This window comes from Salvia splendens, chromosome 22, assembly GCF_004379255.2.
Source record: "Salvia splendens isolate huo1 chromosome 22, SspV2, whole genome shotgun sequence".
NCBI lineage: Eukaryota > Viridiplantae > Streptophyta > Magnoliopsida > Lamiales > Lamiaceae > Salvia > Salvia splendens.
In genome coordinates, this window is record NC_056053.1 from 24,273,568 (window position 1) to 24,330,730 (window position 57,163).

General features: G+C 34.7%; 6 protein-coding genes and 2 long non-coding RNA genes across 9 annotated transcripts in view; 4 read left to right on the forward strand and 4 right to left on the reverse strand.

The window, feature by feature from the left end:
- Nucleotides 1–739: 739 nt before the first annotated feature.
- Nucleotides 740–1,383, forward strand: LOC121786546 (ethylene-responsive transcription factor ERF023-like). Its single transcript, XM_042185187.1, has one exon. The coding sequence runs from the start codon at nucleotides 748–750 to the stop codon at nucleotides 1,282–1,284; it is 537 nt and encodes a 178-aa protein (XP_042041121.1). The 5' UTR covers nucleotides 740–747; the 3' UTR covers nucleotides 1,285–1,383.
- A 5,528-nt stretch (nucleotides 1,384–6,911) lies between these two features.
- LOC121787894 lies at nucleotides 6,912–9,359 on the reverse strand. Its single transcript, XR_006047541.1, has 5 exons — nucleotides 9,216–9,359; nucleotides 9,046–9,114; nucleotides 8,098–8,350; nucleotides 7,928–7,996; nucleotides 6,912–7,368 (listed from the first exon to the last, which is right to left on the reverse strand). It is a non-coding gene; the product is annotated as an uncharacterized LOC121787894 (long non-coding RNA).
- Nucleotides 9,360–13,448: 4,089 nt separating this feature from the next.
- Nucleotides 13,449–15,225, reverse strand: LOC121787577 (AAA-ATPase At2g46620-like). The gene has a single exon (XM_042186352.1). It carries the CDS (start codon nucleotides 15,089–15,091, stop codon nucleotides 13,682–13,684), a length of 1,410 nt encoding a protein of 469 aa, XP_042042286.1. The 5' UTR covers nucleotides 15,092–15,225; the 3' UTR covers nucleotides 13,449–13,681.
- A 16,276-nt stretch (nucleotides 15,226–31,501) lies between these two features.
- Nucleotides 31,502–34,367, forward strand: LOC121786370 (protein TILLER ANGLE CONTROL 1-like). 2 transcript variants are annotated; one of them, XM_042184987.1, is made up of 5 exons: nucleotides 31,502–31,567; nucleotides 31,670–31,706; nucleotides 31,779–32,266; nucleotides 33,068–33,200; nucleotides 34,155–34,367. In XM_042184987.1, exons 1-5 carry the CDS (start codon nucleotides 31,562–31,564, stop codon nucleotides 34,157–34,159), a joined length of 669 nt encoding a protein of 222 aa, XP_042040921.1. In that variant the 5' UTR covers nucleotides 31,502–31,561; the 3' UTR covers nucleotides 34,160–34,367. The 2 variants fall into 2 exon arrangements, with proteins under 2 accessions (XP_042040921.1, XP_042040920.1); XM_042184986.1 differs by having other exon boundaries at nucleotides 31,521–31,567; nucleotides 31,761–32,266.
- Nucleotides 34,368–36,051: 1,684 nt separating this feature from the next.
- LOC121786255 lies at nucleotides 36,052–37,461 on the forward strand. Its single transcript, XR_006047133.1, has 2 exons — nucleotides 36,052–36,216; nucleotides 36,919–37,461. It is a non-coding gene; the product is annotated as an uncharacterized LOC121786255 (long non-coding RNA).
- Nucleotides 37,462–39,432: 1,971 nt separating this feature from the next.
- Nucleotides 39,433–41,485, forward strand: LOC121786254 (cytochrome b5-like). Its single transcript, XM_042184855.1, has 3 exons — nucleotides 39,433–39,526; nucleotides 40,572–40,641; nucleotides 40,997–41,485. The coding sequence occupies exons 1-3, from the start codon at nucleotides 39,446–39,448 to the stop codon at nucleotides 41,245–41,247; spliced, it is 402 nt and encodes a 133-aa protein (XP_042040789.1). The 5' UTR covers nucleotides 39,433–39,445; the 3' UTR covers nucleotides 41,248–41,485.
- Nucleotides 41,486–52,099: 10,614 nt separating this feature from the next.
- On the reverse strand, nucleotides 52,100–54,869 carry LOC121786965 (protein FAR1-RELATED SEQUENCE 5-like). The gene is made up of 3 exons (XM_042185556.1): nucleotides 54,797–54,869; nucleotides 53,651–54,377; nucleotides 52,100–53,537 (listed from the first exon to the last, which is right to left on the reverse strand). The coding sequence occupies exons 1-3, from the start codon at nucleotides 54,867–54,869 to the stop codon at nucleotides 52,100–52,102; spliced, it is 2,238 nt and encodes a 745-aa protein (XP_042041490.1).
- A 2,138-nt stretch (nucleotides 54,870–57,007) lies between these two features.
- Nucleotides 57,008–57,163, reverse strand: part of LOC121787875 (cytochrome P450 78A9-like) — a 1,941-nt gene continuing 1,785 nt past the window's right edge. The window contains exon 2 of the mRNA XM_042186724.1: nucleotides 57,008–57,163. This exon is cut by the window's right edge and continues 639 nt beyond it. The gene's annotated coding sequence lies outside the window, so the exon portion shown is untranslated.

Consider the following 57,163-nt stretch of genomic DNA (forward strand, 5'->3'; position numbering starts at 1 on the left):
CAAACGATGTCACTACGAGAACAAATGAAAAGTGTAGAAAAAGTCGGGGTGTTACAATAACAGTAACTAATCCAAATCTAAAATTAAATTCTAAACTTAAAACTCAATTGGTAACCTAGGTCTTAAAACTAGCTAAAGTCCATGTTGACTAGTACTATTTTCGTTCACGAAAAATAGTTTTATTTATTTATTTATTTATTTTAGATCGTTTATCAAATTTAGTCTTCATTCAATTTCGATAAGTTATTCCTCTCTATTTTGGTAGATCAATTTTCTACTAACAATACTTATACCACTTTTATCTCTATCTGCATTTCTGATATATACCAATTTCGCATTCAAACCCGTATATTTATAACTTATTTAGCCGATTTTTCGATTATACCAATCAATTATCGCTTATAACCGATAAAGTAAACTTTTTCTTAAACACTACCTAATTGAAATTCATCCAAAATGGAGAATCTCGGTTACAATAAACTAATAATCGAATTTAATTGTAACCAAACCGATTTGTAAATCAACATTGTATTCTCTTATATTTTTCATCGAACAAACCACGAAGCACCTTTTCATATTACAATTCACGACCACAAATCACATTTCCCGAACAATCATTTTCCCAATAAATTTTAGATAGAATGCTCCCCCTTTAAATTTAAAACCTAAAATAATTTGATAATTTTGTTATGAAAACATGGTATCAAGAACCACACATGCAAATGGTACTACCTTCACATCATAAATATGGAGAGGAGAGAGAAATTAGAGAATGCCCCATTTCCACCTCTCCTAATGCAGCCTCCCACCCATCCCTCCCCCTCCGCCTCCGCCGCCGCGGCCGCAGAAAAAGGCCACGTGTACCGCGGCGTGCGGAAGCGGCGTTGGGGGAAATGGGTGTCCGAAATCCGGGAGCCCAAGAAAAAGACCAGAATCTGGCTCGGGTCTTTCCCGACTCCCGAGATGGCGGCCAGGGCGTACGACGTGGCCGCCTACTGCTTGAAGGGCGATAAAGCCCAGCTCAATTTCCCGGACGACATCCACCTCCTGCCCCGGCCCTCCACCAGCGCTGCCAGGGACATACAGGCCGCGGCAGCGCTGGCGGCCAACATGGCCGCGGAGCAGACTGGCGTAGTCTGCTCCGTGGCTGAAGGGGGCGGGGAGGATTTTTGGGCGGAGATTGAGCTGCCGGAGTTGATGAGTGATTGTGACTATTCTTCGCCGGAGAATTGGTGTTGGAGTTCTAACTATGGAGAGGTTTATGGTGATGCTAAGTTTATTTAATTATGTTATACTATATTCTTTATAAGTTTATAGATTTATTGTTTGATTTGTTGTATATTTAAATAAATAAGTGATACATATATAGTTTGATTTGTTGTATGCACATACACATTCATATTTATGTGGTTGATTGTATTCAATTATATTATTCATACACAATTGTGATGCATGCAGTAGTTCGTTTAGTGATTTGTTTTTAGTGCTAATCGCCCAAAAAAACATGTAATTTGGTGAAATTATGATTCACGTAACTTTAATGAGTAATTAGAAAAAAAAATTACTCTTGTACTACTATTGAAGATGGAGATAGAAATCCAAGTTTTGACTCTTCCAAATGGAAGTCATGTAGACAACTGCTAAAAGTGTTAACTTTATAGTTTTACTAACAATTTTAAAGTTGCAGGATAGACAAAAATTCAACCAAATTTTATGATTTTTCCCTTGCAATTATCTATAGATATAATTGATAGCATGTGATCACATGATAACCCATATTTAGGGTAATAACTAAAATAACCTTTATTTTTACTAAAGATGATGTTTATACTCAATAAAACGATATTCTTTATGCATGTATAAAATGATACTTGTAATCAATAAAATTATACTGTTTGTATAAAATGATTATGTTCTATAAAATGATCGTATTATGTTTGTATAAAAAGATAGTGTCGGATGTTCTGTTTGTAAAGAATATCATTTTATTGAATATAAACATCATTTTTAGCGAAAGTTTAATATTTCACCCATTATGAGTTATTATGGTTATCATTTTAATGATTATGGTTATCACCCTAATTATAGTAATCATTCTAACGCCCACTATAATTGATTACACTATCTATATGTAGTTAGATAAGTGTGTGCAAATGATATTATTAATTATCTCAACTGAAAATGAGGTTGGTAAATATCATTATAACCAACCATATACATTGTGTTGACGGAAATGAGGGAGAATAATAGTATAATGAATTAGCAATAAAACTATTCATTCAATATCACAATATGATGTTATCCTTTAACTAATTTTGTGGGAGGCATTTACCCCGAGACAACCCATGTGTCAAGGCCATTGATTTAACGAGCATAAACAATGATGAGTAGAGTATCGTACATAACAAAAAAATTATCTGATAAATTTATTATAGACAAGATACAAATCAACAATACTAACAACACAGTAAAAAAAATAAAAGAAGGTAAATTAGTTGAGAGACACGCTAACCTTTTTATTATGAGATTTATTCGGTTCGCATCTCAAATAAGATTTTTTTAGAATTACATGCATTAGTATATGATAAAGTTCAAATGAAAATACTTCTTGTAGTTAGAATATGGAAATTATATTTGGCCATTAAATTATAAAGATCTATGTGAATGCATCTCTATTTCCTCACTGCATTCTTAACAATATAATTGAAGAGAAAGTTTAAACTTTTGTTCATCGTGGTATATATTAGTATATCTTTTCTTGTGGTAGACTTTAATAAATTACCTTATACTCGTACTACAATAGTTGCTAGCACTATCACAATATTTTGATAAATCTTTGTAGGGGGGAGACTTTGGGCCACTTGGGCCGGTAAGCCCATTTGAGCCATGAGCTCTAATTCATCTGGGCCGGGCCGTTTATATTTGTACATCTTATATCACTAATTTATTGGACTTCAATTTTGAGCAAAACTACTTCACCCAATTATGTTGGAAGTGAAAGGAATAGACAACCGATATTGATTATTAAATTTTAAACAAATTTCATAAATTTTTTTGGTAATTTATCTGATGAAATAAATCATTAATAGCTTAAAGGAAATTTGAATTCCAGCATGCATGGGCTTGAACCATTGCTTCATTTTGTAATCTTAGAGTCGGTTCGGTTTACAAGATTATATCTCATGATTAAATATATACTCCTAAGTTTGGTTCATGAGATTGAATCTTACCACTTAATTCTAGACATATAAATTATATGATAATTAATTATAGTCAACAATCTCCAATAAAAATAATTTCACAATTTAATCCTAAATGGATTATCACATAATAATTAGTTATAGCAATCGAACCATACCTAATTGCACTATCATTTTGTGTGACTCATGTAAATAAGGAGTAATAATAATAATAATAATAATAATAATAATAATAATAATAATAATAATAATAATAATAATAATAATAATAATAATAATATAATAGGAGTACCAAATTGTTATCAATCGAATTTGTTGATGATACAACTTTTAAATTCAAATAAATTAATAAACTATGTGTCGATTTTCATGGACGTGGCCACACATGAAAGATCACTTTCTAGCACTTATATGACTAGTTAAAAAACAATAAAAATTCATGAAAAATTATTTAGGCACCCTATGTTCTGTAACGTATCTTGAACCATAAAACTATTGAAAATTAAATAATTAGGATCTGCATGATCCACCCACATCTTCATTCATCGTGACACGCCAAACAATCCCCTCTCCCCACACATATTCTAATGTTACATCATATCATATGCATAGTATTAAAGTCTAAATTGCCATAAAAAACATAAAGTTGGTCTTATTACATTTTACTCATCAATTTAAAAATCAGCAAAAAGAACTCTAAATATTGATTTGTTTAAGTAAAATATCTCGGTGAAATTGTATCCGGTAAAGTAGTCTTTAAACCCGAAAGAGAGAATAATTTAAACTACGTTAATACTCCATCCGTCCATGAATATATGTCCCATATTTAACCGGCTCCGGTTTTAAGAATTGTTTGACTCTATAAAGAAAATAGAATAGAAAAAGTTAGTTGAATGTGAATTCTACTTTTATATTATTAGTTTATAATAAAATGTGAGTGGAATGAGGGGTCCACCTACCAAATATACTCGCCGGAGCGCCGGCCCGGAACGTCGACTCCGCCCCTCCACGCCTCAGCCTCGGTGCCCTTCAAATGGGAGGAGCAGCCGGGTCGGCCCAGACCCGGAACCGCCGGACCCGAACCCGAACCCGCCAAATGCCTCGAGCTCCCGCCTTGCAGAATTACCAAAATGCCCTCCCCCACCACCGTTCTCGACGGCCCTGACAATCTCGCCCGCCCCAAGTTCTCCTCCTTCAGGCTCTTCAGGGAGAAGCCGATTTCCTTCGACGGCGGCGGCGGAAGCCCTTGTGAGAGCGGCGGCGGCCGGCGGAAGGCGAGTGGCTTGTTTGGGAGGAGTTTGAAGGAAAGGAGAGGCGACGAGGGTAGTATGGGTAATAAAAATTCTTCTTCCATTAAATTTCGTCATTATTTCGTGTTTCTATATTTTATTTGCTATTTTGATATTATTTGCTTTAGGCTTGGTTGATTTACTATGTTTTTATTTTATCGAGAAAGATCGATGTTGTGGTATTCATATTTTAAAGTGATAGGCGGCCGCTAGTATATATCGGGATGACAAAAATGTATTGTTATGGGGTATCTCTAGGTTTAGTTATCGACTTATACCTCATCGATCAATTCTTCTGATTCATATCTTTATTGAAATACTTGTACTGTAAATCCTTACATAAAGATTCCAAAAATACCAAATCCCTAGCTACTCAAGAAAATTGTTGAACTCCGAAATAACATTTTCTTTTGAATTGAAATGAGTGCATGTTTGAAATGGACTAGACTAGTATGGTCTCTTAATGCCTTCATATTTCAATTTTCCTTTATCTTATGTCATTTGCATTTTATTGAAACTAGACTTTTATGACTTGCATCCATTCATATTTCTTAAAATTCAAATTGCTAAAAAGCAAGATGTCTAATCACGAATCAAAGGAGTAATATTGGTTTAATTTTATTAAATGCATATTTTATTAATTAAATTCGGCCTTTGGAGCTGCTACCAATTATGATTCGAAACTCTATCCAATCCATTAGTGTTGGAATTGCTTTTGTTTTTATCCCGCCATTTATTGTCAACGATATGATTGTCGCCCTTTTTTCGTATGATTTGCTCATTGAAAGCTCAACTCCAAACGCATGGACCCATGTCCCTAACTCGTCATTGTTGCCTTAAATGTTTTTGTCTTCCTTATTATTGATGAAGAAGGAATAAGTTTGCCAATTCATGTGGCTAAAATGAAACCTCATAATTAATGAAATTGGGAAAATTAAATAATCATATTGTGAATCCAAGGTACTAGATTCTCAGTTTCTATCAGAAGATGCAAACAAGATCCCAATAAGAAACCACCCCCAATGCAAGAACGAAAGATAGCAATAAGAACTCGAGGATTTAACGTGGTTCGGCCTATGCAAGCCTACGTCCACGGGAGAGAAAAATGGAAACACTTTACTGATCACTCTTGTACAACACTAATCGCTCGTAGACAAACTCAGAAACGAGCTACACAATTGAACTACACTCAAGATTACAGAACTAGTAAAACTCTCAAGTGTTATGTGTATAGAACTTGAAAGAAACTCGACTTTCAAAAGCTAAGTGTTGATGATGAATCTGTTGTCAATATCTTGAGTTCCAACGCCTTTTACACTTCTTGAAACTCCATGCAACAACTTGCATTCGGTTATCAACTCCCTCAATCAAATCTTGAAACTTGATTCTCGAGCTCAACCAACTTAACCGTTTTAACGGTCACTTCATTTTCAACCTTCAACTCCAACACATATCTAACCTTCTTGTTCTAGAAACATGCCATAAATATATTGTAAAAAATGAATATGTTGCTTACATGTGTTGTTTTGTTAATGTTCAAGAAAAAGTGAGATTGTAATTTAGTTTCAATTTGGATTTCATTTTCACTATTGATTGTTTGATCATTTTTAATGAAACTTGGATGATTTTGGATTTTTGGTACTTAAGTAGTTATTTTTTTATTGCAGGCTACTCTGCGTGAAAGTTTGAAGCAAGCTATAACGTGGAAACGTACAAGAAAATGCAATTAATGTATTATGCATATGTAAATTAAACTTAGATATTTTATATTATGTCCTCCAATGAAATAAACTAAATGCAAGAAACACGGTTGTTTGTTTGGTCTATAACGTTGGTTCTTTCATTAAGAGGTTCAATAACTCAGAAATGATAGTCTTACCAACGGAGATGTTTTAGATCTAACTCAAGGATAGTGACATCAGAAAAGAGGTGTTTGAGAGCCAACTCGGAGTAGTAACCTAAAAATAGTAATGTTTCAAAGGCATTTCAGGTAAATGATAGTCTACAATTCTCAACTGATCATAAGCCAAAATCATCTAAATTTTGCTATATGTGATTTGATGGAATGTTTTGATCCGTCGAAAAATGGAATAGCCTTTCTTTTCTCGCCCGCACGCACAACAGATGATGGCGAAGTTGCATAGAGGTTCTGATAAGGGAAAATCCCTTATCAAGTGAAGAAGATAAGATAAAGAAAGTCGCAGAGAAACGTCGCTCTGTCGACAATCGATAGGACGATAGGATCCTGGACTGAAAACTAAATAAAGATAAAAGACAAATAATTCCAATTTCATTGACTGATTGAAGAGAATAACAAATAGCCTTATTTATAATACTAATACTAACTTAATGAGCATGACAAAAAAGATATGGAAAAAATATGCAATCCCCAAATTATCTAACTAAATAATAATGCAAGATATGAAAAAGATATGGACTCTTGAATGTATTAAGTTCCCACAAACAAAAGGAAGACACATTTGTTCTGGAAAAAAAAATCAAGATTGCCTGAAACAAGAAAACATCAAAACTCTATTTACTCGACACTACTGAAGTGTGTACCCTTCATCCATTTCGATTGTAACTGCTTACTACTTCTCATCATGGTCGTAGGCTTGGCTCGGGTAACCTATTGTACAAGGGAAAGGATGAGCAGGTCTAGATGAGGACTGAAAGATACACACTTGACTTATTTTTATCAAAGATTAAATACAAACAAAAGATAAGAAAAAAAGACACTAACACAATGCCTCTATATACACATTCCATTTCACGGACTGGATGACCACAAGGAAGCATCATTTCTACCCTCTCTGCTGCCCTTTTCACCATCATCACGGAAAGCATAATCAACAGAAATAGCATTGTCGAATATCGTACTGAAAATTCACAAGACAATTTATTAGCCTATTGTGAAGATGATAAGATAATTAAGGTTGAGATAGAGCAAGTTAACATTTATTCATTATCTCTTGTGGGCGCACTCTAGAGCTTCCATGGAATCTTCTTGAGTTTCAAATTGCACAAAAAGAGAAATTCCGACACATAGATACATTAAGAACCCTACCTCCCATAACGCTCAATGATGACTTGAAATCCTAACCTATTGGATTGATATCAACTAAACTGCACTTCAACGTCTTCTTATTTTAGTATTTTATTGTACGGAATGTGTTCAAATAAACAATAAGCCTAATTTGTAATTTAAAATTGAAGATAATTTATAATAGAAATATCTAAGAATAAATAGAATGTACTAGAGGAAAAGTAGAGAATTCTAGAAAGAGAGAAAAAAAATAGGATAAAAACTTTAGAACAAATGCATATGTAGTCTATATATATGCAGGGGTGCGTTAGACTCATTTGCACCCTAAGTGTCCTATTTCCTTCTTAATCTCAGTCCTATAAAGATAAATACAAAGCTTAAAAAATCCGTACCAAAAACGGTGTTGATCGGGTTCATCGCGACTTGATTCTTCGCGGCGTCACCGATGAGGGGCTCGGAGTCTGTGAAGCCGACATACGACGGCGTGGATGGATTAACTACCAGAAATTCAAGGAAACATGCAAAATGAAAAAATATAAACACGGATCCCAAAAATTCATACCGAAAACGGTGTTGAACGGCTTCATTGCGACCTTGTAGTTAACACAGGTCATGGATTTCTCAGCAGGTCCGGCAAACAACATCATGGATTTCCCAAAAATTCATACCGAAAACGGTGTTGAACAGAACTCTTAACATCTGGAAACAACATGGATGCATTCTCTATCATCAAACAGAAAGAGGTTTCTTGCCATGCTAAGACCAATGTCGTAGCATGGCAAGAAAACTCGTGCGAACGACATCATACATCCACTCTGCAAAATATATAAGATCTTCAGCCACAAAACCTAATCCAAATCTACTCCAAATCCAAGCAAACACGATATATTGACTCAATTAGAATCAGACTCAGATCTAGCAGACAAGAGCGGAAAGTATAAACACAAATCGCATAAATCCATACCGAAAACAGTGTTGATCGACGCACAAGCTAAAAACAAAGCACTGCATTAAGCCTATGTAAAATATCTAGATTAACATTAATTTACACATAAATAACATAGTAGCAATACAAAATTATAGTGAAAGTCACTAAAATAAGCTACAACAGCATATGGATATGTAGGAAATAGACATAATACCGAAACAGATCTAAAGCGATATAGTCAAAACCAAGACAGATTCATGCTAAGTAGGAAATCGACATAATCCATCATGATAAGACTACATGTGGCTATCATACCCTTGGCCTACTGAACAAATAAAACAGATCGACGCAGATACATATGTTTCAGATACAAACCACTCCAAATCAAACGAAACACAATCCAAAACAGATCTAGAAGACAAAATCATGTTCGGCATCATGCTTACGAAGATAACTTTACTTATACCGACTGAATGCTTGGCCTACTAATCGACGAACATATAAAAATCAAATAAATCACAATCCTAAAGCAGATCTAGCCGACAATCATAAAGATAAATACAAAGCTTAAAAAATCCGTACCAAAAACGGTGTTGATCGGGTTCATCGCGACCTGATTCTTCGCGGCGTCACCGATGAGGGACTCGGAGTCTGTGAAGCCGACATACGACGGCGTGGATGGATTAACTACCAGAAATTCAAGGAAACATGCAAAATGAAAAAATATAAACACGGATCCCAAAAATTCATACCGAAAACGGTGTTGAACGGCTTCATCGCGACCTGATTCTTTTTAGGTTTGAGGCGGAGCTGCGTTTGACGTTATAGAACGTTCCCAATAAACCCTAATTGTTTATAGCCGTCGATTGAATCGGACGGTGGGAGATAAGCTAAAACTTGAAAGCTGAAGCTTTATATAGAAATCAAAGGAGTAAAAAGGAGTATACAAAACTAATTTATAAAGTATGGTGTGGCGTAGGTGGTAGGGTGTCATGCCTCTCAATCTTGAGGTGTCTGGTTCGATTCTTTTTGCGGCTAGTTATGCATACTTTTATTTTTGCATATTTGTACTTGATTCATAACTGTTTGTAAAATCAATAAGAATAAAAATAATTCTTTAGCATGCATATGTATTATTATACAAAGTAAATTTATTTTAAAGTTAGGCATTTTATTTAAAAAAATTTATTCTTAAATTATTTCGACGATACTAGGTTTTTTCTTAAATTTTTTTGACGACGACGCTATCAATTTACCTTTAATTTATATTGTTTATTCTCTAATTATTGATATTTTGTTATCTATTTCTTAATTCCATATTGTTTACGGAGTAAGTACTTTTGGCATCATTGACACTAAACTTCTGTAACAAATATTGACTATAATTTGGACCCCCAATAAAGAAAAAACTTGGAAAATAAAATAATGCGTATAGTATAGAATTAAGGGATATACTATTAAATTGATTTGATATTCCATAATAATCTATACATCTATACATAGGGTCTTGTTAGGTTGAGATTTTTTAGCTTAATTGAGAATTGAGATGCATTTTCAGCCACTCATTTTGAAATGTCAACTGCAAAGTAGATTATGTCAACTAAGGGGTATTATCGTCATTTCATTTCAATAGCCAGAATATCAAATGTCAACAACTCGTATTAAAATGTCAACAACTAAAAAAAATTTAATTTTTTTAATTTTTTTAATTTTTTTAAATTTTTTTTAAATTTTCGCGCGATGTCAACTACTGAGACATTATGTCAACTACGATGTGTAGTCTGCACATCAAATGTCAATAGCTCTGCACATCAAATGTCAACAGCTTATAATTGACATTATATATGTGTAGTTGACATGAATTGTATATGTAGTTGACATTATATGTGTGTAGTTAACATGAATTGTATATGTAGTTGACATTACATGTGTGTAGTTGACATGAATTGTATATGTAGTTGACAAAAAAAAAATAAAAAAAAAATAAAAAAAATAAAAAAAAATCGAAAAAAAATAATTTTTTTAAAAAAAATAAAAAAAATATTTATTAAATAAAATATATGATGAAATTACAAATATGCCCTTTCACAATTAATTAATGTAAAAATATTTTCCATGTGGCAAATTCTGGACCACTCATTTAATAAAAATGAATGGCTTATAATGCATCTCAATTCTCAATTAGGCTAAAAAATCTCAATTGATCACAACCCTCTATACATATATATAAAAGGTGAATCTATACATACATATATATAAAAGGTGAGTTTTGACCTTAATTGCAAATATTTATAAGTTTTGGATTGTTAGCTAAAATTGAGATATTTTGGTTGGTCAATCAAAAAATGAATTCAATTTATGAATATGGCTATTACATTTTAATCACCAATTATAAAAATTATTTGAATCAATTCATCTAATTATATTTTATCCATATGATAGGCACGGTTACACTAATTAATTTGATAAATGTGGGATGAAAGTTTTCTTCATAAAGGTTTATAAATTTTTAGCCGTTATAATTTTTAATAATTTTGATTTAATCTCAATAATTCAACAATAAGCACTACATATTGATTAACCATGGAATTGGGGTTACACGAATTAGAAGATTTGTAACTTTGTAACCGCCACCTTATTACACATTATTAGAAATTGTATTAATAATAATTTAATGTAAATTTCTACACACTATAACTTCTCTATATTTTTTTGTCTATATATCATTCACTATATCATTACTCACTGAATTTTCTGCAAAATGAATTTGTTTTCAATATGATACTTGCTCTTTATCAATAACATCTTTTTATATTTCTCCATTCCATACATTCTTTTTAAGTGTGATTATTATATTACTAATATTTGTTGTTATGTTCTTACCAGTGAGGATAGTTGAAACCATGGAAATGAAATTAATCTCTCTTAGTGATTTACAATCTATCATAACTTTATCAATCAAAGGTTGAAATCATGGAAGTATTCACCTTGCCAAATTCGGGAATTGGTAAGTATTTTATGAAATTATATAGCACTAAGTTGTATTCACATTATTCACGAACGAAAATATTTATCGAAATTGCAATATGGGGTCTGTAGTTGACTTTGGTCTGAAGTTCTTATCTACATATGAAACTAGCTTGGTTGAAAAGATGGTGTCGACGCAGGATGATGAAAGTGTTGGAGACGATGAGTGGAGAAGATGAAAGCTTTTGAAGATAGATGGGGGGCGATGGGGCAGAGCTACATGAGCATAAATTATTTTGGATTCTATATGGTTGAAATTTTTATTTCTTGGTTGCATTCTGATTTATTATTTTTTTTATTTCTATTATTAATCGATTTTCTATTAGTGATATTATTGAATGTTATATGATTAGTAATTAAATGGATTGATGACAAATGTAATTAATTTCAACACAAGTATTAAAACAAAATTTCAACATTATTAAAAAAAATCTACAAGATAATATGGAAATCTATTTTGATTTTTTAACATTAGTACATTACCAAGAATTATTAATAACATAATCAAAATTGCTTCGTAATTATTGTCATTGATTTACCCAAGGAGCACATTATATTTCTATTTTGTATGAGAAAATTCAATAGGTCGTGCAACGCACGGGGTTGATACTAGTATAAAAAAAAACTAAATCTAAGGATATTTAATTCACAAAGCAAACAACTAAATACGTGGAATAGCCTCATCAAACAGCTTCCTCGCCACCCTTCCCTTTCTTGAATAGGCAATGCACGCACGTAAACTTATTATCTTTATCTATATGCTTTTTTTGTAATTTCTTTTTCTTTTTTTTTATATATATAGGATAAATTTCTTTATGGAGTATTTGAAATGATATGGAGGAGCACCACTTTGTCCAATTGTATTTTGTATAGTTCTTCTCAATCTTGAAAAAAAGTCAATGCATCTTTAATTCTCACCATTTCAATCTTGTACAAAAGGCTTAAAGAGTCCTTTTACTTTTCTCGACAAAATCAAATGTCAGAAGCCTAAAAAATGACGAGCGGAAAAATTAGCAACATACACATTACTCAAAAAAGTAAACAACAAATCCAACAAACAATACAACAATTACAAATAATTTAGGCATCCTTACAACTAGGCATTGGGTAACAACTAGCAACCAACAATGCAATGTCAATCAACAACTACATATGACTAAGCAAATAACCAAAGGCACAACCAAGCAACACAAGAAACAAAGGGCGTGGACTTACCAAAACAGCCACCAAGGATGCAATAAATCAACCTAAGGAGCATCTTAGGGTAACACCGAAAAACAACCACCGTACAATTATCCACAAACAACTCTCGCTTCGTGCATGAAAAAGTCATACATTTATTTTTGAGTTTAGAGCATCTTTATTGTTAGAGCATCCGCAATGGCGGACGTCGCGGTAGAACGTCGCGGAAGTCCTACCTGACGTCCGCCATTATAGCGACGAAGGCGGACAAACACGTCCCGCGAGGACGTCGGATATCCTCGGATGTCCCGCGACGTCCTAGTGGGAAGTCCGCCATTGTGGCGTGTCGCGGACGTCCCGCGCGGACGTCCCGATTATTTTTTTTATTATTTTTTATTTATTAAATGTTTGCATTCTCCTCGTATTCGTGTCGAAATTTTAATTCCGTAAATTGAATAATTGTGAATTTAAAATTTTATTGCGGGAAGTCCTAGTGATGTGGCAGTGACGTGGAAGGACGTTTTTGTGGGAAGTCCGCCACTGCCGATGGATGCTCTTAGTGGTGTGACTCCTTATAATGAAATTTTATTGACACACCAACCCGCAAAGACTATGCCCCGAAAAAAAGTAAATTTTGAGTACCATCCTTTGATCCACCGTAGAACAATATAAGTTAACAAAAGTGAATTTGGAATTTTCATTTATTATCCAAATCTAAAAAGTGAGCAATATATATGTCAACACCATTTAAAAGTAACACAATCAAAAAATCCAGCATGATGAGGTAAGTGCCCTCCAAATCATCACAACATTTTAATTCATCATGTGAAATGAATCTTCACTATTAAAATAATGTGGCCCAGCCCTTGCACGAACGCTACAAAAATTTAAAGAAAAAAAGGTAATTTATGCACAAATTACATTCATTTATTAACTCAATATATAAAATAAAAAAGGAAAAAAAATTCTATTCAATAAAATAATTGTATATTGTGTCTATTTGACTCATCTATAACCGTTCAATTTCATCTTGATCGAACGACCCAACTCTCCTGCAGCTCTTCATTCGTAACAGCCCATACAATTTCCGGAATTCCTTAGGCATTGCTTCCTTCCAGGCGCCGCCGCCGCCGCCTTCCTCCACCACACACGGCGGCGCCGGCGAAGACGCCGAACTGACGCTCGGCCGTGCCGCGGCGGCCCTTCCACCGCTCGATTGCAATGCGGAAATGACTGATTTCAGCGCGCGGCTCGGCGACGAGCGATTCACCAACATCAACTCGCTGATCTCCGCCGCGCTCATCGCCGCGCCGCTCTGGAAAATCTCCTCCACCTGAGGAAACAGCTTGTGCTCCTTCACTCCGAGATAATTGCTCGCTAGGTTTTTGAAAGAGGCGAAATCGCACAGGGGGAAGTGAATGTGCATATCGATCCTCCCCGGCCGCAGCAGCGCCGGATCGATTCCGTCCTTGCTGTTCATCGTGAAGATCGAAATCCTCTCCTCCTGCGAATTCAATAGTCCGTCCATGAAATTCAGCAAACAGGATGAACTCATCCGCGAATTAGGCCTAGAATCGGAAACGTAACGATCGAGATCCTCGACGACGATCAGAGACTTGCTCGTGGTTTGAATTAGGAGCGAGTTCAGATCCTCCGCATCGGCGATTTGCGAGAGACTGAGGTAGTACACGTCGTAGCTGAGGAGATTCGCCGCGGCGGCGATGAAGCTGGATTTTCCGGTGCCGGATTGGCCGTAGAGGAGATAGCTCCGCTTCCAAACGCGGCCGAGCTTGTGGTAGTACTGCTTCGATTTCAGAAAATTCTCCAAATCGTGCCGGATTTTCGCCTTCAGATCCGGATCGAGAACAATCGCGTCGAAATCGCAGGGGTGATTGAACAGAACCGACTTCCATCTCCCGTCGCAGTGGTTGTAAATCCTCAATTCGTTCCCTCTTTCCTCAATTTCGTCGGAAACCGCGTGGATGTGCTGGAGATACGGCTTCAGAATCCTCCGCTTATCCTTCTTCCTAATCCTCAGCACGAAGCTCCGGCTTCCGCCGTCTCTCTCAACTCGATTCAGCCACGAGACTCTCGCGCCGAGGAAATCGTCGTGGATCGTCTGATTGTCGTCGAGCGACAAAACGATGTCGTTTGATTTTTTGCCAGCGGAGAGGTTGGTGAAATCGGAGTCTTCGAGCGACGGGAGGGAGGTGAGGTAGAGCAAAACGCGGTGGTAGAAGAGGTTGCGCTGGTGAGTCGAATCGTTCAACTCGGGGACTTTGAAGTGCTGTTGAACGTGAACTCGGTCGCCGATCCAGTCAATCCCTTTCCTGACGGCGTAGATCAGAGCTGTTCGAAGCAGAAACCACCGCACCAGGAAAATTGAGAAGCATAGCAACAACAGATTCACAACAAACATGGATATACACAGAAATGAAAAATCTTTTCCTGGATTTGAGATGAATTTATGAATTATGAAAAAGAAAATTTCAACGTAGACGATTTATATATATATGGTGAGAGTAGTCGAGAGAGGAGAAGAGAGAGGCGCCGCAAATTTTATTTGGAATTTGGAATAAAGTTGAGGGATTCTTTTTATTTATTATTATTATTATTATTATTAATTTTTTAGTGGAGGTTGGTCTGCAGTCGACTTTTTTCAAATAAAATAATATTTTCGAATTGTCGTTATTAAGTAGACGTTTTAGTTAAGAAATTAGCAAGATAATATAATGTGATGATGTAATTAATTAATAAATATGGATTATGATTTTAGAGTGCACGGCAATGGGCGATGAAGTGGCGTCGTTTTGCTTAGGTGCCTACGAAATTCTAATGGTTGTGGCTTGCTCTTCAACACAATAAACTTAGATATTAATTTTATCTATTAGATTTGTTTGACTTAAATTCCTATTATTTGGGAGTGGTTATGCGTGGTTAGTTCGGAATTTTTGGGTCAAATTTGAATTGGATTGGATTGTATTTAACTGGTAATTTTGATTTTGGAACCATAGTAGTTTTTTTTTAACATGAAGCGAATTGATTTAGGAGAGTAGTTAATATTTGAAAAAATGATTACCTTTAAAATATTTGTTTATTTATTAATAAAATGTGAGATGAAATTTTTATTTACGAAAAATCAAAATGATAAAATGAGACTTTTAATGTTGATCAAATGGAATATATACTTTTCTAAATACTACTATGAGATTTAAGTTCAAACTCACAACAATTTCTTTCTTAATCCACAAAAGCAATAAAAACAAAAACATTAGTATCAAACACAAGTTCTTGTTAATATCTACCACTAATGGAGGAGAAATCAACCTATTTAAGGAAAATATTAGTATATCCCAACTTTCAACCCTTTCTTCTTACTTAATTCACAAAACTAATAAAAACCAAAATATTATCAAACACAAAGTTCTTGTAAACATTTAATAGAGGAGAAATCAACCTATTCCCAAGTATATATCTCTTCATTTTCATTTAATTTTATGTATCGCCAATAAGAACCAGAATTTCCTCATTTCGCAATATATATTTTTGTTTTAATTGCTAAAATTAATTTGAGTATCCTATGGACAATATGGCCAACAGATCTCAATGATAAGTATTTATTTATTTTAACAGGTAAAAATAGCATATGTCCCTTTATAAATATTGTCCACTTTCTTTTTCCATACATATTAAGAAAATATATTCAAAACAAATAAATCCTTCCCTACTATGACCTTATTTAGATATTCAAAACAAAAAAATGAGAATCCCAAAAAAGATGGTAAATCAAAAAGTAGAAATTTAATGCACATATATAAGAAAAGTGAACTTTAATATTAGGGAAAAAAGAAAAGATGACTAATGCACATTATGATAAGAAAAGTGGACTATAATATTGGGGAAAAGGAAATACTATGACTTAAGAAAAGTGGACTATAATATTGTAGAAAAAGGAAATATGACTTGGGGGGCTGTGGCCTATATTTCTCGACAAGTGGGACTGTGTGAGCAAATGTCAACTTTAATTTAATCAATTTTAAAGATAATTAATGGTATTGGGATTACGAAATTTATAATGTATCTTTATATTCGCGTAATAAGTCATCAGTGACAATAATTGACTCAAAATAGAGTAATTATGAAACTTGTAATATTAGAGTATGCGCAGCGGTGGCGTCCGTCGCCACCGCCGTCCGCGCCGCTGGCACGGACGCCATCCGCCGCCGCTGCGCTCGCGCCGCTGGCACGGCGCTGCTCGATGTATCGAGCACGTCCGTGCCAGCGGACGCACACGTGGCGCGCTCCCATTCGTCAACGGCATAGCCGTTGTGTTTAAACATTTTTTATTTTTTTTTAAAAAAATCGGTATTTAATTATAAATAATGCTAAAAAATAAAAAAAAAAATATTTTCCAAATCCCAAAAATATGGCCGTTTTTTTCCCGTTTTTTCTGATTTTTTTTATTTTTTTCCCCAAAATCATCTATAAATACACACATTCATCACTCATTTATCACATCAATTCATCTCTCATTCATCTCTCATTCATAATTCTTATACAAACTATCAACACATTCAACATTCACACAATGCGCGATACTCGAATCCACAATCAACTACAAGAAGACCTAATCAACCACATGTGGGCGAAATTCGGCAACGAGTAGTGGTTTTTTTAATTTTTAGGATTTTAATTATGTAATTTTTAATTTTTAGGATTTTAATTATGTAATTTTTCATTTTTAGGATTTTACTAATGTAATGTTTAATTTAATTTGTCATTTGTAATATTTATTGTGGTTTTTAAATGAGTTTTAATATTATGGAAATGTTATTGTTTAATTAAATTTTAAATTAATTGTGCTCGTCCTTGCGGAAGAGCACAGTTGTGGGTGTTGTGCTCTTGCCAGAGAGCAGGCATGAATAGTACCGCCCGGGCCCACAACCGTGCCGCTGGCAAGAGCACGGTTGTGGATGCTCTAACAATCGACTTCAATTAACACTTGTTAATTACTTAATGATAATGTATCCTTTAATTAGGTGAAGTTCTTTTATTAAAACAATAAGATCTAATCATAAATACATTAATGAAACAATCAATAATAGTTATCAACCAAATTGCTTTAAAACTATAATGGTGGCTACAGCAATAAAAAAACCAATTGCATTAGGTGTTAATAACTGAAATTCATTATTCGTACTAATGCTAATTAGATTCGGTGGAATTAAATTTGGGTGAATTTAATTTATTCCAAATTATTAAAAAAAAATAAAGGTTGGAGAAGATTCTTTGATTATTAATTACAAGTTTACAACCACTAAAAATGACTAAGAAAATAATATTGGCGAACAAGATAATTAAGCGTGTGTGGATTAACTTAACTCTTTTATTAATAATTGATATATAATTTAACTAAACTGCCTTGGTTTATCATCTACTAGCTAAGATATTTTAATATAATTGGGCCACTTAATTGTTAATCGCTAGGTTAACATAGCGCGTGGAAGCCGTGTAATGAACTTTTAATTGTCATTTTCCTAGTCAATTAAATAAGGAATTAATTATGTATAGGCTTGAAGCTTGATCATTGATGTGGCTGGAATTGAAGATGATAGTTATGTATTGTGCAAAGAAGAGCAAGAGAATAGCAAACAGTTCTATTGCAAGATATTCAGTAGTCCTTGGTATTATTGTTATGAGCGTTAGAGATATTCTCATCGGTGTTTCCAAGGCCCCGAAGATGTGCTTCATATAATCCTAATCTGGTTAGAGGATTCGTTCAAAATGTTCAATAAAAAATTATAGATTTACGTATTTTACGTGATATCATGGTCTATTTGAGATATTAATAACAAGGTAGCCCTCCAAGCAAGTTTTATTATTCGATTGTGTGATGAAGAATAAATGCTTTCGGGCATTAAAATTATACTACTAGAGATTGATGCTCAAACATCTCATTATATGTGGTTAAACTTAGGCGACACCAAAAATTAGATTGGAGGAACTTCCAGAAAGCCATGACACACTGATATTGTTAGTAATGATATGTGGACTTCACTTACTTTGTTTGTTAATATCATTGAACCTTCCATGACTACCCTCACATGTTCAATTAAAAACAATGAGTACCTCATTAAATTAAAATATAACAAAAACACAAAGTCTAAAGATACTTAGTGTTTGGGATTGTGACTCTGTTTGGGAGTATTACCCATTTTCATCAACATGTTCTAGCCTCCACCCTTGTGTGATGAACTATATTCATACAAGAAATAATGTTCGAAAAATGATTATCAAGGATCCTCTTATTAAGATATAAATATAATTATTTGAATTTCTAATTAATATATGGTGAGCCCATGAAAAAATCGATTTGCAATTCAAGTCCACTAATTCTCATGGGCCTTTTACCATAAAACAATTTTGGATCAACCACACCAGACAAGCAAGTTATAATTTTAACGTTGGATATCTTAAATATTGAATGGACTTCATTCCATACATTTGCAACGTGGCCCCAATTTTCACCATTCATTTTTTGCTTTGTAGTGGCCGGTAGAATTCCCTCCCTTTCATGAATAATTATTAAACATGGAGGATGAAAAGGGATTTTAGAAAATTTTTAGTGTGCTGAATAAAATAAGAAAAAGTAACAAAATATATTAATGAAAAAAGAAAGAGTGAACTACATGAAAAGTCCCTGACGTTTTCAAAAGTTTCGCTCTAGACCCCTAATAAAAAAAAATATCCCCAGAAGTGCCTAACCTTCAACCTAATCACGAATGAGATATTTGTAGCCATTTTTCGGACCAAAAGGCCCTTTTGCCTTGAAGGGCATTTAAGACAATTCCATTCACTGTCGCAGCAGTCCTGCTCTGCGTTGATAATTTACTTTTGCAGACAACAATGGTCAACTCAATGTTGATGTGCACAGACTACCGTGTTCATTTGTCTACAGTTAAGAGTGTAGTGTGAAATAATCTCTCATCTTCCTTCTCTCTCTTCACTTCCTTCTCGCAAAAAGGGTTCAACAAGGGATTCATTCGTCGTTTGAACTCTACCATATAACCATCAGTTGTACGAGCCCAATTTATGTAATTTATTCTGCCGCACTGAAATTCCTCCGTTGGTTGGTGATTTTTATTGGGTTGTTATTGCAACGGAATTTGGGTGTATTCAAATTAGGGTTTATGGTTGTTTGGCTGGGTGGAGGTTTGTTTTTGGGATTTTATTTGTCTATGAGATGGCGATGTTTGTTGTAGTGCGATCAATTTTGGCTTATTTTTTTGCTGAATGTGGCTGGATTTCGTAGCTGACGCTGTGCGTTTTTAATTTAGGGGTTATGTGTGGGGTTATGTTTGGTCGGCTGGCTGTGGGGTCCATTTTTATTTGTGAAATTACTTTCATAAATAATGACATATAAATTAACTTGAATATGTTTGGGTTTGAATTTCCAATTCAGGTCGCTCTTGCAATGTCTTCTTCAAGTACGGAATCGTTCGGTTCAAGTTTCAATTGGGATTGTCGTCGTCCACCGGTTGTTCTCTGTACTCACGATGTCGCGGCCGAGCTGGTGACGTCTAGGACGTCGGCTAATCCAGGCCGACGTTACTATCGGTGTCCATTCTGGAAGGAAGACGATTGCAGATTCTTCCGTTGGTTTGATGCTGGTCTATCGCCGAGCCAAGACACTTACTTTCAACGAATGAAGCTCGAACGAGACAGGTTTGAAGAACCACTCCGATCGAAGAGTATTGTGCATGGTGATCTTGAAGCCAAATTTCGCATCAAAAGTGATGAATGTGCAGATCTGAAGGCAAAATTGACCATGAAGACTGACGAGTGTGCAGGTCTTACTTCAGAAGACAATTATGGAGCCTCAATAAACGCACATTTAAAACTCACACCAAACAGTAAACCAAAATTCACAACAAAATCAATTTATGGAGCCTCAATCACAAAATCAATATCCGGCTGATCAAATATATATTCACAAAAAATCAATTTCGTACACCCTAAATCACAAACCGAGGTTTAAAAGTTAACTTACTATATTCATCCTCTGGGACGAAAAATCGAGATCAGGATCTCGGATATCCCAGGTTTCTTCTTCCACATCAATGACCACAGGTGGATGTCTCGGTGGTGGTCGGTGTGGTGGCGATCACGGGGGTATTGGTTCCCTTTTACGGCGAGAGTTTCGTGATGTGGAAGCACCTGAGGACCCAGCTCGCTTCCTCTTAGGAGCCATTCATGCAATGGAGAGCAGGGAGAATGAAGAAATGAAAACAATGGTTTGCAGTTTTAAGGCGGTAAACTCTCATTTTTGTTATAACTTTAAGCGGGAGTGAAAATAAGCCGGCAATAATGCTGATTAGAGCCGGAAACTGTATGCAATTTTTGAAACTTGTTTTGTTAAATCACGTAGGAAGTCTTCAACACGTGTTGCAATTGTATGAGTAGTCCACTGAACAGCTGCTGACGCCCCTAACGGCTGACGTGCGCCGTCACATCATTGCAAAGTGGCCACTGCAGATTAATTGCGCTTTGACTGAAATGCCCTTTTAGTGCTGAAGGGTATTTTCGTCTGAAAAAACCCCATTCGTGATTAGGTTGAAGGTTAGGCACTTCTGGGGATATTTTTTTTTGTTAGGGGTTTAGAGCGAAACTTTTGGAAACGTCAGGGACTTTTTATGTAGTTCACTCAAAAAGAAAATAGTCACTGAAGTAATAAAAATGAGATAGAAAAAGGTGGTAGGACGTAGGATGTTAGTACAAAACGCAATTTGTACTAGATTTAAAGAGTTGTAGTGAGAGATTTTCAGCTCGATAAATTTATAACCCGATTGACCTGTAATTTGAGTAAAATTGGTCCAAAAATTGATGGGCTGACCCAGTGGATTGGACCTATGTGCAACTATTGTCTATTTTTCCATATGTATACTTCATAACTTTTATAATTTAAATAACTAAAGAAAGAATAACCTCTGATTTTATATTAAGTAGTATATATATGTGTTACTTTTTTTGTTAACATAATAGTAAGAGATAAATAATTTAATAAATTCAAATTTATTGTAAACATTATTTTAATTTTTGAAACATGCTTCAAATTTCTCAATTAATATATATTTATATTTTATTTGATTTAAACAAATCTTATATTTTTATTTAATATGTTTGAGTTAAAGCATATAAAAATTATTATAATTAAATATTTTACATCTAATACATATGATTAAGCTATCAAATATTAATTTTATCGTTAGTAAGCTGAGTAGCCATTGGGCTAGCCCGAAACCTGAAAAATTACTTGTCCTACTATTTACAATGTTGAATAAAATTATAGACCGGGCCTTTATCTATTGGACTTGGAAATTTTGGCCCAAACTTACAAATTAAAATTCTAAGTACGTTAAATAAATATAAAATGAAAATATTTCAAATATGATTTTTTTTCTTCTTATCCTGTTAACTAAGCTTTTAAAATTATTCTTTATTGAAAATATCTAGTCTTGGTGTTATATAGGTGTAGAAGTATAAATATGTTTGGCAATGAATATATGTTGAGTGCACAATCGATAGTGTTCCAATAGATAGGGATAAGTTGCCGGTTACCTGCCATGCCTAACATGTCGGGCTCACTCTTTCAATTATTGAAACCATTTGTGAGGCTTGTATTTCCCTTAGAGGCTTGTATTTCCCTTAGAGATTCTCGACGCTGTAACTTAACTTAGCCGGTAAGATGCTTTTACTTCAGTCAATAAATTATTAGTTACACGTTCAAATTTCCACAATTTTCCTTTCCTTCCTTCCTTATTTTAACGAAGCAACCGCTACCAAAATAACAATTTTCTCGACGAGAATTTTTGTCGGTAATTCCTGTTTTTCCATCGGTAAACAATGTTACTGACGGAAAAACCATCGGTAATTTTTAGATGTGGGCTATATGCATTCTGTAGGTGACACTGTTTTCCATCTATAATTACTAAGAGAATGCCAGCAGTCGGTAATTCCATCGATAATCCATTTTTTTGTAATTGTTGTTATGAAAATAATTAAAAGACATAAATTTTTTATATATATAAAATGGACGATTTTTTTTAAAAACTTCGCAATTTAATACTGGAGTAACATTTAACTTTCAAACCTAACGAGACTACCTAAAATTTAGCTAAATTTTGTAATTTAAATGACTATATTCCCTAATAAATAGTAATCTTACACGGGCTGCAATTTTTTAAAACAAAATCGTACGACTGATTCCATGACTGTAAAGCCCATTTGAGTCTAATAAATAAAAATTAATGCTCGTTGGAATTTTGTAACGAAAATTATGAAAAGTTTATTGTAATTAAGATGATCAAAAGTTAAGGGTATTGGAATTTTATTATTGAAGATTCATAACTAACTCGAATGGGCCAAGTCCAATGAAGATTCATAGTAGAAATATTTATCTTATTTTTTTTATTTGGTTCTAAGCTTCACTATATATCCATATAAAGAGAAAAAAAGACACAGATACATTATTAATAGCAAGTAATACAAGTTACAAAGCTCGTTGGTTATTTATATCACTATAGAAACACATGACCATTAACTCCCAAATTATCTACAATTAACTCAATTAACAATATAGCTAACTGTAATAATGGAGTGCTCATTTCAGTTGGAAGAAGCTCGGCTAGAAAGGAGTTCGGTAAGCTCGGCTTACCGAGCTGGAACTAGCCTGGAACTAGCCGAGAAGAAGACGAAGGCAGAAGTCGGTAAGCTCAGCGGTAAGGAAGCTCGGTAAGGAAGCTCGGCGTTGAGCTGGAATGGGCCGAGAAGGAAGAGTTCGGTTGTAAGCCGAGAAGGAGTTCGGTTGTAAGCCGAGGAAGGAGTTCGGTCTTGAACCGAGAAGGTAGAAGCAACCTAGCCGAACTAGCCGTTGAAGCAGCAGTTAGTTAGCTGAGATATAACGGTTATTCTTCTTGCTTTCTTGATTCTTCTTGTAGTTAGTTAGTAGCAGTTGCTACTTGATTATAGAGCTTTAAATAGCTCACCGTGTATGTAGTGTAGAGTAGAGTTTAATCAATAAAGAGTTTTCCAGTTTTCTCTCCAAGATTATCATCTTCAATACTCAAAGTGTGAGTGTGTGTGTTTTCTGCATTGTGTGATCTCATACAACAGTGAGTGTGTGTGTGATCTTATTGAGTGTGTGAAAGCCTTGTGTGTGCGAATCCTAACAAGTGACGCCGTCTGTGGGAAAGGGATATTGAAACTGATTTGCAGAGGATCAAACGGTTTCAGAGATGGCAGCAAGGCTTGATGCAGAAAAGTTCACAGGCAAGAATGATTATGGCCTGTGGAAGATGAAGATGAAGGCGGTTTTAATTCAACAAGGCTTGGCGGCAGTTCTTGCAAAACCAGAGGAGAAAGGAAAGGCTCCAGTGCTTGATGAAAAAGCTCAGGCAAAGATGGAGGAAATGCAGCTCAAGGCACATTCTGCAGTGATTCTGTGCCTTGGAGATAAGGTCTTGAGGGAAGTTCAAGAAGCCAAGACTGCGGTGGAGATCTTGGACAAGTTAGATGAAGTTTACTTGGCCAAATCCTTGGCTAACCGGCTGTATCTCAAGAAGAGGCTGTATGCCTATAGTTTTTCTGGAGATAGGTCCATCATTGAGCAGCTAGAGGAGTTCAACAAGATCATTGATGACCTGGGATCTGTTGATGTCAAGATCTCAGATGAGGATAAGGCCATTCTCACATTGAATGCCTTGCCTAGCTCGTATGACCAGCTAAGTGATGCAATTATCTATGGAAGAGATAAACCTATCACCTATGCAGAAGTCTATTCAGCCTTGATGGCCAAAGAACTCCAGAAGACAGCCAACAGAGGCTCTGCAAGCTCCAATGTTCAAGCTGCAGAGGCCTTGAATGTGAAGAAGTTCAAGAAGCAGAACTTCAAGAAGAAGTTTGAGGGCCCTAAACCCTCAAGTTCAGATGCTCAGAAGGAAACCAGAGCTTGCTATTGGTGCAAGAAACCTGGACATTTGAAGAAAGATTGTCATGCATGGAAGAGAAAGATGGCCTCAGAGGGACACAATCAATCTGATTGTGTGGAGAGTGCTGATCCCCCGGCTCAACTCATGAATATCAGTGATAGTGGGGTCAGTCATAGGTGGATAATGGACTCGGGGTGCAGCTTCCATATGTGCCCCAATAGAAGCTGGTTTCATGATCTTCAAGAAGCATCGGGTACGGTTGTTCTTGGTAATAACCACATTTGTCAGATCAAAGGAATAGGGAAGGTAAAGCTAAGCCTACAAGATGGCTCTATAAAGATCCTAACTGGGGTGAGGTATATTCCAGAAGTAAAGAGGAACCTCATTTCATTGGGAATGCTGGAGCAGAAAGGGTTCACCATATTGATGAGTCAAGGAAAATTGTTTGTGAAATCTGGAGATGCAGTGATGATGGAGGCTGACAGAGAGCATATTCTCTATTATCTGAAGGCTAAGGCTGTTGATGGAGAAAGCAATGCAGTGTCAGATGATTCCATAATGCTATGGCACAAGAGATTGGGCCACCCAGCCGAAGGAAGCTTGAAAGAACTCATCAAGAAGGGTCTGATCTCTGGAGATTTCAACAAGATGGACCCCTGTGAGCAATGTATACTTGGAAAGGCTAAGAAGGCACCCTATCCTACAGGTATTCACTCTTCTACAGCCCCTTTAGACTACATACATAGTGATCTTTGGGGGCCTTCACCGGTGTGTTCAATTGGTGGAGGAAAGTATTATCTAGCTATCATTGATGACTATACAAGAAAGTTGTGGGTATATATTCTTAAAGAAAAATCTGAAACACTCACAAAGTTCAAGATATGGTGTAAGGAGGTTGAGCTAGAGAAGGGTAGAAGTGTTAAATGCTTAAGGACAGACAATGGCCTAGAGTTCTTGTCTGCTGAGTTTGATCTGTTTTGTAAAGAGAAGGGTATGAAGAGGCACCGGACTGTTCCTGGTAATCCTCAGCAAAATGGTGTTGTGGAAAGGATGAATAGGACAATCCTAGAGAGGGTGAGGTGCCTACTTCTTGGGTCTGGTTTGAGCAGCAGATTCTGGGGTGAGGCTGTGTATACAGCAGCCTATCTCATCAATAAATGCCCATCTACTGCCCTGAAATCTGAAACTCCTGATTACATGTGGTATGGAGCTCATAGTGACTACTCAAAATACAAGGTGTTTGGGTGCGTGGCCTATGCTCATACTAGGCAAAGTAAGCTTGAAGCTAGGGCTCTGAAATGTATCTTGCTGGGGTATCAGAGGGGTGTTAAGGGGTATAGGCTCTGGTGTATTGAGCCCGGTAAGCAGAAGGTCTTGGTGAGTAGGGATGTGGTGTTCTTGGAGGATCAGATGCCATTCCTGAAAGATAAGCCGGACTCCAATGAAGATGAGGGTGATTTCTTCAAGGTGGAGCCTGTGGGGGTTGGCCTAGGAGCAGGTGGAGTTATTGACTCAGGGAGTGAGTCTGATTCAGATAAAGAAGAGGCTCCAACTCAGGGCAACCAGGCTGGTGAGTCTATATCAGACTCTATCAGAGACTATCAGCTTGCAAGGGACAGAGTTAGAAGAGAAACAAGGCCACCAACAAAGTTCTCTGATGTTGTGTATTATGCTCTGTGTGCAGCTGAAGGTATTGATGGTGCAGATCCACTCACATATAAAGAAGCTATGCAGAGTAAAGATAGAGAAAGATGGATTGAAGCCATGAATGAGGAAATAGAGTCTTTACTCAAGAACAAAACATGGATTTTGGTGGACAAATCCAAGCTGAATACAGATGGAAAGGAGAGGAAGCTGATCAGTTGCAAGTGGTTGTTTAAAAAGAAGGTAGAAACCACTGATAAAGACAGAATCAGGTTCAAGGCAAGGCTGGTGGCTAGAGGCTTTACACAGCAGGAGGGAATCGATTTCAATGAAGTGTTTGCACCTGTTGTGAAGCACACTTCGATTAGGATTCTATTGGCTGTGGTGAATCAGCTTGACTGGGAGCTACAACAGCTTGATGTGAAGACAGCCTTCCTCAATGGAGATCTAGAAGAAACTATCTTCATGGAACAGCCAGAGGGCTATGTGAAGATTGGAGAAGAAGGCAAGGTGTGCCTGTTACAGAAAAGTCTTTATGGACTTAAGCAAAGTCCTAGACAGTGGAATAAGAAGTTTGATGCACAGATGAAGAAGATTGGCTTCTCCAAGTCAGAATATGATGATTGCATCTACATCAAGAAGGCAGGCAGGACTCCCGTTGCCTACCTATTACTCTATGTGGATGATATGCTACTTGCAGGGCCTTCTATGACAGAAATTCAGAAAGTTAAACAAGATCTGAAGTCAAGCTTTGAAATGAAGGATCTAGGAGAGTCAAGGAAGATCCTAGGCATACATATTCAGAGAGATAGAGGCTGCAAGAAGCTGTGGATGCTGCAAACTGACTATATTGAGAAAGTTTTGCAGAGATTCAAAATGGAAAATGCAAAAGCTGCATCAACTCCTCTGTCCCAGAGTTTTAAGCTATCAAAGGAACAAGCCCCTAAAACTAAGCAAGAGGCTGATGAGATGGAGGCTATCCCTTATGCTAGTGTGGTTGGAAGTGTTATGTACACTATGATTTGTACAAGACCAGATTTGGCTCATGCTATCTCAGTGACTAGCAGATACATGGCAGACCCGGGGAAGGAGCATTGGAATGCTCTTAAGTGGATATTGAGGTACATGAAGTCAACTAAGGACTGGGGGATTGTGTTCAATGGCTGGGAAGGTGAATCTGAGGAGGTTGTGCAGGGCTATTGTGATGCAGACTATGCTGCAAACCTGGACAACAGAAAGTCCCAAACAGGTTATCTTTTCACCATGTTTGGAACTGTAATCAGCTGGAAGTCAGGGTTGCAAAGTGTTGTTGCTCTCTCAACAACAGAATCAGAGTATATAGCTCTCACTGCAGCTGTACAGGAGAGTTTTTGGATTCAGGGAGTGATTTCTGACTTCGGTTTTGACCAAAAGACAATGGTGATTCATTGTGACAGCAGCTCAGCTATGTGCTTGGCTAAACATCCGGGTTTTCATGAAAGGAGCAAGCACATAGACATAAAGTTGCATTTCATTAGAGATGAGATTGAAAAGGGGAGAGTGAAGGTGATTAAGATTAACACCTTGCACAATCCGGCTGACATGCTAACAAAGTCTCTAGGTAGAGACAAGTTTGATCATTGCAAGAAATTGATCAGTGTTTGTGCAAGAACTGAGATGAGCCATCAGGTGGAGAATTGTAATAATGGAGTGCTCATTTCAGTTGGAAGAAGCTCGGCTAGAAAGGAGTTCGGTAAGCTCGGCTTACCGAGCTGGAACTAGCCTGGAACTAGCCGAGAAGAAGACGAAGGCAGAAGTCGGTAAGCTCAGCGGTAAGGAAGCTCGGTAAGGAAGCTCGGTAAGGAAGCTCGGCGTTGAGCTGGAATGGGCCGAGAAGGAAGAGTTCGGTTGTAAGCCGAGAAGGAGTTCGGTTGTAAGCCGAGGAAGGAGTTCGGTCTTGAACCGAGGAAGGAGTTCGGTCTTGAACCGAGAAGGTAGAAGCAACCTAGCCGAACTAGCCGTTGAAGCAGCAGTTAGTTAGCTGAGATATAGCGGTTATTCTTCTTGCTTTCTTGATTCTTCTTGTAGTTAGTTAGTAGCAGTTGCTACTTGATTATAGAGCTTTAAATAGCTCACCGTGTATGTAGTGTAGAGTAGAGTTTAATCAATAAAGAGTTTTCCAGTTTTCTCTCCAAGATTATCATCTTCAATACTCAAAGTGTGAGTGTGTGTGTTTTCTGCATTGTGTGATCTCATACAACAGTGAGTGTGTGTGTGATCTTATTGAGTGTGTGAAAGCCTTGTGTGTGCGAATCCTAACATAGCTAACAATATATATATGTCCTCCAATAGAAATCTTATTTACTTTTCATATAAAATAATAAATAGTCCCTATCGTATTTTATTAGTATAAACTAATATATAAAAATAAGATTAGCATTCGACTGATCCAAAATTTCACATTTCTTAAAACATGTAGCGGAAGAAAGTAAAACTCTTTTTACTCGTTGAAGGGAGTACAATTTGACAAACTTTAGTAAAAAGAAGAAAATAAATTAGTTGGTAAAAATAATAGTAAAATGAAAATACAACCTTTCCATATATAGGTAGCAAAACACCTTATATAAAGGAGTAAAATGTATTAGAGAAAGCCAATCACTAGGGAACAAATTCAACTTGTATACATTGTATCAGCGAATGCCTCATGCTCGATCTGAAATGGATGATAATGTTCGGATATTTACAAGTGAGTTATCATACATTAAAATAAAAAGGGATCAACTTAAATACCAAGTGAATTCTTCATCGTAACACCAATTGTTTTTAAAATTAAACTCCATTCGGATTTTGTTGATGTCCCCTTCACGTAGCATGTACCTTTCGATAAAAGGGGTATGTACCTAGCCCCGTAAAATGACACCATTATTATCCACAAAAAAGTTGGAATTTCTCTCAGCCATCGCAGTCCACATATAATCTCATGATTTAGCTTTTGTAAGAATCCAAAGCAACACACAGTTCAAACATCATATGCTGTAACACATGGCCCATGTAGACCTGGATTTCATGTCCCATCTTATTGTATTCTTTCTATATATACTATAACTAACTAATTAAGACCTATATTCATCTATAGTTTTTGTTCTAAATAAAATGAAATATTGACATTATATCATTTTATACTCTTAAATTACTTTTTCCATTAATGGAAAATTATTATTTTTTACATCAGACCATCGGAGGATGCAGAGAAAACATTGATAGTGGCTATGAAATTATATTTACAATATAATTGTTAGGTGATTCAGATCATCCACCTTGTGTTTGTCACATGGCTTTCGACTAATCTGATTGATCGCGTGAATTAAGTCGACTAGGACCTAATATCTTAATGGGTAATTTCTCTTGAGCATGGTTTGTAACATATACTTTGATAATTCGGTCATAATAATAGAACTCTACCAATTAATGAGCAATATCTATAAACTAAGTTTGGAAATATGCCTAAACCTAACGAAAAATTGACTAAATAACAATCTTTTTAACATGGGGTTAGCTTTAAATATCACTTCATTTGACTAAGTAGGAATGAGATTATGATATATAGATAGGATTGGTTTGTGTTGGGAGTGTGTTTTTGTCTTAGATTAGGGGGGGGGGGGGGGGGGGGGGCTGGGGAAAAATATCGAAAAAGTGATATATCGCTCGTATCATATTGAAAAATATCAAAAAATTATCGAATTTTCGATACGATACAATATCGTATCATAAGTTTTCGATACGATAACGATATGAATTTCCTTATATCACGATATATCGTTTTATATCGAATATATGATATATCAAAAATCAATACATATTGAATTATCGATATATACAGTATATATCGAAACATATTGAAATTCAATACATATTGAAGTTTAAAATCATATATATATATATATATATATATGATTGTATATATATATATATTCATGTAATTCATTAATATATTTAGAAAATATATATGTTCATTTTATTGTGTTGAAGTTTTATTAATTTTTGTGTTATTTTTCAGTTTTGAAATTATATTTTTCGATATACAGGTATTTGAAATGGTACGATATTTGGATATATCGTATCGAACTTTGATATATCGTTCTGAACGATATATCGAATTTCGGTACGATATATCGAAATATCGATACGGTAATAATATTGATATTATCCGCATCGAAAGTTTTGATATATCGAATATCGAAAGTTCGATATATCGAAATTCGATATTGAAACTTTCGCTACGATAACGATATGAAATTCTTTCATATCGATATTTTCGATACGATACATGATACAACGTTTTCGATACGATATATCGACCCAGCCCTAATTAGGGGTTCTATTCCATAATTATTCGTACCAAATATATTTATTAAAAGAGAGGAATTAAAGGGGTTAGGGCAAATCAGTTGTTTGGGCATCGAAAAAGCCAGAGAGAGCAGCCAATGAGAGTCTTCCAAGAGGAGGCCAAACTAGTGACCCACCTAGCTATAGAAACGTGGCATTTAGTTAGAACCTCCTATCGAAAACCGAATTTTGGGGGTTGCGCCGTCTAACTGCCAAGAAAGCCTAATTTTTTACTGTCGATGTTAAAAATTTTAGTTATCCTCTAACGATATGCAGCGGAAAACCAAGACGAGAGTATAAAAATAGATTCATAACAAATATTGTGTGTTAAACATGTAAATATGATAGATAGAAATAGCTATTTGTTGCATTATTTTGATTGAATTCTATACGTCAATTCACTACTTTTGGTACTTACATGTATGTCAATCCGATATAGAAAGTACACAATATTACGATGATAGTTTTACAAAACTTCACGATTTTTTCGTCAATTTTCCTTATTAATAGTATGAATCATAATAATAAAAATGTTAATGTAATGATTACTATTATGTACTCGATTAATAACTTATTAAGCAAATTTTAATGTAACTTTTAAAATGATTGATTATATTATTATTATTATTATTATTATTATTATTATTATTATTATTATTATTATTATTATTATTATTATTATTATTATATCTATTAAAAAGTTAATTAAAAAATTTCTTACTTCAGTTTTATGTCAATTAGTTATTTTATTATTATGTTTATTGTAAATTCGCCACTTATTTGTTTAAAAAAAATTATATTTGAATCCACCACTTTTATTAGGATTACTCTCTCTCAATTGCCACTAAACTTCCCACTCTCAGCTTTCATCACTCACCAACAAGAAAAACAAAATGAAGGCAAGTTTCTAATTAAATTCTAACATCCATCTTCTTATTATTTTTGATCATGTTTTTCATTTTTTCTATGCCTTTTCCTTTGTTTCCTATGTTTATGTATAGATCTTCAACTGGGTTCACCGCAAGTTCAATAACAAAGGTAACAAATCCCTTCTTTTCCAATCAAACTTGTTTCCTTTATAATCAAATGTAGAATTCATCGTTCATGCAGCGGAGAATGCGAAGAAACACGGCGACAATGCCGCCGCGGACGAGCATTTTCCGGCCGAGAACAAATGCGACGACGTCTTCGAGGGGTGGAGAGGGGGGATTCTGGCGATCGGAACATTCGGCTATGAAAATCAAGAAATTAAGAGCGATTACTTTTTCGATGAGGCGGACTCCGTCAAAGACGAGGATGGCGACGACGAGCCTTTGGTGCTCGTGGCTTGCGAGTTCAACGAGGGGGAAATTGCGGAGACGGAGGAAAATGAGGAGCAGTTTGGGTTTGAATATGTGATGATGAAGAAGAAGGAGAGGACTACTCTTGCGGATTTGTTTGTAGTCGATTCGGGAAAGGATGATCGCGCTATTGGCGGGAATCCGAAGTTTGAAAAGCCGGATTTAGTCGGGGAGAAGTCGAGTCGCAAGTGCGCACCGTCGCCGGCCGGGAAGCTCACTGCCAAGGACGGTCATCGCCCCATCCAAAAACTCAATAAAGTGAGTTTTCTACTACTATTATTGGTGACGAATCCAGAACATAATAATCTTTATGTTGGGTATATTTTAAGTGGAAATAGTTTGGAGTCTGATTGAATTAGTATGCTTTTTTTTTTATTTTTACATTAATGAGGCGTAAAATTGTAGTTTTATAGAGTTATGTTTTTATAATGTAATGAGGATAAGATTTTAATTTCCTAATGTGAATTGTTTAAATAAACCTTAAATAATGACATCTTCTTCTTAAGAAGATTCTTCAAATTGAGGAACGATCAAAACATTTTCGGTTGATATTAAAAAATTTGGACTTCAGCAGCAGTGTGGCCACAAGTGAGGTGCTCAAGCGACTTGAGCTCTTACAAAACTTCTTTTATTATAATTTTTTTATTTTTTCTAAATATTATGTAAATTGTATATAAAATTCTTTATTAATGTTATCCGAATCTTCTAAAAAATATATTTTCTCATGCGCTCTCATTTTTTTGTTGGACGGTTATGTGATTAGTAAGATGATTAGCGGTAATAATTAAGGTTGCTAACTAAGATTCATTTTCTCTGTGTTCGAGCGTGATATGAGATCAACTCTTTGAATTAAATTTTAAAAAAATAAGGATTTTTTTTAATATTTCTAATACCCCTAAACCCTTATCCCAAACTGTCTATTGTATCTCGTATTTCACTCTTATAAATAACTTTAAAATGCACATAAGATTTGGTAGGACTTATGTAAACATTAAATTAATCATCAACCTCATTGGTTGCTTTTAATTAATTACTCATAAATAATGGCATGTAAATTAGGTGATGCGAAGAATGATGAGAAGAAAGATCCATCCTGACGTGGGACCCATCAATCCTAAAGTCGCTGCTTTGAATGATTATAATAGTAAGAGTCGCGTTGTTGACGATTGTGCTGCGCTTCTTCCAACTCAAGGTTTGTTTTCTGTTTTACAGATTTGGCGACTTTTAATTTCTACCATCTAAACTTGTTGATACTTATGCTGTAACAAGTTTTTGTGATAATTCATAAATCATAATGATACTACTAGTAGAATCACTTATAAAACTGAAAATATTATGATTATTATTTCCAAATTAAAATAATTTTAATAACAAGGTTTGGTCAAATTCTGGTCGGTCTATAAAATTTGAAAACAAAATTTCAATTTTTTTAGCTATCACGTTTGTGTATAAAACAATGTCTTTTGGTGATGTTACTGTTTCATTAAAACTAATATTATTTCTTTACTTTCTTTCAATTTTCTTTTCTTATTTTAACTGAAAAAACATCGTTTGAGCATCACCAACGACATTGTTTTATACACAAAGGAGACGATCAAGAAAATTGAAACTTTGCACTTTAATATTGTTTTTTACACCTTATGAAATTGGAATTTGACTATACTTCGCGATTTACATAGTGAATATTCCTTAACTAAAATAGAGCGTTGGAAGTAGTGGAACAAGAAATCCATCTACACCCAACGTTCTTCTTTCATAATGGACTATGACGTAGAATATAACCAGTATCTGTTGAGATGTTGAGATATTCACATATGACTTGTTACCCATTGAAAGTGTATAACTCTTTCACATGTCAACTAAACGTAAATATCTCCCTGTAAGATAAAATATCCAACTCAAGTCCCTAGCTATACCAACAATAAATATCTATAGTAGTATCTTTCTTGGATCAGAAACCACATGGTTTGATCTATCTTTTTATTTGTCGATATTGAGAACTGATAGACGTGGTCCTCTTTTTTGGATCAAAAGTACATATTTTCAATCATTTATGTCCCTGAAATTTACGAAAGATGATTAGTCACCATTCATAGATTTCATGCATGTATTAATTGTATGAATGATGAATGATATTTTATTGCAGAATGATTCTTTCAAGAATGATGTATGTCTGAGACAAGGTGAGGCCATCTATAATTTGAAGATTTCTTGGCTTTCTTTTCATTAAATGTAACGGTTTGTTTTCTTAAATGATAAGTATATAATTGTTTGAGGTTGAAGTGTGTGAGTATTATGTGTAATATATGAATTTGATTCCTTGTTTGGACTGTGCTATTATTGAAGTTGGGTTGCCCAAGTTTCAGTGTTTTCTTTCTCATTCTTGCATTTTTAATTTACTCATCAACACATTGATTTCAAACACATACACATATAGGTAGATATAATCAAATCAATTAAACTGCATTTCCAATAAAACTCAAATTGTGTGTGTGTTTTTCCCAACAACGGGTAACAAGAACTTCTGGTTCGGTAAGAGCAATCACAGTAAACTGAAAGATTTATATAGAAAATTTTAAAGGATAAGAGTTTGGTTTCTAAAAAAATGTAGATAAAGGATTGCTAGAGGTGACAAATTGTGCGGACAATCCGATAACGACCCAATCCAATAAGGTCTAACTTAAACCTTGCATGTTAAGGGAACTGTAAGCCCGAACACGAGGTGACCTGCTACCTTCAAACCCGAACACGACCTGCATCCGACACGAACTCGTTAACGACATGATATAATATGGGTTGACACGACACGATAACAACTCGAACATGATATTAAATTATTAAAACCTGATATTACATGATTAAACCTTATTTTTCAACCTAATTTACACGATAAAATCTATGACGGTCCACCAAAAAAAAGTCCGATAAGATGAATTAAGATGAGTAGGAGTTGCTAGACTGGAAGACAATGAGTGTAGTACGCACATTTGTCCAAGTCCATCTATGGATTTAGGTGGAGATGTACCATAAATCAACCACGAACAAAGTTTCATATGATTCAAAAGGGGTACACTGGTGTATGAATATCTAAACAAATTCAACATGATCATCACACAATTTGAGTGACAAGGTACTTTCCCAAATTGTAATATCTTTGGGATTCATACACATACATTAGCATAGCCCATAGCCAAAATTGATCTAGAATTAGCCATGGAATTTATATATAGCGCTCCCCCTAATCATGTTATTAATAAATAATAGTGCCTAACTTATTAAAGCTCGGACCAAAAAAAGTAGAAGGCTTAGTAATAATAGCTATAGAAGTCCAAATACTTCAATTTTTAAAGGGATATTGGCCCCTAATATCATGGAACTTTCAAAAAGTTGGTTTTCCACACGAACTTTAAAATTGACAAATAATATCATGAACTTTATCCGAGTTTTGTTATTTCCCACCGGCAAAAAAAATATGGAAAATAATATCACGATATGAATTTTTTTTCCTAATTTGCCGACAATAACTTCGATGGCTTCAAGTTCTTCAATCTTTGAGGATAGTTTTTCTTGAAGTACACCCTCCAAAATTGCTCTTCAATCCATTAATATAGCCCGAATTTTTTCGTCGGTGGGAAATACCAATCACAGGTAAAGTTCGTGATATTATTTGCCAATTATAAAGTTCGTAAGAAAAATCCAACTTTTTGAAAGTTCCATGATATGAGGGGAAAATATCCCATTTTTGAACTTATAATTTAGGCATTTTCAAGGATTTTAACATTTTACTTACTCGATAGTGTCATTCGTTATGTCTGGGAGTAAATAATTAATTATAAATAGAAAGCCAAACAAATTTCTCACACAATAAATTTATAGGTGAAAAAATGACGGGCTCGCTGGATTAAAAGGATTACGACGAATATTAATTATTAACCCGATTTTTATTATCAGAAGGCGGCGTGATAGACCAGTCTACTAAATTAATCAACATAAATGATAATAACAATAAAAGAAGATTGCAAGATTATGACTCAATTAGAGGATACTAATACTATTTATTGCACCATTTACATAGTTTTTTTCTAAGGAAAATTTGGTTTGGTTTGGTTTGGTTTTAGTTTGCAGAAATGGAGGAAAAGGTGTTCAGCTTTGAGGAGGCGTCAAGCCACAGTAACCCAGACGATTGTTGGCTTATCATCGATGGCAAGGTCTCATCTTCTTCTCTCTTTTTCTTCTATATTATCTATTTATTAGATTAAAAATCTACTAATAATTATTAGACTGAACATGAAAATTGAAAACTAACTAATTACATCCTATAGTTGTGCTAATGAGGTTTTTTTTCCTAATATCATATGCACCTGTTTATTTATTTAGATGATTCGAATTACATCTAAAGGTTTTTTAGGTATAAGTATCTAACATGCTAACATTCTAGCTATCCTAATTAAAATAGGTTGTTTAAGTGTTGGGTGATTGAACTCGAATGATTAGCTAGGCAGTGATTAAATTCTAATTCAACTTGAAAAAATGACGAAATTTTAATCAGAGTGTCGAATATGGAAATAGTTTTCAAAAACAAATTCATCGTTTTATTTCAAGCTGTGCCCTAAATTAAATAATAAAAATAATAAAATCATTGAAAATAAGTGATCTGTGTATCTAATTTTCCCCACAAAAATAAGTTCATTCATAGTACTTAAATATTTTTTAATTCCTCCTATTTTATTAATATTATGTTAAAATATGTGACATCCACTAAGAAGACTAATGGAAGTTGACGAAGGTACTTGTTTTTTAATCCTATAGTAAATTTATAATTTTCTTATTTCTCTTATTGGGCCCTCAACGTAAAATGTTTGGCTCCGTCATTGCATATATCGGCCACTGGAATGAATTTCATGATGTAGGAGAAGATGCAACTCTTGAATTTGAGGCTATTGGGCACAGCGAAAAAGCAGAAGAATTGATGAAGGATTTCTTGGTTGGGAAAATAAAGCCATATACTCGCCCTACAATAATGAAGAGTTTAGCCAAACATGTTGATGGTCCTTTAAGCCACGATTCAACTTCAACTTCAACTTCAACTTCGGGACTCAGCTTGCTCTATGTCACCATGCCCCCGTTCATATTCGCGGCTGCATTTCTTTTTCGTTATTACAATAGCAACAACAACGACTACACCGTCTAGTTTTGGGTGTCTCATTCACGGCTTCATAATAATTAATTCACAACAATAATGACCGTTCATGTGCTTCGATTCGAATAAGAGGTTGGTGTGGGTGATGATATTGTGTTATTATAACTATGGTTTTTATTAGACGGGGATGGTATATGGTCCTATTTATTGAAAACGTAACTAATACGAGAAAGGAAACTGAACAAATTCCGGTGATGTATCATCCTATGAAACTAATTGGTAGCAATGAAAGGAAAATTTAAATTTCAGATAATTCACATGTGAAGATGTTTTGCCTAATGAAGTTAGTAATTCATCGAGTCAATTCTAATTGCACAATATATATCTCACATGATATAAATTAAATTGCTGGAAGCCCACTAAATTAATAAAATTACAAATATGTCACTGGATATGAATCTGGATCAGATATAGATACCGTATGACAAATATGATAAGATTGCTATTGACAGATGTCACCATTATTGTTATTAAAATGATCATGGAAAATGTATATTATCCTATTGTTATACATTGATAATATGTTGATAGTTGGTTAATTTTCCAAATAATTTTTCTATATATTGTTTTGGGATTCATAGCCGGAATTGATCGAGAATTAGCAATGGAATTTATATATAGCGAACCCCCTATTCATATTATTACTCCATTAAATATACGCCTAACTTATTAAATCCAGAACCAAAAAAGGTAGAGGGTTAGCTAATTAATGAAGTCCAAACACTTCATTTTATTACTAACTTACTACTATAATTTAGGCATTTTCATGTATATTTAGATTGTACTAGTACTCTCTCCGTTCCATAGTAGATGTCACACTTTCCTTTTTAGTTAGTCCCACAAAAGATGTCACATTTCCTCTTTTAAAAAAAGTTTCCTCTCACATCGATTATAAAATTATGTTTTCTCTCACCACTTAACACACAAAATAACATCTCCTAAAATCTCATGTCATCTCCCAAGCGTGACATCTACTATGGGATTGAGGGAGTACTATTTTTGACTAATCAAATTACTTGGCATATATTTTAATCTTTTCTTGTGTTGACTGGTCAAATGGTATAAATAAATCAAGTCTCCTCCTATTGATAATTTGAGTTTTGTTCAATTAATTGTCACCGATATGTTAATCACTAGTACTCCACTATTCATTATGTTTTGTTGGAATTCTTATAATTCCTACTATTATTGATGGCACACTTGGATAATATTTCAGGATTTTAGGAGATGTTTTACGAGTCAAGTGGAGAGAATATAATTTTACAAACAAATCAATTAATGTCAATAAATAAACACAAAAAAACATGATTATAAAATAGATGATATATATGTAAGGAATTAGAGATGTAATCAAATGCTAACTAATTTTCAATCCAGAACTCAGAACCTTCAATGTTGTGCATTAAAATTATCAACAAAAAGATATAACTTTGTCAATATTACATGTGAATTTTAATATCAACACAGAATATAAATATATCAACAGATGATGTTGATATTCTTATATCCCAGTATTGATAATTTTAACATACAAAATTGAGGTTCTCAATTGAAATTAGTTAGCATTTTAACGCGACCCGAAGGAATTATGTATCAAGTTTGATATAATGTGTATCTTATCTATATATTATAGGCCAAGTTAGGAATTTTCACTACCAGAATAACAAACGTGTATCTATATCTTATAGGAATATATAACAAACCTTATCATAACCAAAATAGATTCAAAATAGGTTTTAAAAATCAGAAACCCAAAATTTTGCCTCACTTTGCCGCTGACAGCTGTTGAAGATTAATTAAATTTCTTTCGAACTTCATACTCAGTAGTCAAGTGTGTACACTTCTAATTAGACCAACATAAAATATAAATAGAAACTCCAACAAATAACAAATTTCTTACACATAAACAAATAAAATAAATAGAGAGTCAAACAAACAAATTTCTGACGCAATAAATTTGTAGGTTAATTAAAAAATGAAGTGCACGTTGAATTCAAAGAACAACCTACGCCGATTGGCCAATATATTAAGAAATTACGACGAACATTAATTATTAACCCAACTTTTATTATCAGAAGGCGGCGGCGCGATAGACCAGTCTAGTAAATTAGTCAAAATAAATAATAGTAAAAAAAGAGTGGAAAATTTGACTAAGTTTTATGTGATTGGGATAATTATTTATTGCATTGTTTACTTACCTTTTTATAAGATTTGGGTTGATGATTTAGTTTGCAGAAATGGAGGAAAAGGTGTTGAGCTTTGAGGAGGTGTCCAAGCACAATACTACAGGGGATTGTTGGGTTGTCATCCATGGCAAGGTCATTTTCTTCTCTCTCTTTCTTCTCAAATATAGTTGGAGGAATATGAGTTTTGTGTTTCTAGGATCAAAATTGTTAGATTTTACGAGAATCAGATACGGTCCTTGTCCTTGGGAACAGGGGTGGCGTAGGGTGTGCCAAATAATATGCAGAGTCACGGCGATAGTTCCACTAAGATATGAGTGTGTTTGTTTGTGTTTGTGTATCCTTCGTATATGTTAATATCTGATAAATGTCACCTTACATGTTACAAGGCGTCATATGTGACTATTTATTTAAGATGATCTATTGCGCGTGAATAACATAACATGTTGTCTCATATATGAATACTTCGTATTTGTTAATATCTGAACATGATGATCAACTAATCCCCAGTGAGATTTCATCACAAAATTGGGATTTTAATAATTTGACAAATCATCTAGTTGTGCTGACCATCTTTGGGATTTGAATTGATATTTTTATTTATTTCAATCCTAAAATAGGTTGTTTAAATGTTGGATGATTGCTCTTGTAAGATTTAGCTAGGCAATAATTAAATAGTAATTCAACTTGAAAAATGATGAAATTGTAATCACAATCACAATGTCGAATATAATAGCTTTTCAAAAACACATTCTTCCAAAATGCCGTTACATTTCAGGTTATGCTCTAAAATAATAATTAATCGCAAAAAAAGTTGTCTTGGGCCTTCATGGGCTGCTCGGGTTGACCCGAAATAGATGGCCCGTAGTTCAATATTTTTGACCCATAACCAGCCCGCTAAGGGCATTTGATGGGCCGATTTTCATCTTTGAGCTTTTATTTGTTTACAAAGTTTGATTGTATTAATTAGATGAAGCGTAGAAAAAACAAAATCACTACGTTTAGTAATACATGTAAATATGTCCATTGAAAAAATATACAGCAAATATTTTGATCTAATTTCAGCTGCAAATTAAGATCTTATTAATTCAAAGATTGACGAGTTCCATGTGGAGTGTGACCATTTATTTAGTTTATGTAGGAGTAGTAATCTAATGGCTTTTATCGCACAATCTATAAGGTCTATGACGTGACCCGATTTCTTGACGAACATCCCGGGGGCGATGAAGTCTTGTTAAATGCATCATCAGGTACATTTTTCACAAAACAAGTCATCCGTGTATCTACTTTAAAATTTTCATATAAGAAGTGTTTTTATTCTAGCATATCCCTATATAGTCTTTTTTTTCCATTTTGATCCGTTTACAAAAATTAATCTATTAATACCAACTTTTCCCCAAAATAAGTCTATTAATTTTTACCCAATTTGATCTCTCTCATACTTTATTAATTTTACGTTAAAACGTATGTTAATCCACAAACAAATTAAAAAAAGACCATTGTATTGCTATTTGATTAGTTAAATTTTGAGAATTAGGACGTGCCATAACTTCAATGAAATATATTGCTAATTCATTTTTCTATTTTTGTTATTTCATGATGTAGGGATGGATGCAACCGTTGAATTTGAGGACGTTTCGCACACCGATTATGCACGAGAATTGATGAAGGATTTCTTGATTGGGAAAATAGATGAAAACACTCTTCCTAATATGCAGAAGAAATTCACTAGACATGATGCTTCTTTGAGCAACGATTCATCATCCCACCTCTTGCTCTATACCGCGCCCCTATTCGTACTCGCATTTGCATTTCTTCTTCGTTACTACAACTACAACAACAACAACAACTACTAGTTTCAGGCTTCTCATTCATGGCTTCATAATAATTCACAACAATGGCATTTGTACCTTTTCTTTGTGTTTTTGATCGGGTTCATGCAAATAGCTATGGTTTTTATTAGACAGGATGGTATGTGGTACTATCTATTGAAGTGCACCTGATACTGAGAAAGGAACTAAACAAATTATGATGATGTTTAATCCTATACAACTAATTAATTAGTAGTAGTAATAAGAGGAATTTTAGATTTAAGACAATTTACATGTATATGTCTTAGCAGTTTCGCTTATGTGCAAGTCTCACATGGTATAAATTAATTTTTTTGGTGTCCACTAAATTCATAAAATTACAAATTAAAAATGTCACTGAATATGAATTTGGATCGGATATAGGTAACTCATGACAAGTCTGATTGGATATTGGTTTGGCACGAGAGTTGATGCAGCAAATATAACATATATACTCCTTCTTCCACCAAAATTCGGGTTATTTTAAAAAAAAATTCAACGCAAATAATTGGTCTCTGTTTTTTGTACTTAAAAGATAAGTTTTTTTTTTAGTAAAGGGGCTATCGTACCCTTTTCTATTTAAATACATATAAATATTATGAGTGGCTATCCTATAACAGAAACTAGATGTGCTCATCAAAGGTCAAGTGGAAGAGTCATCGACTAATTAATTATTGATGGCAACTATTTCATTACATGGCATAGTAATGTTTGAGCAAATTGGTACTTTTGTTTTTTCAGATGGGTGGGAAATTGATCACACGATTGAATGGGGAAACAACAAGTCGTTTTCTTCACTGTGAGGATTAGTAGAATACAAGTGTTGGAGAGATTCGTGGGATATGCCACTCTGATGAAGAGCATTACTTGATGGAGGAAATGTGACTGTGAAAACAAATAGTACAAGTTAATAATTGAACTAATTTTACTTGATTGGCTTCTTCACTTGATTATTATTTGAGGGTAGGACCGGAAATGTCTATGTTGACTCGAATATATGACCTATTAATTGGAGAAGAACGAATAAGATATATGTCATTTTTCAATGGTTGGCTGACGAAGAACGAAATTGCACTGATCGTGAAGGGTTGGGACTGAACTGTTGCGCGTGTAAGTGGCGACAACTATAAAGGCCGAATTTGATTAATAGAGTTTTCAAACTCAAATGGGCCGGCGATGGAGTCAGTCGACGCCCCTTGACAACATAGGCCGTTCAACTAATCCGCCATCACTAGCTCGGCATGTGTCTCAAATCGATTGTGTAAAGCAACCAGTGGGAGTTTATATTATACACCAAACTTAACACTCCTTTCAAATAGTCTAGCTAATTTTTTTTTTCCAAATAAGTTATTTTATTTGGTCGGTAGCAATATTATAAATGGGATGTAACAATCTGCGTACGATTTGTTTCACTGCTTTCTTTCCTTTTATTATGCACAGGTGGGAAATTTTTTTCTATGTCAAATCACATCATGCTCCCTCTTCAATTCACCTCTTTCATTAGATCATTTTCATTTCATTTCAATATAATTAGGGATTGTTTAGTTTGTTTGACTTAATATAACAAATTAAGATATTATTAGTAGATTTTGTAGATACGTTTTGAGTTTATAAAGATCTTTTTCTCTACAAATTTTGGATACTGAACAATGTCTACATGTATGATTTTAGAGTTTGATGGGATGACAGAGACTCATTTATCCTCGATCAAACGTAAGGAGTCCGATCCTCGATTTTGGATATTGAATAGTCTTAATCACGTCGGTCAGTGGTCCTGCCTTTTGAGGTACCTACAAATCAACAATCTTTAATTTATTGGGCCGCCTTCTGAAATAATTATAAATCAACAAGAGAAATAGTCAATGTTACTGTCGGTGGACGTTCAAATAATGAACCAAAAATGTATAATTAATGTATGTGTCTATTAATCAACATGTCCCATTTATTACTATATGAATGACCATACTGTATATGTACATAACAATATACTTTGTTCCTTTTTCTTGAAATGGCTTCACATGTTCGTGTCTCAATGTGATTTTTATATGTTCAAAACTCCTTGATCTTGACAGCTAATTAAGGTAGGATCAAACGGTTTTGTTCCAATGAGTGGTTGGCTTATAAAGAAAACTGAAATTACTTAAAATTAAACAAAAGTCACATCTCTAGGCACATATTATATTATTTTACCAGTAGAGTTTGGAAGCACTAACAATAACAAGATAATTGAGAGTTAATTCCATAGTGTAAAAATAATAAAATCCATTTTAATTGTTAATCATTTTTCTATGTCGGTTTATGCAGAAAACTGAGCTTGAAAGAAAGTGAATCAGTCAATGATCGCGGCGATCCAAGAATGGGCTTCCATACATATTTTTGGGCCCAATATGATTCTTAATGTTACTACAGCCTCACTATATTGCCTATATATATATATATATATATATATATATATATATATATATAGGGTCTTAATCTACCAAAATACACCCTTAAGTCCAAAAATACAGACTAAATCTGAAGCGTTAGATCTGACTATGGGCGGCCATGATTTGCTCTTGAACATTATAAATGTATGTCATAATAAGGTATAATGGAGGCATAAAAGGGTAAAAATGGGAAATAAAACCCAGACGATCCGTTTATCTTCGCGGATTTAATGGAATCACCACTCCACACGCCATTACGCGGATTGTTCGGTTCCCGCCTATTCATTGCGTCTCTCCCCCCAAAATATATCTAACGCCACAAAAAACCCTAATCACCAAAATCAACCATTACTTCTAGAATTTCTGAAGCGGCACAGCATTTACTAGCTCCCACCACTCTTGGGTCAGTCGAACAGGCGTCCGATAGTTCACCGACATCAGCCAGCCACAATACACGCTCCAGCACATACAATCTTTCCCGAACCACCAAGCAACGCAGGGAAAATCAGACAATCAGCCACGAAAATGGTGAATACTCGAGCTTCTGGATCTGCAACGACCGACGGAAAAGGTTAGATGTTTGTAGTATCCCATAGCCTATACCGCTTTCAAATACATCAACACTAAAAGTATTTTTTGTTCAACTAGTATATGAACGGAGGAACACTAAAAATAAGCCACCACAGATCCCCAAATCTCAAACAGGTAAATTGTTTTCCCCTTCTTGTATATTTAATGCGTTAATAACATATCAATTTTGGAAGCAGCGTATGTAATTGTGTTATTTGTCATAACCAAAACCCCATTCTGCAACAAACCCAACAACATATTGGTCTGTGAGTGTATGCATGACATAAATCTATATTATTATGCTTAAATTGTTTTATTTTTGTGCCGCTTCACTCTTAAAAATTCAAAAGAAAGAGATACAGAACAGAAAAATTATTGCTTGGGTACCTAGTTTTTTGTTATGTGAATTTTAAAATTTAATGTTCACAGCTATTGTGATTATGTATCAGGGGTTGTATTGCAACACAAAACAACACCTCTATCGACAAAAGGGCAAGCGGCTGTTGCAAAACCAACAAATCCTGGTAACTGACTCTGATTTGGCGATTTCAGAGATGGATACTATGTGTTTATAAGAATGTCATTGTATGTAGTGTTGGCAGAATATTTATGTACAATTAGCACTAATCATGATTACAGTTTCAGATGCTAGGACTACACCCAAAAACGTTGCAGTATTGGTTAAACATGCTGGAGACACGGCTGAACCCGTATCTCAATCTGGAAAAGGTGAGAACAATACTAAACTTAAGATGTCTTGCAGTATTTGAAGTGATTTGTGTTATATAATATTTTAATTGTTATGATGCTTATGTCTCAATTTCATATTCAAACTTCGTTGTCTATGTTTGTTATGATTGGGGAATACAATAGAACTAACTTGATCATGTTTTTGAAAATGTATCACAATGTCTAGCTGTAGGAAGGACTGGATTGTCCTTGAACAAAGCCAATGAACTGATTATTAGGAAAAGAGCCCGTGCACAGGAAAGCTTAAAAAGAATGAATCTGGAAACGACTGGTAATGTGAATGCAGATACATGCCATGTCCCAGCCAATGATGCAGTTAAGAATACGCCTGATAAGACCAAAGGTATGCCAATACTCTACACCAACTAATATTACCACTTATGCATAATATAATGAGATTTGGTTTTATTTTTACAGGGTCGAAGCGCATGAAAGGATCTGTTTCTGGAATACACGAACCAGAAGCAGACCAACAAGCTGGAATACAGCCTGCTGAAAAATCTAGAAAGGTCGCTGCATCAAAGAAGGTTGCCAAAGTTAAGTTGAACAAAGAGAAGGAGAAAGTAGGGGAGGGGGTAGAGAAGGGAGAGACAGATGAGGAAAATGTCATACATGGAGCTTTGAAGCTGAAAACCAGCCCTAGGAAAATAATCGAGTTGTTTCAATCGCTTAACGAAGTACAGTTGAATGAAGTGGTTGATATGGGTTTTGGTGCGCTACAACATTTTGGAATAACTGAGGTCCCGGGGAAATTGGCTTATGACCTGGTGAAAAGATTCAACGACGTAGATTGGACACTACAGTTGGAAAACCAACTTCTGTCAATATACCCAGAAGATGTGTACGTTACTTTAGGGCTGCCTATCGGTGGAACTTTGATCAACCGCATAAACAGACAAAAGAAGAAGCCATTCGTTGATGAGGTGGGTCGACGGGTTGGGAAGCATGTCGAGCGAATTCTACCAGATGATCTGATGAAGGAGGCATTAAAGTATAAAACTGGGGGCGAGTGGTTTCGGAAGGTTTTCCTCCTAATAGTTGACACAGTACTCATCAATCCTTGTGGTGATGGTAAGTGTAGGACACATATTGACCATTTGTTCAGAGATATTTCGGTGGTGAAGGAGTACAACTGGTGTGCATATGTGCTGGAGACACTATCTGTTGCAGTAAAGAGCTGGAGGTCCTCCAAAAATACACCGTTTACAGGACCCATATCATTCTTGGTGGTAAGCGATGCATAAACCTTTACGGAAGCATTATGTTAATATAATTCTATATTACACGTACGAAAATTACATATTATATTACACATCTTTCATCATTGTCATTTACTATTAATCTGTTGAACATCTAAATCAGGCCTTTTATGTGGATCGGGTTTTCCACCAAAAAATGTTGGTTTCGCGCGTTTTCCCAACAGTTTTTGGGTGGACAAGCGAGAAGCTAAGGCTAAGAGAGAAGATGGAGCTTCAATCGTCACATAATTTCGGGAGGGGAAGCTTAGTAGAAAGAGGTGACCCTGACAAGCTGCCTCGTCCTTCGACCATAATTGTATTCAAAGAGACAGAGACAACAGAAAAGGATAAATTGGAAGTTGCAATCGAGGGTTTTGCAACAGCTAGTGAAGATGCTGCGAGGGGCCTTCAAAATTTGATGTTAAGTATGACTGATCTGAAATGCATGATCCAGAATTTTGAATCCATGAAGATTGCAGGTTCAACTGCATGCAATATGATTGGGGTCATTACTGAGACGACGTTGGATGAGAAAGAAACCGTGACATCTCTGGAGGCAGCGTTGGCGAAGGAGAAATTCAATTCACACGAACTTGTAGAAGCTGTGAAGAACATGATCAAAGTCACAACCAGGCTTACAAAGCTCGCTGATGAAGGGCCACCCTTCGACATCCATCCTTCATTTCAACAAAAGAATGTAAGTTAAAAGCTAACTCAAACCCGAAACTTATTTAGGATGGTGAACGATTTTGGTCTGTACTATAATTTTGGACAGTTTAGTGCACAAGACCTGCGTGATTTGTACTGCTACAATTGACACTGTGAACCCCAGGACCATCTTAATTGTCACATTCTATAACCTTTTTTATCTATGAGCCAATTATGTGATAAATATGACCCAGGCTCGAGTTTGATTTAGTTTATTATTCTACATTATGAGCTAGATCACAATAGACTTGAGCAACTCCGACAACCACATCCCAAAAATTGTTATGTATCTATTTAGTGAAGCATGTATATTATAAGCGTACTAATAGTTTCATTCTTATTATGAACTAACATGGTTATATGTTATTATGACATATATTAGCGCATATTTTGAAGTGAAAGTGTCCATTTTAATATTATTATTATTATTACTTACTCATATGACATATATAAATCGTACCATGACCAAGATTGAAGCATGTGTATTATAAGCGTATTAATAGTTTCATGCTAAATGTTACCTATCGTGTTTATACGTTATTATGACATATGTTAGCGTATATTTTGACATTAAAATGTTCATTGTAATATTATTATTATTATTAGTTATTATTATGACATTAAAATCGAACCACGACCAAGATTGACACCATGTTATTATGACTTGGTATGGCGCATAACATGACACAAAACTGATCATTTAAGTATTTACGGTATACGAGTAAGACGAATAATATGCCTTTTTTATACGCGAGCTATATTTTAATCTTAAGAGCTGATAAAAATTTACCATGACCAAACTCGACTATATATTATTATGACCTAAATTACTGCATATTCTTACCTAAGGTGTTCATGTAACTATTATTTGTACTACTCATCTGGCGTATTAGACGCTTACAATGACCAAAATTTTAACTATATTTTATTATACATTTAACCAGCGTGTAGTGGATATGTATTTAGTTGTTAAATTGTGTATACAAAAAATGCATTACTAAGTAAATGCTTGTTCTGGCCGAATATGTTATTATGACTCCGGTTGTTTCACTATTATGACCCAGCGGTGATCAATTAAATATTTATATTGTAAGCCTTAAACAACTTAATTCCTTATTATGGCCACATCCACAATTTATTATGACTTCGATTATTGTATTTTCAAACCCTGGCGTGTCCATTTAAATGTTTATATTGTATCACTATTACGACCCAGCAGTGATCAATTAAATATTTATATTAAGCCTCAGACGACTTTACTACTTACTATGGCCACATCCATATGTTATTATAACTTCGATTATTGCATTTTCATACCCTGACGTATCCATTTAATTAATTATATTGTAATACGTGTTCAAAGCTTATTATGACCATAATGAATTGCAGGGTGGAATCGCAAGAAGACGCGGTGTGAAACAAGTTGATATTACAAACGTAAATGTAATTCAAAATTGTGATGTTACACCACATAATGGAGTGAACAAGGTAATCCTATTGTACTAACATTTGGCTTTATTGGTTAATGCTACAAAATTGTTTCTAAGCTGACCCGTACGTATAATATTAACCAAATGATTCTGTACATCATTGACATACATACACATCCAGTAATATTATTATATAATGTAGTCTGTCGTGGAGATTAGTAGCTTCACATCTGTGGGAATGATTCAGAGCTCGAATACAGAAAAAACAATTATAAGTGTTGGATCTGAAGAAGCACTTTTGTGTTCATCAAAGGTAAATATCCAAATTTAAAATGAATTTAGAACACTATGTGAACTGCAAAGCTTGTTGAGTTCCTATTTATGTATTGAAATTTATTCCGCCCAGAGTGATACACAGGAACGCAACAACATGATTGGAACATCGTTTAACGGTAGTAGCGTTGCATCGAAGCAGAAGGGTAAAGAACAGGTACAAACTAGATGGCTACATATTCTTGTATGGACCCATTATTAACAATATATCAGGCATAAATTCATCATCCGCATATTATTACACTGCCTAATACACACTGCTACATAAACAGGAAGTGACTATCAATGTTGAAGAGATTGTAAAATCAGCAATGGCTGACTACATGGATGGCGGTGGTGATGACGCTGCAGACGAATTTTGTTCGGAGGCATCAGCAACGAAAACGACACCAAGATTGGATAATCAGCTTAGGATAAATGATGAAACTAATGTATGTGACTTGTCAAAATTATTATGATGTTTGTTGATATTTAATATTACGTAATATATACGGATTTGTTAACTTTATGTAGGGTGAGGAACTCGATGTGGAGGCCATAGTAAAATCTGCAGTAGAAGCATACATGGAATGTGATGAGGATGATGCAGATTTTGTCACACCTTTCACTAATAAATCAGAACCAAAAGTGGGCGAAGCTTTGGTAATCAAGTCAAACAAAAAAGTAAGCTTTGTTGTAATTAGCAATGTAGACGTATGTGGTATGACGCATACCTCCTAATCCAACCAATCATATTGTATCTAAATCATATACCCCTGATTAAAACCTTCTACTGTTAGCCAAATGACAGGCAACAAACATTTAATATGAACATTCGCACCAAGACAGACATGAGATGTTCTAATGCACTGCGATCACCATTTCTTGAGAGAGCAGTGTCTGTGTCACGAAAGCTTACACCAGATGAACGAGTAATGTATTACTGGTTGATGACCACTCACCACGGGAATGAGTAAGCGTTTTGATATCTTCAAGGATTTTGTTTTTTTTTTACCCTGAATTCATTCAAATATATAATTGTAATAAGTACAGAGAACAAATTATCTACAATGACCGAGTAGTTGAGGTCATGCTTTTGGAGTTCTGTTCGCTACTGCCACATCATGAGGTTTCAAGTGGAGTAATTAGCTCATTCTGCTCCGTACTGAACCATATGGAAGCATTGAAATCTGTCACCTCTCCAAAACGACTATTTTTCACAACCTACCCTGCCGTGAGTTACCCCATTCGATGCTTTTTTAACCTAAGCATAAAAACTAACACTTCTGATACAAATATGTGCAGCTATACACGGTTGTTATGAGTAATGGACGGGATGATGATGCAGACAAACTAGATGAATTTGCCTCAAACATTGACAAAGAGGTCAGCGAAATACCACACTTCGCATGGGGTGACATAGACATGGTATGTTGCTGCATAGTCATAATCATTCTACTACGTTACTATGAACAAAAAAATCACTCATTCTACCATTCAGTACTAACACATTACACAAAATAGGTATTCTTTGCATTCTGCATTTCAAAAAGGTACTACACTGTGTGCTTTTGTTTCAAACGAAAATCAGTGGTGATTATAGATGCTTGTAAAGATGGAGAAGACAATGACATGCGATTCACCTACGGAAGTATTCCAGAGGCATTGGTACGAATTCAAATTACAACTCACATTACTACAACATAATTACTGAAACTAACACTTTACATGCATTACAGAGGACATTCTTTTGTAAGTATTTATCAAGAATAGGATGTCACAATCAATGCAAATCAGTTATAAATGCTCCTATTCAGAGGATGAAGATGAGTTGGAGAACAAGAGACAATGCAGAAGACAGTGGCGTTTATTTGCTTAGACACCTTGAAGTCTACATGGGTGAAAGGGAGGGCCAATGGAATTGTGGGCTAACAACAAAGAACAAAGGTGTGCTACAGTTTTTAAGAGCTAAATACAACCGTGTGTTGATGTTGGCAGGAATTAATCACAGCGCGTTACTCAATAAAGAAGCGGCATATAAACATTATGCGAAGGAAAACAAGAAAACCAAGATCAACGTAGAACACATGATAGCGAACTACGGATCGGTGCAAATGTATATTTCGTAGGTTAAATAAGTTTTTCATTTTGTTCGTTTCTTTGATGACACTGTTACCCTTTTTTTGGAATTGTGTTTTACACATCTCACGGATATCAAACACAACGTCAGTCTGGTTCTCCTATAAGTTATGAATTTTTTTAGAGTAATTCCTTCTTGCGGTTTTCTTATTAAAAGTATTTTTTCGAAAGTGGTGTTGTAAACAGTAAACCATATATTGAGACATAAAAGAATGCATAAGTAGGTCATAACTTTTGTAGTATACAATGTGTCATAATAATAATAACCCCATAAATCAATATCTAACACTATTATGACACAAACGAAGTACCAAAACAACAGAACGATCCGCGTAAAAATAATCAGGTTTGTAACAAATACAGTACAACAACCATACATTTTGTTAAGTGAAATAGATTTCAAGTAATCCACAAAAATTATGTAGAATAATAGACGTCCAATTGGGTCATACTAATTAATGTTATATGTCATAACAAGAGTATGTTAAAATAGTGTGAACCTATAACTACATTCAATGTATAACACATGATTATGTTTTATAACTAAAAAGATGAATATCTTCTAATGGGTCATAACAAACAAAAAATAGGTCATGGTAATATAATGTGTCTTAAGAGTAATTCCATCATACGGTCTTCTCATTAATGGTTGTTTTTTCGAAACGTTTAAGGCTGTAAACAGTAAACCATATATTAAGGCATAATAGAGTGCATAAAAAGGTCATAACAATTGGAGTAAACAATGTGTCATAATAATAATAACACCATAAATCAAAATCTAACACTGTTGTGACCCAAACGACTTACCTAAACAACAGTACGATCAACACAAAAATAATTTGGTGTGTAACAAATGCAGTACAACAACCATGCATTTTTTTAAGTGTAAAAGATTTCAAGCAATCCACAAAAATTATGTAGAATAATAGACAACCATTTTGGTCATATTAGGTGATGTTATGTGTCATAACAAGAGTATGTTAAAAAAGGGTGAAACTATAACTACATTGAAATCGTAACACATGATTATATTTTATAACTCAAAAGATGAATGTATTCTAATGTGTCATAACAAACAAAAAATAGGTCATGATCATAATAATGTAACATTAAGCATAATAATTACAAAATTTATCCAAACCGTATACCTATGGCCAAAAAAGAAAGCCACAAAAATTTAAAAATTAAACCACTTTCATTCCTATAATCTTAACTTTGCAAACGAAATGTTCAAACTAAATGAATTAAACAAACATCACATTTAAAAACTAAAAAACTTGTATCAAACATCAGCATTTCTTCTGGAGCGCATCATTTCTTTCTCTTTAAATTTGTCGCAATTCCTAGAATCATGGTGACCCCACTCCTGACATTTCTTGCATTGACGCATAGGCTTGTTCTTAAGCTTCAAAGCCTTCTCAACTCTAGAAGGGAGTCTACTACCGGATCCCTTGGTGCTGACAACTTCAGGTGGTTGAACCTCCACTTCCTGAGGTGCCTCAGCCCCATAAAATTCCTCCATTATTTTCTTCTTCTGTGCTGTAGACGTCACAACCCCATCGGCAAAAATTTGTTGTCGAGCTTCACGCACTATCAATGTCAGCTCATGAATTTTGTCAATATCAACAGACACCGCTTGGTACAGACCCAACATCTCTCCCAATAAAATTGCTTGAGCCTTCTTCTTTTCATCAACATAAACATGGGTGGCAACATCTGAGTTTTGGACGCCATGAACAGCCTTAAGCAAAGAAGATTTCAACCATCGACCACCAATCAGATACTCCGGAATCAATCGATATTTTTTGTTCTTCAACACCAAGAAGATGTGGCAGCATACAAGAGCAGTCCTCAAAAACATCTTACAACCACATACACAAATCGAATCCTGCGCAGATAATGTGACCGTCCAGGTGTTTGAAAAATGATCTAAAACCTTATAAATCTCTGTACTTGAGTCATTGGAAATAGAAACCAGACTACAATGGTTATAAGCCTCCATAATCTGTTCTTGAATTTCCATGAACGCCCCATCAGTAAATATTGTGGATGCGTGCTTCTCAATCGACCATTCTGTCTTCAACTTTGCAGTTGTATTAAAATCCGTATAATCCAGCTTTGCAGAATAGTTTCTTTGGGCATCAACTGCATTATTGAAATTCATTAAAAAAACAACCAGGTTCGCCCTAGACTGAGTGTACCTCTTGAAAAAACTATTCTGCGACTCCGAAACAGATGTCGTCTTTATCAACGAACTATTAGGAAAGTCCCTAAAGTAGGCTGGAACCCAATACCTTCTTGATTCAAACATAGAGACAAACCATTCAGAGTCAACAAGATCATAAGTCACCATCACATTCTTCCACTTGTCTTCAAACTCAGTAGGTTCAATCAACTCAGACCAAACGCATGAATTCAAATCCTTTTTAAAATCATTATTACCAAGAAGTGACTTAGGAACCTTTTCAGCTACCTTTGCCATGATGTGCCACATACACCATCTGTGTCGAGTATTCACCAGAACTTTTTCAACAGCTACTTTCATGCCCAAGTCTTGATCAGTAATTATCAACTTCGGATGATTGCCCATGCATTTCACAAACTGATTAAAAAGCCAAGAGAACGAATCCGCACTCTCACTACAAAGCAAACCAGCTCCAAATGACACTGCACGACCATGGTTATCCTTACCAGTAAACGGAGCAAATATCATGGAGTACCTTCGAGCAAAAAAAATGGGATATTAAACGATTTAATCGAACATACTGGTATATCAACATAACATGTCATAACAAACCAAAAAAAAGCATAAAATATACCTACATAAATTTACCTGTTAGTTGAGTACGTAGTATCGAAAGAAACAATGTCACCAAATTGCAAGAAATTCAACTTGGCTATAGGATCGCACCAAAACAAATGATTCAAACGACTCTGAGAATCAACTTCATACTCGTACATGAAGGCATCACAATTTTGCTTCTTATTCTTCAACTCATCTATGATCATTTGGGCGTCACATCCTTCAGCGTATCTTCTGATATCTCGTGTATAGTTACGAATGTCCAACACAGTACAACCAACAGACTCATAACCGCCCATCAACTCAGTAAGCAGCTTGAAAGTTAGAGATGGCCCGATATTAGCTCCAGCACAATCTGAAATAAATTTTTGATGCACTGGTTCAAGTCGACGATTTAGCCTCATAAACTTGTGGTGTTGTACCTCAACCATGGGATGGTTGTGTTCTTCGTTAAAATGTTTAATTACGTAACCACGATCTGAATCAAATTTGAAAGCAACAGAAGCATTACATCCACATTTTTTAGATTTTCGTCGTCGTTTGGGTTGTTGATCATTAAACTTCTGTTCACCCTCTCTGTTACACACCATGTAAAACCATAAGGTGATATCATCAACCTTCTTTGAACCGTTTTTCCTTGAATCAAATCCAACGCGTCGCCCATAGTTCTCGTAGAACTCAATTGCGTTGTCCAAAGTAGGGAAGCTACGACCAACAAATGGTTTAAATTCTATTGGGCATTCTGGAATATTTAAATCTGAAATAATTCAAAATGAGAAAATACCAAAAATTCAATAAGAAAATTACAATAATCCTTAACTGGAACTAGTATGCTTATAGGTAATAATAAAATAAAAACGGTTCATAATTGATACTACTATAAAGAAAATAATAAATTAAATGTATAGATTCAAAAGGGTAATTCCTATTATTATATGTCATAATAGATTGAAATCGCTTCATAGAAGTGCTACAACTATCATATACAAATATGGGTCATACTAAACACACCTATAAGCAAATCATAAACAGCTGATACAAATTATATACTAACAGCCTGCACTAAAATGTCATAGTCACACGCCAAGTTTACATCGTTACTAATATTGATACATAAGCAAGAATAAAATGAAGGATTAAAAGTATAAGTCTTCAAAGGATGTTTTAAAGGATAACCTGTATTCTCCACAATGTCATCTACGTGTAACTGATTTTCTACATGCGAAGTAGATGGTGTTTCATAATCCATTCCCGGCTGTCTATATCGTAACAAAATATATCAAAACTTATTCTTAAAAGATTACACAATATCAATGAAATTTCATAAAAATAAATTCATACGTCAACATAAAAATTGCAACCATACAATAAAAATGAGTTACACAACTGAAGTAGATTGCAAAAACTCACCGTATATATTCCACAGCGATACAAAAATGGCAAGCATCTAGTTTTTGGACTTGAGACAAAAATGTTGACAATGAATAAGACGACGCCAAAATGATTACATCGACGAAGAATTTTTGCTAATCTTCAACTGAACAGAATATGCATAACTACATTCAGTTTAAACGGAGTATTGAAGCATAATAAATTAAGGGCTATTAAAATCAACAAGAGAGCAGTTAGAGGAGAGAATACGATGCATGAAATTAGGATTTAGTATAACTACCTATAAATGAAATTTACTTATTTAGCCTTCATCGATTAAAAATGATTAAAATATTAATATCTCAACAATAAATCAGGCCGTTAATTACTCTCATCTTAAGATTAGATTTAATAATCCAACGGACATTATTTGGTCTGTAATTCTTGTTTTAAGTACATTTTTGTTTTGATCAAATACCTATATATATATATATATATATATATATAAATTTATTGTAAGTTGTAATCAAAAGTAACGTAAAATACTTTACTTAGCATCACATTGTATTGAAATTAGTACACAAATATTTATTATTTAATTGCTAACAATCTCCCTCGATCTTTCATGGCAAAGCATGTCCCACTCAATTCTTGTGATTGATCTATACGTTTACTTTTTCAAGATTGATAAGATAGATAATTCAGTATTTTTCACCGGAAAGTGAATAAAGCAAAATTAACTTAACACGTAATTTCAATTCTTCAAAGTAATTTGCTTTTATACTGTTCTTTTATCTAGGCTAATTCTAATAGTAAAAACTCCTAAATATGGAATATGGATGATAGTTACTCGCTTTAGTTTCATGTTTGGGGACAAACACAACCAACAAAACATTATTTTCTCCATAAATAAATAAATTAGTTATTTTATTAAGTTAGTTATTGTATTATGTACATCATTGCCTAAAAACAAATATAATTGCATGGAGAATCCTCACTTAAAAGGAAAAATCCGAAAACAAACTTTTCAAAATGATCTAATTAAACATATAATATTCTGGTTGTTAAGTTTGACCATATCCTAAACCTCAATTAAGTCCTTGTCAAGTAAACCAAGTGGTCAAGATGTGACGATGCAATTATTAATATTTTTTAATTGCATAGTATATTAATAGATTATAGATCAACTCACTAATAAATTCAGAAAATAGAACTCGTGAAACTAAAGGTATTTGACAGTGTCAGAAGACAAAAGATGTTTAAAAATTCAGAAAATGAAACTCGTGAAACTGAAGGCATTTGACGGTGTCAGAAGACAAAGATCGTTTAAAAATTCAGAAAATGAAACTCGTGAAACTGAAGGCATTTGACGGTATCGGAAGACAAAGGTAGAGCTACAGTAGTATGATTTGTGAGGGGAATTCTTTTTAGATAAGCTAGAACAATGCTCATACTAGTAATAGATCCGCATTGTCGGTTGATATGCTATGGCCCCATTTTGTAGTACTTTGTAATAATGTAAAATGCGCGTGCATGCAAAAAATTTCTATACAAGTTTTACCAATATGTAAAATTGAAAATATTCAATAAATTCGGACTTTGGTGCTACCGCCAACTCTTCGAGGTTGGGCCCAATTACGCTTAGTGTTCGACATCTATTCATGTCAACATTTTACTACCCGACGCCGCCTGTATCCGACCTCATGCGTTTCGTATCTGGATCCGTCATTGCTTGAAGCAAAATATCACATGGTACATCCTCATAATATCACTTTACTAAATATTGTATAGAATTATGGAACCCCTGAGCCACGTGTTTGTGGGCTTCTGCACATGCTCCTTTAGGCGCAATCCGATTCATATTGCTACTCGGAATAAGGCTCGTTATTTGCATATATCTATTTTCTAAGCGTTATCCAAAAATTAAAAATAAGATTCTTAGTTTGACATCCTTCTTAAACGTAGATACATATCACGATTTTAAATCAGGTAAACATATCTTATTAATATTCATGATTAATTATGCGTTTATTTGAAAACGATTTTCCCTTAATACTTTTCACATTATACAAATACATAGTCATAAAATAATAATAATCCAAAAGTCACATGAAAACGCACTGATGACATCACGCCCACATTCAAATATTTATAGCAATAGATACATATATT

Excerpts from the sequence above, each read along its gene's own strand:
- LOC121786965 (XM_042185556.1), bottom strand. The coding sequence starts at position 54,869 with ATGGATTATGAAACACCATCTACTTCGCATGTAGAAAATCAGTTACAC. Across the intron at positions 54,378-54,796 it reads TGACATTGTGGAGAATACAG|ATTTAAATATTCCAGAATGC; the intron begins GTTATCCTTTAA and ends GAATTATTTCAG. Across the intron at positions 53,538-53,650 it reads ACTACGTACTCAACTAACAG|GTACTCCATGATATTTGCTC; the intron begins GTAAATTTATGT and ends TTTTGCTCGAAG.
- LOC121786254 (XM_042184855.1), top strand. The coding sequence starts at position 39,446 with ATGGAGGAAAAGGTGTTGAGCTTTGAGGAGGTGTCCAAGCACAATACT. Across the intron at positions 39,527-40,571 it reads GGGTTGTCATCCATGGCAAG|GTCTATGACGTGACCCGATT; the intron begins GTCATTTTCTTC and ends ACAATCTATAAG. Across the intron at positions 40,642-40,996 it reads CTTGTTAAATGCATCATCAG|GGATGGATGCAACCGTTGAA; the intron begins GTACATTTTTCA and ends TTCATGATGTAG.
- LOC121786546 (XM_042185187.1), top strand. The coding sequence starts at position 748 with ATGGAGAGGAGAGAGAAATTAGAGAATGCCCCATTTCCACCTCTCCTA.
- LOC121786370 (XM_042184986.1), top strand. Across the intron at positions 31,707-31,760 it reads CCGCAAGTTCAATAACAAAG|AATTCATCGTTCATGCAGCG; the intron begins GTAACAAATCCC and ends AATCAAATGTAG. Across the intron at positions 32,267-33,067 it reads CCATCCAAAAACTCAATAAA|GTGATGCGAAGAATGATGAG; the intron begins GTGAGTTTTCTA and ends CATGTAAATTAG.
- LOC121787577 (XM_042186352.1), bottom strand. The coding sequence starts at position 15,091 with ATGTTTGTTGTGAATCTGTTGTTGCTATGCTTCTCAATTTTCCTGGTG.